General features: G+C 33.8%; 1 protein-coding gene and 1 non-coding gene across 4 annotated transcripts; one reads left to right on the plus strand and one right to left on the minus strand.

Moving 5' to 3' along the window:
* Positions 1-25,220: 25,220 nt before the first annotated feature.
* TRNAC-GCA lies at positions 25,221-25,292 on the plus strand. The gene has a single exon. It is a non-coding gene; the product is annotated as a tRNA-Cys (tRNA).
* Positions 25,293-28,793: 3,501 nt separating this feature from the next.
* Positions 28,794-39,196, minus strand: LOC107873522 (ACT domain-containing protein ACR9). 3 transcript variants are annotated; one of them, XM_016720389.2, is made up of 6 exons: positions 38,638-39,194; positions 33,716-33,931; positions 33,532-33,637; positions 31,894-32,242; positions 29,457-29,741; positions 28,794-29,163 (listed from the first exon to the last, which is right to left on the minus strand). In XM_016720389.2, exons 1-6 carry the CDS (start codon positions 38,813-38,815, stop codon positions 29,017-29,019), a joined length of 1,281 nt encoding a protein of 426 aa, XP_016575875.1. In that variant the 5' UTR covers positions 38,816-39,194; the 3' UTR covers positions 28,794-29,016. The 3 variants fall into 3 exon arrangements, with proteins under 3 accessions (XP_016575875.1, XP_047270613.1, XP_016575876.1); XM_047414657.1 differs by lacking the exon at positions 38,638-39,194 and adding an exon at positions 35,291-38,217; XM_016720390.2 differs by lacking the exon at positions 33,716-33,931 and having other exon boundaries at positions 38,638-39,196.
* Positions 39,197-66,373: the final 27,177 nt, after the last annotated feature.

Genomic DNA, 66,373 nt, shown 5'->3' on the forward strand with positions numbered 1-66,373 from the left:
CTCATGCATAGTATGATTGTGAAACTTTTGCTTTGCATTTTTTATTTGTTGACTCTCATTCTTGTGCAAGTGTGATTGTTCTTGTCATTCAAAATTGGTTCTTGATAGTTTCTTTTACTTTGAAATATGTCACTTTTATGCCTTGAACATATATTAATTTCTTTATCTTTTCTTTGTATCCAAAAAATATCTCGAGTTCAAATGGACTCCTCTCCTCCTGCATTTCGTAATAGGTAAATGAGGTTCACCCCTTCGAGTCAAGTTTGAAGTTTAAACCCAAGGTCCACTACATGGCGTTCGGGTGATAGAAGATAGACAAAGAAGGAAAATGGGTCAAAACCTATTGATGAGGTCACTAAAAGACTTGAAAAGTCTCAATTTTTATTATTTTCTTCTTTTTATTTATTCATTTAGTCATTTATTTATTCATTCATTTCGTCCTCGAAGCCAAAGTTGTATTTAATACAGGTGGAGCAAGACTTGAGCCAAAGGCTCGAAAAATAGTTTAGGACAGGTGAAATGGGTTGGAAGCCCAACTAGACTAGGACAAGTCTCGTTGATTTGGGCCTAATGGCCTAAATCCTTTACTTTCTCCTTCCTTCCCCTTTTATGTGTTTATTTGTTTATTAGTTTTGTTTAGACTTAGTTAAAATCCCTACTAAGTCGCCTAAATCTATTTTACACAAGTCTTTTTTTTTTTTTGAAAAAAATCAAATCACTATTTCAACAAATTAATCTTTTCGAAGTTAATCAAAAGACGATTTTCAAACAGTCCGGATAACGGTAAGTTAGCGGACGTTTTAGGTGCCTAACACCTTCCTAAAACGCTAATAGGAACAGCTTATCTAGAATCTCTAACTTAAAATGATTTTTCTATTTTGAATCGTTTGAAGTAACTCTCTAAAGGTTTCTTAATTCCTTTTCAAAATTAAGTGGCGACTCTCTTCAAAAGTCAAAATTTCCGTAAAACACCACCCCTTGTTGACACCAAGCTCGGAAGAATGAAAATAAAATGCGTTAAGGGCATGGGCAAGGCTTTCAATATGAAGAGGAGGAACAAGTGCTCACTAAGCAAGATACTCGGGCATAAAAGACCCACTTGTAATAACAAAAAATCATAGATAAACTTGTATGAATATGTGTTTTTGTAAGTCATGACAGTGTATGCATTTTGACAATCCTGCAGTGGCCTGATTAATGTCAGCTTTATCGATTTTGCTCTGTGTTTATTATCAACCTTTTTAAGTTATAGCATATATTGTGTGTCACGTTTATTGGGAGTATTTTGTATATACCACATCATTTATTATTGATCCTATATCAAGTCTATAGAAAACCCCTATTTATTCAAGCAAACATATGAACAGTCGGACATTTATTACACATAAAAAAAGTTATTGCACGTCCACTCACACGCTGCGTCAATTGGGTATACGTTACCTACTCGACTTTTGTTAATCCACGTGTCAACCTACCAGTAGAGGGAAGACCAAAGGCTTCTATTTTGGTCTATATATACACCATCAACTCTACATAATATTCATCTTCTTCAACCCAAAAAATTGTCTAATATGACCAGATGCCGAGAATTTCACTCAGACCACAAAGGAGGGTTCATTCCAGCATTTCCACGACCTTCTCCTCCTTCGAAATGACCTAGACCATCTCTTCTATGGTCTGGGTCAGGACAGGGAGCACCTCCATCGTGAACTCCGATGTATCGCTCATTTTTTACGGGTGATCATGGAGAGGTGGAGCCCGAGGAGTTGATCACACACACTCCACCACCACCACCACCACCCCCTTAGTTTAGGTTTTAATTTCTATTGTAGTTGTAGTTCTAAGTTCATTGTAAAGAAGCTTTCATGATTAGGAGATTTGTCAAATGAAAGCTTTTTCCTTTTGCCCTTTTTGCTCGTATTTTGTTGTACATATGGTGTTAAACTATTGCAATGAACATATGAAATGAACTATTTTTTGTTTCCTACATATTTTCTCTATTTTAATTTTACAATGTTATTCTTTTTTGAAATTTTGCAATTTTCCCTGTTAGAAGATGAATAAAACAATTGTCAGATACCAAAATTAATTCATATATGCTAATGGATAATGAATCTGATCTATCCGCGATTATGTTGATTTATATGAAATTAATTACAATATCGATGGAGTTTAGGATTGACCAAGCTCAATGTCTATGAGTGAACGTCTACGTAATCGATGGATTTCACTATGCGGGTTGGTGAAATGGTAAACAAACATTAGTACATAATCAAAAATATAAATAATTAAACAAATAAAATTGATTTGAGAGCTATCGATTGTCAAGTGTAAATTATAGACTTAAAGCCTTGTCAATAATATATCATATTGGTTTATTTCCCTTAGTAGCGTATTGTGAAAAAAGGAATTAATTAATTAATTAATTAAAAATAAATAATTAGAATTTATGCAATTAAAGGAGCTTAAACAAGTCATGTGATCGTATACGAGTCCACGTAAATTGGAGGATGGGTAGTGGATGAACAAATGAATTCCTCACAACATACTTGTGCTTTGGATAAACATTGCCCTAAGGATGTTGGTTGTACAACCACTACCCATCCTTACACATCTTTGATCATCACTTTCAATTTACGTAGACTCTCATACGATCACATGACTTGTTTAAGCTTATTTAATTGGATAAAATTTAATTATTTATTATTTTATTAATTAAATAATCTTTTTTAAAATATGTGCAAGTTATGATCTATAAATATGTATCCTAATCTAGTTCATTTATTAATGAAGTATTCCATCGTTTATGCTAAACTATGCTTAGATATTTACTCGACCTGATATAGTCTAGCATAAATTGTGACCTACTTCCACAATTAAATAACTAGACTATGATATTTATTTATAGACTATGACTAACGCATATTTTGAAAAGAATTGTTTAATTAATAAAATAATAAATAATTAAATTTTATGTAATTAAATAAGCATAAACAAATCGTGTGATTATATGAGAGTCCACGTAAATTGAAAGTGGTGATCAACGATATGAGGTGATGAGTTTTGGTTGAATAAATGAATTCCCCACAACATACTTGTGCTTTGGGTAAACATTACCCTGAGGATATTGGTTGTACAACCACTACCCTCCTCACACATCTTTGATCACCACTTTTGATTTACGTGGACTCTCATACGATCACATAACTTGTTTAAGCTCATTTAATTTCATAAAATCTAATTATTTATTATTTTATTAATTATTCCTTTTTTTCAAATATTCTACTAAGGGCAATAAATCAAGACGATATATTATTGACAGGACTTGCAGTCTATGATTTACACTGGACACAATCGATGATCCTCAAATCAATTTCATTTATTTAATTGTTTATATACTTTACTATGTACTAATTTTTTTTGACTGTTGCTCCAACTCGTATCTACCATAGCATTGACCGATTGTCAATAAATACGTTTCATCATCTACCCAATGCATGAGAAGGCATCGATTATATTTAAGATCTATGAAAGAGGTCCAACAGTAACAAAATTTAAATATCATATTCTTACAATGGTAATAAAGTACATGTCAAATTACATCCAATGGTAATATCTCACTTTCTTTTTTGTATAAAAGAAAGGCTATTTTTGTTTTAACACTCTCATTTTTTTTGTTTTATTTTTTGTTCATTTTTAAACAACTATAATATCTAAAACATCCCAAACATCAAATGCAAAAGTGTCATGCATATGTCATTGTGGCACTTCAGCTGTTTTGAGGATGTCACGTACTGATTCGAATCCAGGTCAAAAATCTTTAACTGTGCGATTGGAAAGGTGAATGCGTACATGAATATGTGATTTATCTATTCTTTTATTAAGTAAGAAAATTCATGTAATAACTTTTTTTTTGTCAAGGATAATGGCGGATGCTCTTTTTTTAAGTGGCTTGTGGAAGACTCACTGACGGGTAGCCCATCGACATCAAATTTTCAAGGTGCTTCCAAGTTTCAAATACTACAAAGGCTTCGAAAATCTGAAGAAAATAGACATCTACTCATGACATTGTTAAAAGAAGCCAAAGAGCAAAGGGATTACTTGAAAGGATCACTAAAAGAAATCAAAATGGAGGGGGAACAACTAAAGCATAGGTTGATTTTGTCCGAAGAAAAAGAGAATGGCCTAAATAAATTATTATATGTTCTATTATTGGTGTTGGCTTTCTAGAAGGTGTAATAGGGATGTAGGAAACTGAATAAATAAATGTATGATTTCTTAAATCAACTGTGGTTGTAATCTATAATTAATAGAGAATCACTTCAATAGCGTTTACCATCGACCTCTATAAACCATGACAGTAACTGAGCAAAATGCAATCAACTATTTAATCTAACTAGACAATGGAATTACTGAACATAATTTCACTAGTAAATGTCATCACTGAGATGCCAAATATATTAATTCAATTATCTATAAAAATCAAATCATTAAAAACAACAACTCATTAAGAAAATTATTTGTTCCAAAGCACCAAACTACATGTTATCACCATTGAGTTCCTTAACAATGCCCATCATATCCACTTCATTTTCTTCATCTTTTTTATCTTCTTCTTGTACTTCTTTCTGTCACACCCCTTTTTTTACCCAAAAAATATTAAATTTAAGCTTGAAAGGATTTTTATTATTAAGTGACAAACGAAAATAATTTTATTTCCAAAAGAAATTTTAACAATCAAAAATCAGAGTCGCCACTTGGCATAAATCTGGTGTGCCATGTCACCTTTGTAAAATCACATGTAGTTTCAGGTTTGACAAGGAAAGGGACTATACCAAGTTTGACAAGGAAAGGGACTATACCGAGCTAATTCCAGTTAGAGTTAGAGAGTCGAGTGAGGTCCTATCGAAGTTCCAAATCGCAGCTCTGTTATTACATCAAAATAAAAATTACAAGTTAAAAATATAAATAAAATTATAAAAGTCCTATCTATATAGCTTTCCTTGGCTCTTGACTTGCTATTTCATCACCCCATTCTCCGGGCGGGCTCCTAACTTGCAATTTCATCACCTTTTGCTAGGCTTTGAATTTCTTTACCTTGTTCTTTAAGAGGGATCCTGACTTGCTATTTTTTCAATCTGTTGACGTTCAATCACTTCACCTTGTTGCTTGACTTTACATTTATTTACCTTGTTTCTTGGGCGGAATCCTACATCAATGTCAAAACTAGAACAAGCGTTATCTCAAACAATGATTATGATAAAGAGATTCCATTTTTCAGAAAAGTGAAGTTCCAAACAATAGAAATTAAATTATTTCCCTAGTTTATCATCAGAGAACTTTTGGGAAAGTCACATCATAACTGCTTGAAAAACCCAAACAAGGAAATGCACCTTCTATAGGTTAATTGGAATGATTCAACTAGAAAGTGAATTTTCTAGGAGTCAAATGGAATGACTCGACTAGAAAGTACATTTTCTAGGAGCCTAAGGGAATGACTTGACTATAAAGTACATCTTTTAGGAGTCAAGGGAAATGAGTCGACCAGAATTTACGTCTTCTAGGAGCCAAGGGGAATGACTCGACCAGAAGGTACATCTTCTAGGAGTTAAAGGGAATGACTCAACTAGAAGGTACATTCTCTAGGAGTCAAGGGGAATGACTCGACTAGAAGGTATATATTCTAGGAGTCAAGGGGGAATGACTCAACCAAAAAGTACATCTTTTAGGAGTCAAGGGGAATAAATCGACTAGAAGGTACATATTCTAGGAGTCAAGGGGAATGACTCGACCAGAAAGTACATCTTCTAGGAGTCAAGGGGAATGACTCAACAAGCAAGTACATCTTCTAAGATTCAAGGGTAATGACTCAACCAGAATGTACATCTTTTAGGAGTCAAGGGGAATGACTCAACCAGAAGGTACATCTTCTAAGAGTCAAGGGGAATGACTTGACCAAAAGGTACATCTTCTAAGATTCAAGGGGAATGACTCGACTAGAAGGTACTAGGAGTCAAGGGGAATGACTAGACCATAAGGTACATCTTCTTGGAGTCAAAAAAAATGACTCGACTAGAAAGTACATCTTCTAGGAGTCAAGAGAAATGGCTCGATTCCAAAATACATTTTCTAGGAGTCAAGGAGAATAACTCAACTGGACAGTATATCTCCTAGGAGTTAAAGGGAATGACTCAAATAAAAAGTACATCTTCTAGGAGTCAAGGGAAATTACTCGACTGGAAAGTACATCTTCTAAGAGTATAGAGGAATGACTCGACTAGAAAGTATCTTCTAGGAGTGAAGGTTTAATTTAAAAAGTGTATCACCTAGCAATTGAAAACTGAAATACCTGAACAAGAAAGTATGTCACCGAGAGATATAGGATGATGAATTTTTACTATAATTTACTGATCAAACCTGTGCAACACCATTGCTTCCTGCATTTATAGAAGTGAGGCATTGCAGACCTTGATATTTATGCTCTGAAATCCTTGATTTGAAGTTAACATATTGCCTATTTCATTAAAAGAAAACTTGTGAGTTTAATACATGGTAACTGGTTTATGGCTTTAGCTTTTGCAGTAATCTCTCTTTCCCTCGTCACGTTTAATCTCACTTCCAACTATTAGCATATGTCTGGAGGTGTGCATCGATTAGTTCGGTTCGGTTTTATGTGTTATTGATTCGGTTTATCAATTTTTAGTTTTTAACTAAGTAAAACCAATAACCAACCAATAAGATATTTTCTTATCGATTTTGATTTATCATTTTTTGGTCTTTAACGGTTTGGTTTTTGATTTAACCAATAAGAAAATACTCATAAAATAGAAATAGTAACAACTAACATAAAAAAAATGAAATCTTAGTTATCGCCAAAATCCTACGCAATACATTTTAGTTTACAAGAATCTTCAAACTTGAATTGAATGTTAGTTTGGAAAAAAACTGAATCCTAATTGTTGGAAACTACTAAATGCTTCAAGCTTTCCAATACGATAATACCCGAGTTTTATATTGTGCCTTTGTTGCCTTGTATAGGTTTATACTTTGTGAATAAGTAGTTCATAATATATATATATATATATATATATATATATGGATAATACAAAAACTTAGTGTATCTTTATTGGGCTATCGGTTTAACTGATAGCCCAATAAGCAAAAATTGAAACCGAACCGTTTACCCAATAATACTTTTTATAAAACCAATAAAAAATCACTAACCCAATACCAATAAACCAATAGCATTTTTATCGGTTCGATTTATCGGTCGGTTCGATTTTTGCACACCCCTACATATGTCATTGACCTGCTACATCATTGACCCAAACTCAGAGTATTAAGAGTGACTCTGAATTGAACACAGTATCTCTGCTTTTGCTATGTTCCTTGGATAAATTCTTTGAACCTTGATATTTTCATGATTTTCCAGACTTGTCTATTCGCAAATTTTTTGCATTCCTTATTTCGGCTCACAATCATGTCTCTTTCATGTGATGGCCTTTTTGTCTTGCTTTCTGCAATTAAAGAAGTTGGTAGATAGTTTTAAAAAAAATTCTCACTTGTTTTGGCAATGATTTGACTAAAAGACACAAGAAAAATGACTTTCCATTTAAATAACTAACTCAAGAAAACAAAATAAAAATAAAAATATAAAGAAGAAAGAACAGACAATGAATATCCCCACTGAAATTAAGAAAAGAAAAGAAAAATTTATCTGAAAGTGACTGTCAACTTTAAGGATTATTACATGCATTTTGGATGAGCCGCCTGATCTTTCCATCCAAACTTCACCAATTGTTGTTGGATTAATGTCCCTGAAATTGCGTTACTTTCTTGGGCCAATTCCCATTCAGAGACCTCATTCGGCTAGTGATTCCCAACAAGCCTCTCTCATTTTCTTTCTCTCAGCTCACCATTGCCCTATGGTGTTCATGAGGGTTTTCACCAATGAGACTCTCTTATTTTTATTATCCCAACTCCCAGTCATCTTACGGTACCCGTAAGGATTTTCACCGATAAGACTCTCTCATTTTTATCTCTCTCAACTTACCATCACCTTATGGTGCCCATGAGGGTTTTCACCAATAAAACTCTCTTATTTTTATTTCTCTCCTAATTCCTTTTGCTGATGAGCAAAAGTAGTTCTCAAAATGCATTCTCATATGTATTGCATGCTTAGACTTATCATTCTCAAAGATTGATCTGAAGGTTTTTCTTTGGTTATAACTTGGATTTTAGATAAGGTTGTAAATAAAGGATGGCATGAGACCCAAACGACAATTGAAGTGGAGTGAAACTTATAACTTTTAGAATCGACTAAATCAACAAAAATTAACTCATGCCCCAATATATTTTGACTGGGAAATTCTAAATTATTTATTTGGTTGGACCGAGCCTAGAATAGGGCAACCTACATACCTCACCCTCGAGAGAGGCGAATCAGGTCACACATAGTTTCGACAATTTGTTCTTTTGCTTGAATCTGATTTTTTTTCTCTTCTTTTCTCTTTTATTGACTCTTTTTCACTTTGAAACTTTCTTTTACTCTATTTTTCTTGGAACTCATCACTTTTTTTTCTTTTTTACACATTTTTCTTCTCCTTTTTTTTGAAATTTTTCTGATTCTATTCTTTTGGTCGACACTTTCTTTTGAGCTTTGCTGACTCTATACTGATTCCAAAAGAGAGGTATCAAATAAAATAGAACTAAAGCTCAAATGGGGTAAACAAAGGATGACATAATATTTGGATAGTAGAATGAAATACCTTTGTCATATCAATCCTTAACAATGTAAGTACACATCATGAAATATGAAGTGAAAGATGAAGATCATCTATGACACATTAACAACACTAACTTTAACTGAGCATGCCACTTCTTCTTCTACACCTGTCCAACATACAAACTCCACCTTTTTCGTATATCCCTCACATCTAATGTCTCATGCTTTTATGGAGCTGAATATCTTCTTGTTTCTCTTGATATAGGGTAACACATCTACTGTTTAACCTAATTGAGACATGTCTATAAATTGATGACCAAGTTATTCTTATGATTCTCAAAATAATTGCCTTATTTTTCAAAGAAGGCTTCAACTTGGTCACTAAATGTCTCACTCTACCAATTTTATCTGATGCTCTTTTTTTAAACTTAGCCCTTTGATTCAAAGTTCATGCTCAAATTGGATTTTAAGATCTAGCTAAAAACTCCGCCAGCATGTCATATCACTAGATCCAACATAAAATGTACTATGTAAAGAAAACAAATAAACAACACATATTTAAAACACAAAGGAAAAGGGGACACTTCATTTAGTTGAAATAAAAGATAGAAAGGTTTGAACATAAACAACAAAGGGACAAAACAAGATAGATCCCGAACTACAACCCTGAAATAATTTGGATAACAGAAAAAAACTACCAAACCTCTTTCTAGTAGGGAGAGAAGTGACTTCTTAATTACTGGGCCTGATATTTTAGCCACTGGTTTGCATATCAGTATGACTAAAGCTTTTATTACTATCAGACACATTTTTTTCGACAAATAAGTTCTGGATCTCCATGAATAACTCATTTCTTCCTACATATTGTCTGTTACTGTACGTTGATGAAGGATTCTGTGTGACCTTTGTAGTGTCAATGTTTTTCACTACGATCAATTTTTCTTGAATCATCCTTTCTATTCTCTTTTCAAAGAACTACAATCTTCAATACTGTGACCCTGAACATTAGAATGATACGCATATAATACATGAGGATCAAAATTTCTTAAATGTGGATCAGGAGTACACCCAAGGAGAGGAGTGATCATGCCTAACTCTCTCAATCTTTAGAATAAACTGGCATACGACTCCCTAATTGGTGTAAGATTATCCTTTGACTTCTTTCTCTTTGCAAATTTCAGCCTCGGTTGAAACATGAACTTAGAATTTCCTTGGTAAATATGTAAGAGTCGAGGACGATGTTAAAGAACCGGTGCATGCCACTGTGGATAAGAAGGCAGATGAGTATACTATTATGCATTGTTCAAAGGATACTGAGGAACTAGAATGGAATATCTTGGATTTTGCAAACACGAACCTTGTTGCAGGTGAGCATGCAGATTTGATGTATAGGCTCGGGGACAAGGCTGACGGAGTTGACCCTCTCAAGCTTCATTGTGTCCCCAACACAATAATAGGTGTGTTTACCTTCTTCTTTCCTTCAGTTTTCCTTGATTGATTGTAATATCATCCTAAATATTTCATAGAATTCTTTGGTCCATCAGACTCCACAAATTCTGTTGTCTCAAAACTTCGAGGAAGGTTAACATTTGAAAACATGACTCAATGCAATATTTTTATAAATCGCAGGTCTCAGAGAATTTTTCATAGCCTTTTCTGCACTCGTCATTTTCCTAGACATTTTTTCTTGCTCTTCTGTCATGCCAAACTTCTTAGTAAGAAATTTTGGTGGTCCAATTAACATAGATGTGGGCTCAGTAGTATAATAATTTTCATCAATAGTATTAAACATTAACTCACTAGCAGATTGGGGAAGAACAATTATTGGACAAAAAGCCAAGGTGGAAGCCTCAGTAGAGGGTTGGGCAACAAAAGCAGAGATGTTATGTGGTGCTATCGATGTGGCATATTTATACTAAAGAGCTAGAGAATGAGTGATGGAAGCATTGGGATGCCTTTGGCTTGGAGTGAATTCTGAGGCATGTTGTGGTACATCAACAACATTAGGAAACTGACTTTGAAACTGTGATGGAAAACTCAAGGTAATTGTAGGGTTAATAGTGGGAAATGGAGGAGGAGGCATCCCACTGGCCCAAGCTTGATACATTTCCATTATTTGTTGCCTTAATCTCACAATCTCTTGCTTTAAATTCACATTTTCCTAACTCTTTGTTTGATCTATGATTTTACTCTCTATATCCTTGCAGGACACAACCAACCCTTCTTTGGATTTGGTGTGATGTGGATGACCAGCCAAAATATCCAAAACCAACCACCTTAAACTAACTGAACAAGAGATAACAAATGCGTTAGAGTTTAACACTTTCTCAAAATCTTTTCTCTTTTATTTTTAAAAGATCACCGAACCCAAGAAGGATAATCAGGTGTGCGTAGTTCATGAAGTTTTGGCACAACATGGCCGATTAAACTCTCTTTCTTTTCTTTTCCTTTTTCTTTTTCTTAAAACTTTAATAAGAAAAGAAAATAACAAATTGTCAAAAGAATTGACGAAAATCTTTTTGAATTTTTCAACTTTAAAAATCTCTGTACAAATTGAAACCTATGATTACCAAAGAAAATCTTTTCGGGTTTTCGATTTTGAATTTCACACAAAAAATGAAACTTGAAACTATTAAAGGAAAATCTTTTTTGTAGTTTTCTTTTAAAGATGTATATGACAGCTACTCTAAATGAAAAGTGAAGAAAATATTTTTGAATTTTTGAAATAAGATCACTAAACCCTGAAAGGGATGCCTATGTATCTCACTCCCGAGAGATGAAAATCAGGTGTGTGTAGTTCGTCTAGATTGGACAATTAAACAATAACAGACAGACCGAACAACAAGTTGAGAGACATGACCAAGACAAATGATGAAAAACGCCAATAAAATCTTTATTGGGGTTTTTCAATTTGACACTTCACATAGAACTGACACCAACAACTATAAAAGAAAATTTTTTGTGGTATTTTCGTTATATGATATGAACAAAACTTCTATCGTCTCTTTTAAAATTTTCTTTTATAAAATCTCCTATTAAAAAAATCTTCTTGAAATTTTTGAATTATGAATGCTTGCTAAAGAAAACAAAAGAAAAATATTTTTGATGCTTTTGTATTTTGAGAAAATGAGTGCAAAAGGTAAAAAAAATCTTTTTGAATTTTTGAATTGTGAAAAACAAAAGTCATAAAGAACACTAAAAAAATACGAAACTTTTTTTTCATTTTGACTCAAGTTTTCTCTTTTTTCCTTTTTCTTTTTTCAACATTTCCTTGCCTACACACTTTCCTTTAATTCTGTCACGTGTTTTTCCTCAAATCAGTCCATCAAATGACTTTATTACCCTCAAAGATTCAACATTTAGCACGTTAGGATGCTTGGAGGGGAGTCTCCTATAAAGGACCAAGTGGGTCCCGCTAGATCTTAATATGATACTGATAAGAATAACCTAAGGGCTGACCTATGCTTAGGTCTACTAATAAGGCTGTTCGGGGGAGCATATGGTCAATAGTGGTTGCGATAGCTTTTCACCTGCCCCATACCAGCCGATGGCTCTCCCTCCTAAAGTAAGGGTGACTCGACTAGAGGTCAGGTACACAGCGTGTACTACGGAACTGGTTGTGAAAGAAAGGCCTCGGATTATGCAAATGATGATAGATATAAAGTGATAACACATAAGAGAAAAACTGTAAACACATAGCACGTAGGCACTCAACAATAAAATAAATACAAATGATAACACAAACAATATTTATACACCCATAATGTCAAACTAAGCCGATACAACTCTAAAAAATAAGCTCGAATTCTGAAAAATCCCTAGCAGAGTCGCCGGAGCTGTCACACCCCTATTTTTACCAAAAGAAAAAATTAATTTTAAGTTTGAAAGGGTATTTATTATTAAGTGACAAAAGAAAATAATTTTGTTTTGAAAAGGACTTTTAACAATCAAAACTCAGAATCACCACTTGGCATAAATCTGGTGTGCCAAGTCACCATTGGAAAATCCTTTTTCAAAATAATTTGACTCTTTAAAAATAGTTTGTGAACAGAGATTCCGATTAAGGAATTCTGTTAACCGAGGAGAAGGTGTTAGGCACCCCTCGGTCCCGTGGTTTGACCGCGGTCACTTCGTAGAGTATATCGGCTAGAATTACACTATGGAATGTATAAACCAACAAAAACACACAAAAAATAAAAAACAAAAAACCAAACAATTCAAACTTAAAAAAAAGTGTTCGGTCTAATTTATTACAGACCCAAAATAAAAAGGTATTGAAAAGTAAACCTACTGTAATACCCCAAAAATTCAAACCAATGTTAGCGTCTTGTTTCAAGCTCATGCATGGTACCTTATAACTCGTCGCTAGTATTATGAGTTAGTTTGAGGTATATTAAGGCCTCAAATAACTCCCAGCTATTAGAAAAATCAAAATAATCCTTATCGATTGAAATTTTGATAAGAATGTTTCTTTAGTCAACTTCATATGAGCATATATTTTACTATACTTAGAGTTTTCCATATCAAAAACCACCAAATGGTAGAAAATTGAATTAGCTTTCCAACGATACCAATTTCACCCAAATTTAATACTCGGGTGAGAAGTTATGGCACTTTTAGTGAAAGTAGTAGCTCAATACGAGCAGCACCATGTCGCGGTGAACCCAAAAATGGCATTCATCCTTTTCCAGTATGCCATCGCGATAAGCACCACATTGTGCTAATATTCCATTTCATAGTTGTCAATTTCCAGTGAGGTATCACGATTACCATCACATCGCGCCAAAAGTCCAGTTGGGAATTGTCCATTTCTAGTGGCGCAACGCGATAGCACCACATCGTGCAGCTGGGCAAAATATAGTTTGTCAGTTTTCCAGTGGCCCAACGCAATTGTACCGTATCGCTCCAGGTGTCTAAATCAGGATTTCAGTGATGAAAATTTTTAATTATTTCAGGGGCAATTGGGTCTTTTTCTATGACCCTAATTAGTCTAAAATACAAAATTAATGCCCTAAAAGCCTACTTTGTCATTATTTTTTTCAATTCCTCTCAAATCAAGAGCATTCTCTCTCAAATAGAAAACCCTAGCCTTCAAAATTTAAGATCGAATCTCAAGAATTCACCATCAATTCTCATTAATTCATTAACCCAGGTATGTTAAGTGTTCATCCACGAGTTCTTTTCACCCATGGAGCCCAAGTATCTAATTTTACATACAAAGTTATAATCTTTACACGTTATTATGATTTTAAACTGTGATTTCAATCATAAATCTCCATAAATCTTGATTCCATACCATGTTTACATGAAATTGTTGTCATTATCAAACCCCATATATTTTAATATTGCTATTTACTGAATTAAATCATGATTAAGTATTATTGATGTTGAAATCACATCATTACTCCAAGTTTAAAATATTCCCATGTTTAGCCTAAACCATGCATATCAAGTGTTTGATGAAATGCCTACAAGAATGTATTTTTAATAAATGTCTCCATGTTCTGTCCCTAAAGTTCAGTACTATTTTATTATTATTGCTATTGAGTCCTGGGGGTTATTAATACCAAAAAACTTAGTTGTTCACCTAGTCTCAGTATCTTCAGAATCATTATCAGTTGCTATGAGCATTAACAGTTCAGTCAGTCACCAGAATCAGTTAAACTTAGAAAAGTTCAACATTTCAAGATAGTTCAGTTGGGAGTAGGATTTAGCATTGAGCGAGTGTAGGAATGGAGGCTTCCCCTTCAAATAGGCAGAGTCATTAGTAGCAGTCTCTGTATTCCAGAACTATGTAGCCAGTGTAGGATATGAGGAGTCACCCATCAGATTAGGCTTGACTACCTCGCAGGAGTCACCCATTAGTTTAGGCTTTAACACCCTTAGTCCTTCGGGGCAGTACATTAATATAGTGGATCCACAGCCAATGTTAGTACCCGTGGCACTGTACTAACACCCTTCCAACTGGGGTTACAGTTTGGACCCCAAACTTGCCCATTAGGGCATGTCGGTTAGATGATATCCCCCATAGTCTCAATCCAGTAATCATTTCAGTAATTTAGTTTTACTTGCTTCACCATAGCATATAGATATCAGTGACTCGAGTATCAGATTTCAGTATTTTTGTATTTACAGATTATATTCATAACATGTATATGTTTAGTCATGCATCCTCAGTATTTATAGATTTCACGTATCCTCAGCATTTACAGATTTCATGCACTCTATTCATTACTTCATGTTAGACACACACGCACACACACACACACACACACACATATATATATATATATATATTCAGATAGTTACTATTCATGTTCATGAAACCATGCATATCAGCCTACCTCATTTAGCATACCAGTACATTTAAAGTATTGATCGCATACTTTTTTCTTGCTATATGATATATCATATCATAGGTTCGGACGCTCAATTCTTGGATCGCGCATAGATTTTCCAGACTATCAGCCATAGCAGTGGTGAGTCCTCATATTTTGAGGACATGATTTATTTAGCTCAGATTACTTTATCAGTTTCATTCATTTCCATTCAGTCGGAGTTAGTTGGGGGTTTGTCCCATACTCTCCTCAGTCAATCAATAGAGGCTTTTCAACCTATTTCAGACAGTTTTTCTCAGATTTTAGTTATCATTGTCAAATATTTTATTAGTATTATCAGTTATGCCTTACAAATTTTATCATATTTATGACTTAAACCCCTATGGCATTCCTTGATTAAATTTTGCATATGTTATGTCATATCAGTTTACTCAGTGCTCATAGCAGGTACCAGCTCATGGGTTAGCTTGTTGTTCCTCAGGGCTATAAGCACCGTGTGATACCTAGGGTGTACTCTCAGGGCATTACACCTATACTAATCCTATACTACGCTCCAATACTTTACCCGATGCCTTGGGCATTGATCACGAACCTCTTTTGCGTACAAGATACTTTGAGGCATACCCCGGTGAATAAGTACATATAACCTCGAGGCATTTCCCGACTAAATGAATACATTTTTTAAAATTCAGGCGATAAAATAAAATACTCTCAAGTGTAACAATTCAATCATCTCACAATCATAAATTTCTATAATTTTCCTACCCAACTTAGTATTTGCCTACAAGTTTCGGCCTGAAGCATGATACCATCACGTTCAACATCAATAATGAATCAAAATACTATAATATTCACTTTTTATCAATTTTCGATTCCCGCCCCAGATTTTTTTTTAATTCTTAACGAGATATCATTTCATTACAAAATTCATAATCCAAAGGAATCAAATAATAAATCAAATAAGTAGCAATTCAATCAACACACGATATTCGATTCGACGCACTGGATATTATCAACAATGAAATAAAAAGAGGAAAAGAGTAGAATTGACCTTAATTTGAAGATTTTAAACTCAAATATTATTTGAATGAAAAGAAGAAATTTGCATTCCAAATCCATGAATCGAACCTCGACCAATGAACCCGTAACTCAAACAAATACCAATAACCACCGCCCAACTCGTAGCGCCATCAAGCGGCGCATACATTGCTGCGATTGCTTTTGGATGTTGTTTTGGATTTTTTCGATGGGTTTACACGGATGAAGCTGGGAACTACTATTTTTGTGTTACCAGAGCTCCGACAAGTTTGATTTTCGATGAATTTTTCCAGAGTAGCGGAGTTATGGGCTGATTGGGTTGGTTTAGGGTTGATACTGATAGAATTTTGCCAAAATTATACCCACGGACTTGATTTTGGAGATTTCAATGAGGAGTTGGTGGTTTCCCGGTGGGAATCGCCAGCGGAAACTTCTCAATGGGTTTTTCAACTATCATTAAAGAGAGTTCTCCATTCCTTTTTCTCTTTTCCAAGTTTTTCTCCTTCTCTCTCTAATTTTTTTCTCTCTCGACCTCAATGTATGTAAAAATGAGTGTATCGTGTGTATGTGCACGCACGTTACTATGTGTGTATGGAGAATATGAATTGTGAGTGTGTGAATTATTTCTTGTTTTTCCTTTTTCTATATGAATTGTGTATGTTTCTATTTTCTGTGAGTGTGTATTCATTCCTTTATGTTCAATGGAAATTTTTGGAGTATATGTGAGAATTGTGTGTGTATTGTGCCAATTCCAATAGGGGAAGGGGGTATAGGTTGTTATTTTTTTTAGGGTAAGGTGTCCCAAGTTGTTAAAAATTTATTAAATGTGTTATTATGTGTAACTTATAACATTGGTAAAGTTCTACGATAAAGTGAGGGTAAATGGGTAAAAACACACTCTCAGGAGGGATAAAATTACGTGTCTACATTTTCTTCTCATTTTCTTTCTCTTCTACTTTTGATGATTTCTTCTCTTATTCAATATTTTCAACCTCCTGTTCATCCACTACTTCGTCAACTGCCTTTTCATTTTTCTCTTCTCCTTCTTCTGATTTCTTTTCACTATCTTCTTCTATTTTCTCCTCATTCCCTGCTTCTTCTTCAGTTGTTATCTCCTCATCATCATCATCTTCTTCTTCTTCTTCTTCTTCTTCTTTCTTATCTTGTTCATTTGTTACCTTTTCCTCTTCTGTTTCTTCTTTCTTCTCTTCTTTAACTTTTTCATCTGTTGCAGCAATGTCAGTCACTATGAATGCAAGTTCTTCGAGGTTTAGTTGATGTCGGCTATGAAGGGTACTATCGAGGTGCACTACATTGTTTGGAAAGAATTACAAAAATTATGCAAGAAAATTAAATTAAAATAACAAAAAATAAATTAGTTTACCTTCATCTTTTTTATTATTCTTATTCTTCTCGATTCTACTCAGCCTCTCATCTCTAGAAAAAAAAGCAATATCCAGAACAATTTCTCAAGCAAAGCAACACGCTCACACAGGTCTTCATCATTAAAAGCATTTGGTTCAGTTTTGAGTCTACTTGAACCAGCATGATCACAAGCTCGTGCTGGACTTGGAACATAATTGTGACCACTCAAATCTTCGTCTTTGTCTGCGACCTCCTCTAATGAAGTGAGAACAGTAACGCCTTTTAACATTGCCTTGAAGACATCGATGGACGTATCCTTAACTTCGTTTGTGTATGGATTAAATATTTTCATGTATCTCTGCTCCATCTCACGAACAGTAGGAGTAAGGTACGGATGCATAATCTATAAAAAAATAAATATAAATTACACGATATTCACTAATATAATATTATTATTATTATAATATAATAAGTATAATTTTACCTTTGTGTTGTTTTCTTTGTACTTAAATGAGTCGCCTTCCATTATGTTGTCGCACTTTGAAGTGTGCCATCTAAGTAGATGAGGAATCAAAAAAAGAGAATTCAACAACTTCCCGGTGTACCTTTCCATATGAAAAAAGTCCTCATATATCTAAACCTGTAATTATATAGAAGCATAAATAAATCTACAGGGTTTATGTATTAGTACATAAATAGGTAAGAGTATATAATAAATTGATAAGATGGTTGATAATAAGTACCAGAAATGCCCAAGGAAAGCCTTATAAAGCGTACAATGCATTATTCCTCTTCAAAAACTCTTCTTTCTGCTTGCTTAAATCAATCTTCTTTGATGTGGTATGAATCCACCTTCTTTGATGGGTCCTTTGCCAGCAGCATCAAGTGCACGAACCAAACTAAAGCACGCTTCAACTTTTGTTGATTAGTCAACCTATGACCTTTGATCAGGATAATCAACCTTGCAGCAGTAATGCTCTTATTCTTCGTCACTTTAAAATGAAATCTTTCACCATTTTGGAGGATTTTCTTGGTTTTTGATTCACAGGGATATGCTGAACAATTCAGGCCCGTAATCAGAGCAAATTCCCTTAAGTAGAAACAAGCTAATTTATTGTTCACACAGAACCAAATTTCATGGAGTTTTTTATTATTTTTGATACGTCACAGTAACTCATAATGGACCATCTGTCCATTAAACGTAAAATATTCTGACATATGTCTCAAGTGTCCAAAACATGTCTTCTTAAAATCAGCATACAACTTTTGTTCAACTAGAATTCTTCTAGACTCTCGATAAATTATCATTCTTGATCTTACGAAAATCTTTGCAGGAAAAGAACCTAGCTCATCCATCTAATTTGTTAGACCGTACGGTTCAACGGAGATATCTCTCGCACAAATTAGCAATGATAGGGGATCATCCTCCTCCCCGTCTCCTTTGTCTCTCTTGTCCTCATCTTTACCATTATAACTTTCATTTTTTTCTTCGCTTTCCCCTTCATTGTCCTCAACATCATCACTCTTATGTGCACTACTTTCATCAAATTCCTTAATCTCGGCAAGGGTTTTTGATTCACTTTCCGACTTTGTTTCTTCTATTGAAGCTTTTTTCCTCTTCGAAGTTATGAAACCTTTATCGGTTTTTCGCTTCCTACTGCTACAAGAAGGGGAAGCAACCTTTTTAACTGCTTTATGACCTTTCACCATTTATGATCTACAAGCAAAAATGAATCTATAGTGGTCGATTTGTCGACCACTAGTCTATTAAAAATTGAAAAATACAGCCAAAATAAATTTGTAGTGATCGATCTATCGACCACTGATCTATTAAGAAAAATGGAAAAAAGCCTCAAATCAAACATGCAAATCAAGTTCCAACTTCTCCAGATATTGGCACTGCAATTAACAGCAACAAGAACACCATTAAAATGGGTCCAATTCAGTACAAAAATTCAAAATTAATACGCAGTATAAATACAAAAATTCTAAAATTTTCTAGCCATTATCCAAAGCAAAATACAATTAAACATACAGAATCAAGAATATTGACTAAAAACTCTCAGATTTGGACTAATTTAATGAAGAATAGTGCAAGTTTTGATAAAATCGAAGAACGACAACACAAAATAAAACTAAAAACAATACTAAAATAGATCTAAAATTGATCGAAAAAGAAGGTTAAACTTACCTGAGCAACAAAAACTGAAAAATTTTAACTTAGGGAACAAGAATCGAGCAAAATATTTTTTCCGACAAATATGAAGAAAAATCGGGAGAAGAAGAGTATTTGAGGAGAGAGAAAAGTTGTTGAATTTATTAAATGAATTTTAAAAAATGTTTGAAAAATTAATAAATATAAAAGGAAACCATATTGTCTTTTTTACAAAGTTGTATTTTATCTCCAGCTTTTAAAAATATTAATGTAGCCCATGATCCCATAACTCTACCCCACCTTTTTCTTTTTTTCAAACCCTAATAAATGAAAAAGAAATTAGGTGGTTATTCTTCAAATTAAGTTTTCAAAGTGCTCATTTTACCAAATAGTCTCAACTTAGCAGATCCCGGGTAAATAGTGTATCCTCTTATGCCGTAATTTTATGTGTTTTATTTTAGTCAATATAGGAACAGGTTCCGATTTTTTTGTCTCTATTTAAAAATAAAATCTTCTAAAACGTTTATAAAAGTAAATCATCAAAAAAAAATTGGAAAGAATTTGAAAAGGATTTCGAACGAGGGTATTTTTTCCTTTCACCATACTTATTCTATGTATTAAAATCTTGATATTACTAATACCATGGATTGAAAGGTAATGTATTAGTTATACATCATAAAATATCAAATAGGGTGTATAATTAATACTATTAGTCAAGTATTAGTTATACATAATCCAAAATTCCTAGAAAACATTGTACTAAATAATATCATACTTAATGCATGTATTATTTATGAGTTAATACATAAAAATGACCCTAAACTTGACACCAAATTATAATTTTGACCTTAAACTTTGATAGTGCACAAATAGGATCTCTCACTATTCAAAAACTGAACAAATATGACCTCCGATTTGCAACCCCATGCGTGAGTTTCACTCGCGCCTATGTGAAAAGGTAATCCAATCACACGGTGCCACGTCGTTAAAAGGGATGACTTGGAGGGAGGTCATATTTGTGCAGTTTTGAATAGTTAAAGGTCATATTTGTGCACTGTCAAAGTTTTGCTTTTTGTGTTAAAAAGATGTCGTTTTTATTATTATTATTATTATTATTATTATTATTATTATTATTATTATTATTATTATTATTATTATTATTATTATTATTATTATTATTATTATTATTATTATTTCTATAGCTGCAACACCTAACTTTTTTTTTAATTAAGAAATCGAACTTGCGCAGTAGGCTTAAGGAAGCGCCCAAGAAGAGCAAATAACACCACTGGGCAATCTAAGTGTCTTGTTTCATGTGGTTCAACATTAATATACGTACATAAATATAGATTTTCTACCTTATATATATAATGTAATTTTTTTACCGAGGGGGTTCGGGTGAACCCCGTGGCAACCGCGTAGGTCCGCCCCTCGTTAATTTAATAATGTTTTAATAATGTTAATTTAATAACATTGTAATAACGTTAATTTAATATACTACTACTACTATCTTTAATAACGTTAATTTAATAACATTTTATTAAAACTATAATTTTTTTATTATTAGTATAGTTTCATCTTTAATTTAATATTTAAATAAATTATATTTAGATATATTATATAACTTAAATTTGTCCTTTGCTTTATAATATATATACATACCCGCGCGATTTTTTTGTATGAGGTTGACCCACCTAATTAATAAATCTTCAATATTGCTCTTTTTCCGCAATGACAAAAGAAATTAGATGCCATTTTCATCTTTGAGCCAAAAATAATTTAAAAAATAATAGTGAAAAGTCATTTAAAGGTCATATTTGTGCAGTTTTGAATAGTTAAAGGTCATATTTGTGCACTGTCAAAGTTTAAGGTCATATTTATGTATTATGCCCTTAGATTTTAAGCTAAACGCGCTCAGTTTTGCGTGTTGAACACGCATTTTGCCACGTAGGATTGGAGGTCATATTTGTGCAGTTTTGAATAGTTAAAGTTCATATTTGTGCACTGTCAAAGTTTAAGGTTAAAGTTATAATTTGATGTCAAGTTTAGGGTCATTTTTATGTATTAACTCATTATTTATTCTATTACACTGTACCAAATGACTTCTAAGTGAATTGTCCTTCTCTAGCTTGTGTTCTTGCTTAATGAGGGGTCCTTCATTTGCTCTTGGATTAGACTACGTGTGGGTTTCAAGGCATGCTGCATTGACAATCTCTAAAGAAGTTAGAAGCGCCTATAATAGCATATGGTTAATCACAAATACTGCATTGAGAATCTCCGAAGAAATTAGAAGTGACTATAATAACGTATGATTATTCCTATTTATAATTGATGATTCATTCTATTGAAGCATAACGTAAATATCTCCTTCTCATCTTGTATTTCTTTGGTTTGAAAGCTAGGAAATTTAGATAGTCTTAGTCTACGTTATTCATTTTGTTAGCTTATAAACTATATATACTTCCTCTGTTCAATATATGACACAATTGAGATTTCAATAGTCAAACAATTTAATTTTAATCTTGAATTCGGACATGTCGTATGGAGCAGAGTGTTGACCGATTAATAACTCCTACATTTAAAAGTTGAAGGTGAGGGAGATGTCGATGTTGAGATGAATGTGTGGACGTATTAAAAGGAATGGGGTTAGAAATGAGATTACTCAAGGGAATGTGGGAGTGGATTGGATGGAAGGCAGGATGCGGAAAGTGAGATTGAGATGGTTCGAATATGTGATGAGAAGATGTAGGGATGCCCCAGTATGAAGGTGTGAGAGGCTGGCTTTGAATGGCTTCAGACAGGGTGGAGGTAGGCTGAAGAAATATTGAAGGAAAGTGATTAGGCATGACATGGAACAAATACAGCTTGTAGAGGAAATGACCCTTGATAGGAATGTGTGGAGGACGATAATTAGGGTAAATGGTTAGTGGGTAGGAGTGTGTCCTTACTAGTAGTAAGGAGTGCTTTGTTTGTAGATGTACCTATAATCATAGTGTTATGCATGTGTCTTGTAGTTTCTTATTCGCGGTGTTTTGATAATGTTTATGATTTCGGATAGATAGTTTATAGTATTACTTTGTGGGTGTCTTGTTTCTTTTATTATCTAGTGGTGTGTTACCCTATTTTGTTTTTGTTCTTTTGTTATACTATTATTTGTCCTAAGTCAGGGGTCTACCGGAAACAACTTCTCCAGTTCATCTGAGGTAGTGGTATGGACTTGATACACTTTACCCATGCCAAACCCTAATTTGTGGGAATACACTGCAATGTTACTGTTGATTCAGGCATGTAATATTTTTTTACGTTTTTTGAAATAAAATTTACATATTTAAAAACTGTAAAAATTACCATAAATCACAATAATTCATAATTCTAGATCTGCAAAAGATACTATTTTAAAAAAGAATTGCGGTCCACGAAAAAATTATTTAAATTCAAAAATCTAAAAGGTGTTCCCACAAATTGGTACTACGGAAAGAGTAGTCACAAGTTTAAATTTGCAGGGGCCAACTTTTCTTCTGCTTTTATCTTTTTGCATGTACCAGTATATACTCGATGCAAACGAAACGACCGATTCTTAACGAGTTAATAACTCAAATGGTTACACAACTATAAATTTTTATCTCAAAAAGTTACTCAATTTTGGTTTATACTTCAAAGGTCAATTAACTATGAATTTTTATCCTACAAAGTCACTCAACTTTGATCTGTACTTCAAAAATCATTCGACTGTCACATTTTTACTCAGAAAGTCACTCAACCTATTTAATTATTTTTAAAAAATAGAATTTACTTATATAAATTCCTATTTACAAAAAAAAAATTACAAAAGTAAAAAGTATCCCTTTAATGACTGTGTTATCCATATTCTCCTAAATTAATATCTCTCCTTCCTCATTCTCATTTTTCTTCCTCTTTTCACTTTCTTCCCACAAATTTTTCGATAAATCACACATTATAATCTTGATATTGATAATTAAAATTATAGGAAATCGAATTACTACCATATTTTATATTTATAGAATTGACAAAATTGAAAGAAATGGTAAGGGATTAGAATAAACTTTTTGATTCTTTTTATATAGGAAAACATTGTTTGCATTTTAAAAATTTCCAGCTGATCATCTTTGATCATTTACATACCACAAATGATATAAACTTAATTGTTGTATTTTATTTTTATTTTATCTTTAAAAAGGAAAACAATAAAGAGGAACAAACGAAGAGAAAATAAAATAAAATATCCTCACTCCCCTTTCCCTTTTTACCCCTTTTTAAATACTTTACACGTTTATTTTATTTCTCTTCTTTTGCCATCTTTATTTTTTTAAAAGACAAAATAAAAATAAAATAAAAATATAAAATTTGATAGTAATTCAATTTTGTACAATTTTAATTGTCAATTTCTAGATTATAATGTGTGATTTATTAAAAAAAAAAAATAAGGGAAGAAAGTGAAAAGAAGAAGAAAAATGAGAAAGAAGAGGGAGAAATATTAATTTAGGAGAATATGGATAAAACGGTCATTAAAGGAATATCAAAATTTTATTTTTAAATAGAAATTTCACATAATCAAATTCTTTTTTAAAAAAATAATTTAATAGGTTGGGTGACTTTTTGAGTAAAAATATGATAGTTAAGTGACTTTTGAAGTAAAGACTAAAGTTGAGTGACTTTCTGAAATAAAAGTTTATAGTTAAGTGACTTTCTGAGATAAAAGTTCATAGTTGATTGACTTTTGAGATAAAGACCAAAATTTGATGACTTTTTGAAATAAAAATTTATAGTTAAGTGACCATTTGAGATATTAACTAATTCTTTACATCATCAATAATTTTGCCTCTTATTTTTTAATAAGTAAAAAACAGAAGAAAGAGATCAATTTTGACTTTTGTTTGTTGCAATTGGAAGTGAATCATGGCAGAATTTTGAATTTAGTGGGCCTAAGACGAATAGAAGTCAGGAACAGGGTGTATAATTGATACAAATCGATATACTGAAATCTAATTTCCTTTATGATATTTTTGTTAATTACTTGCAACATTTTAATTTAGGCTTAATATATAAACATGTCATTTAATTTGCACCCAACTCATATCTATCACATTGATACAAATTTGTATACTGAAATCTAATTTCCTTTATGATATTTTTGTTAATTACTTGCAACATTGTAATTTGGGCATAGTATATATAATCATGTCTTTTAACTAGGACTCAACTAATATCTATTACCTTCAACTTTAAATGTGCACAAATAGACACATAAATGCGTATAAAGTTGAACAAGTAAACACATGTGTCCTATGCGACATCATAGACATAGGACGTCATGTAGGACACAAATTGGCGACATATGATATGTGTGTCTACTTGTTCAACTTTATACAAGTTTAAATGTCTACCTGTGCATATCTAATGTGAGAGAACATAGATGAAAGTTGAAGCCAAGTTAAAGGATCATTTATATATTATGCCTTTAATTTAAGTTTTCCAGAATGTTGACTCGAAAAATGAGTGATTGACCAAAAAAAAAAAAAAAAAAGTCATCAAGTAATCCAAAGTATTAGTAGTAGACAACTTCAAAGCAACCAGCAAAGGGTCCATAGCTCAGTGGTAGAGCATTTGACTGCAGATCAAGAGGTCATCGGTTCGAACCCGGTTGGGCCCTTCAAATTTTTTGTATTATTTTTTTCTTTTTCTGAAATTTTATTTGCAAATTTCATGAAGTTATGAAGCCACACTTTAAATCAAGCTTTTAGTTTCTCATTTGTTGTTTAAGTTTATAAGTTTCTAATCAATTAGTCGAATCTCTATAAGGTAAGTTGGAGCGGGGACAAAAATGCATGAAAGAGACGTGTCTTTCTGTTTTTTTTTTTCATTTGACGATGAAATGGTATAAATTACTGGTCATTGACTCAAACAATAATGTATAAACAACAAACAATAACATAATCCAATTTATTTTAGAACATTATACTCCCTCCCTCGTCTCATATTAACTATTCACTTTTCTCTATACACCCCCTTAAGAATTTTTTTTTTTCAAAAAGATAGTATTACTAATTTACCTCTAAAGAAATTCTTTTGAAAGAACACAAATAACTTGTTTCATTTTCAAAATGAATTAATCCTAAAGATGAAATGGAAAAAAAATTAATTAATTCTAACTTAGTTTTGTAAATTGACAAGTATTTTAAAACAATTATTCATAATAAAGTAGACAACTATCATGCGACGGAGGAGTACTTTATCCCTTTCCAAAGGACATCCACCTCTATCATTAATAGTATTTACCAGAAGTTCACTCATAATTAGATTATATCGAGAGATTATAAAAAGGAAAAATAACATAAACATACACCATACAAATTTTTATCCTTATAAAGTAATTACAAAAATTTTAATTAATTATATATTTTCGTTGAATATATCGGGAGCAAATTATACATCTCATCCTAAAATAAAAAAATATAGTCCCCAGAAAGATATGGGTTTTTAAAATAAGCAAATAAATAACAAAAAAACAAAACTTTTACACAAATTCTCACCCTTCATGGCCCGTGTCAACACGGCCCAACATTAAGATATTTATTTGTCTTTTCAATCTTGATATATTTAAATAAAAAAAATTTAATAAAAAGATTGCATATGTTTTCTAGGATTCATCCGGAATTTAGAATGGGTTCAACATATGTTATTTTAATATGTACTTAGATAATTTAAGTTGTTAACTATTGTAATTTATAATATTTTTATGTAATTTTTAAATTAACATACGTTACTTTTCTTGTCTAAATTTTTGTGGCATTGATAGTCAATTATATTTTAAAAATAATTTAAGTTTTTAATGTTGTGATTTATAATACTTTTCTTCTACGATCGTAATTTATAATACTTTTAATGTAATTGTTGAATAATTTATGCTACTCTCCTTGTCCAGAGTTTTGTGCGATGATAGCCAATTATATTTTTTAAATAATTTAAATTTTTTTATCATTGTGATTTATAATATTTTTGCTATTTCAACTTATGTGGCACAATACTTAAATGACCATAATAATTAATTAGGGGTGATATAGTAAAATCACGACTGAAGCAGCGAAGCATAAATGTCTTAAATGACTTACAACAACTAATTAAAAATTACATAGCGAGATTACTATAAAAAATACTTGGGAGAAAATTAAGTGGACCTCATATAAGATGTCAAGTTAATTTGAAACATCAAGAGTTAATTTATCATTTTTATATCTATTTTAATTTTATTAAATATTAGTAATTTTTTTAATATTTAAATGACTTATAACAATTAATTAGGGATGATATTTAGTAAAACTATGGTTGAAGCAGCTGAAGCAGGCATGTCATAAACGTCTATTTTATTTTATTTTATTAAATATTATTAATTTTTAATATGTAAATGACTTATAATAATTAATTAGGAGTGATATAATAAAATCACGATTGAAGCAACTTAATCAGACATGTCAAAAATATTTATTTTATATTTTTTAATTAAATATTATTTATTTTTTAATACATAAATAACTTATAATAATTAATTATAGGTGATATAGTAAAATCATGGATTCAATATTATTAATTTTTCAATACATAAGTGACTTATAATAATTAATTACGAGTGATACATTAAAATTACGATTGAAGCAACTGAATCAGAAATCAGTCAAATTTTTAAATTTTTTTGTTAATTATTGTTATTTACAGTACTTTTTATTTCATTTTCAAATAATATATGTTGCTTTATATCTTCTTCTGTCTCATCCCAATTTATGTAGAACTAATATAATTTTGATAATCAATCAAATATTTTATGTTGACATATCATTTTATTATTCTTAATTTTTTAATACATAAATGACTTATAATAAGGGGGATATAGTAAAATCACCGTTTGAAAGACGATAATTTAATTTAAAACATCAAGAGTTAATTTCGCATTTTATGTCTAGTTTATTTTTTTATTAAATATTATTTATTTTCTTAATACCTAGATGACTCATAATAATTAATTAAGAGCAATTGATTATGTTATTACTATAAAAATTAATATAATTTTATCACATCCAATAGTAATCATCGATAACTCACCGGATTAGTATATTAATTAAATACGAGATGCTATATTTTGCATATGCAAAATATGATATTATTAAACATTATTGGATAGTGCATTATATTTATCTTTCACAATAATAAAATTTTACTATATATTTTTCTTTATTTCTTTTTGACTTGATACATATTGACCCAACAAATATTCTAAGAAAATATTCATTAGAAATTTATTTTATTAAATTAAATTTATTAATTTTGTACTTTAAATATTAGTATTTCTATATAAGAAAAAAATAATTTTAAAATTTAAATTTACTAAAATAAATAAATAAAAAGCTTAATTTTCTATATAAAAGTCAATTAAAATAATAAAATTGATTTACTTTAAATATTTATTTGCAATTAATTAAGATAATTTTTATTTTGTCATGATTTAAGCTGCACCGATAAAATTTTGAGAGTTGAACAGAACTTTTATCTATTTTTTAAAAAGTATTTTAACTTGTTAATTATTGTGATTTATAATAATTTTTACGTAATTATCGAATAATATATTTACTCCTTGTTTCCCAATTTATGTGGCTTTGATACAATTTTGAAAGTCAACTAAAATTTTTATATATCTTTTAAATATTTTAAGTTGTTAATTATTATGATTTGAAGTACTCTTTCTTTTATCTCAATTTATGTGGCATTACTAAAATAATGAGAGTCAATAAAATTTCTATATGTTTTTTAAATATTTTAAGTTATTAATTATTATGATTTGTGGTAACAAATTAGTTTTGAACATGATGGTCAATTTAATAAATAAATAAAATTTACTTCCAATATGTAGTTATAGTTAATATAAATTAATAGAATATATTAAATATTTAAACCATTATGATGAAACAATGGAATTACTATATATTGAGACATGGTATGTAATTAAGTAGAAGTAGGTGGATTTTTTGGTAATTACATGAGGGGACGAAACCACCTCTTCTCTATAATAGAAATTACAACAATTTCAATTAATTATTTATCTTCATTGAATATATCGGGAGCAAATTATACATCTCTTAATATATAAGCTATAAGACAGTAATAAAACAGAACAAGGACCGAATTGCATGAAGAAGATGCATGTTGGTTAGCCCTATAACAACATATTTGTAGCAGTTCTACAAATGGGATCTGTGGAAACGGTATTAGCCCCATCAATCAAATAAAAAGCTCAGGCACATACAACAACACTTAATAAACTACACAAAGGGATCACTAATATCCTTAACACGCAAGCCTTTAGGAACAAACTCCTAGCTCACCAATCACCATCCCATCAATGTTCTTCTTACTTTGTCCACAATCTGATTTCTACCAACCATAGTTGACAAGTCAATATTACAATCCTCGTCTAAAAGGAATCTGTACACTTCCCAATCATGATCTGCTGTACATTGCCTACCGATCTCCGCCTGCACAATCAGAAAATAAAGTTCATCCTCAATGTAGAAAAGGATTCCATAGCAATGTAAAGAACTGTTTTATTTGGTCATTAAACATTAGCTCTAGACTGAATGTAGTATGTTCGAAAACTCGATGCCACTAGGTTCAGTATTCTTACGGTGTTTGCAACTCTTTTGAAGGTTACTAATAATAGAAAAGCAATACGTTGGCTTTACATCTTCCGAGGAACAGTAAGGTTCAGATATGCTAACTTTATCTTCAACCACTTCCTTTACCACTTCCTTTACCAGTACATACTTACCGAGAAGATGCAGATCCCAAGGGTCTTTAATGCCAATGTGACATCATAGAAAACACGTGGTCTACCATTTCCAGATAACTCGATAGGATTTGCAACCAAAAGTTCAGTATCTGGTCCACGATTTGTTATTACAACGCGTAAAGGGTGAAGCATTTCCACTTTCAGACGAGAACAGACAGCATCTTGATTCTCTGGATCTACAATCTTTTTCCCATCCTTCTGCCGGATAAAAAGATCTAACTCCCGTTGACCCTTATTAACAGGTAAAAACCGACCAAAACAAATCTACATGGAAAAGAAATAAAACTATCAGCATGTTTTCTATTTTATCACGGAAAGTATAATGACTAAAATCAACTATATGCATTCTTATTTTGATGTCATCTCTTAGTGCCATCCATTATACAGTAACACAGAGAACACTTTAAAGTGGGGCAATGTGATGGTTTTGAAGGAACAACCAACTATTCAGATAATCGGTCCATATATAGCAGTTTGCCATGGATATAATAAACTGAAATGGAAAATAAAGTAGCATCTACTTTTCATGCAAAGAAAAAAAAAAGCAACTTTACGGAGAAAATATAGTAACATCCCAATGAGTATATTACTTATCTAGCATTTATTGGAGGGAGATGATTAGGCATGATATGGAGCAGTTACAACTTACGGAGGACATGACCGGTATGGAGGACGCGGATTAAGGTAGAGGGTTAGGGGATGGGAGTGCATCGGTAACAATAAGGGAGCGTTCTTTTGTTTCTCTAGTTTTTTTATTCGTGGTGCTGTATGGTTTCAGTTAGATAGTTCTTATTTTTATCTTGTGGTTGTAGCATTATCTTGTTGCTAGCGGCGTTAGTTTATTTTGCATTTATCTTTTGTGTCTGTTATCGGTTCTAAGCCAGGGGTCTATTGGAAACAGCCTCTCTACTGAGATAGTGGTATGGTCTGCGTACACTCTACCCTCCCTAGACCTCACTGTGTGGGAAAACACTGGGTATGTTGTTGTTGTAGCATTTAGCAGTAATTAATAAATAATGCATTAGTCAAATGTCTAATGGGATCAAAGTAGCCATAAATATCTGGAATGGGCATATTTCATAGTCACTATGTCAACAAAGTGAAGACTGAAGACGAAATCCAGAATGTATTGCAATGAAGAAACCGTAATTGAGTGAATCTACAAGTTGATGAAATATGTGTATGGACTTCACAACTCATATTTTCGGCAAGAACGAAATTCAAGTCCACCTGGACACCGATTAGATAAGTTGGGTTCAATTGGTGTGAATGTAAAATGGAGGAAAAGTCTTCGAGGGAAAGTGTACACACTTAAGGAAAGTATACTTCTCCCACCAATACTTCTCCCACATTGGTGGGAGAACAACTTTCATGTGTTTTTATTAAGAAACACGCCTTCAAGTGAATAGTGAGTCAAGAACCAAGAGGGGCCTCGCGCCGTCGGTGTCGCTCGCTCAGCTTCGGATTTGGATTTGGATAATAATTGATGAGATAAACTTTTTAGACAGTTTATTTGAAAATTGAAAAAACAAGTGGAATCTATTAATTCGAAAATCCAAAGAAAAACGAAAAATATTTTTTCTCCATAAAACGCCATGCAGATGCATACAAAAACGTTACTCAAAAGGGACGCAACCCTTCTAGAAAATGACACACTGTTTCGAAAAAGGGGTGACTATTCAGTCAGATGTGACTATTTAAAAAAGACACATAGTTTCGGAATGGACAGATATGACTGTTCTGAAGTGATACACCTTTCCGATGAATCATTGCTTCCTTTCCAAAGGGGCACTTGATGGCTATAAATACCTGCATTTTTTCCACAGGTATGTACGAAAATTTAAGGATTGAAAAACACTCTTCTACTTCCAAAAACTCTTTGTCATCATCTGTCGTTGAGTGTGTTCGAAGCATTGAGCGTGTTCGAAGAATCTGAACGTTTGAGGTACCGCCAGATTCAGATTGTGAGTCATTTTATCCTGGGAGGAAAAATTCCGCAACCTCGGGTACTTGAGAGGAATTAATTCCTTAAGCACACTCCGTAAAATCGGAGGACTTGATTCTATTTTTTTATTCATCATATTTCTTTAAATAACAGCTACTTCATCAGAGGTAGAGGTATGGACTGCGTACATCTTACCCCCCCAGACCCCACTAAGTGGGAATACACTGGGTTTGTTGTTGTTGTTGTTGTATATTTCTTTAAATAACATACTTCTTTGATAGTTTTTGTAGACCTTGCGTTGAAGGTGTTAAAACTTCATAGGTGTTCTTGATAGCGTCTTGAACTTGTGTTGAAGTGCTTGTGCAAAACATACAGATTGTGTACCCGAAACAACAAGATACATTTTGCGACTAAAGCAACATAAACAACAAGAATCAATAAGTAGAAAACTGTAAATCCAAAAGTCAGTACCTGAATACTGAAGTCTTTCAGTGTCCGCATAATGTCATAAAGAAAACCCTTGTGATTAATGCAACTAATCTGAAGCAATGTATGAGCAGGGCTCAGGGAGTTATCTATTGTTACACTAGCGTTCTTCAACTTTGTCATATCTGAACTAAGTGCTTGCGCATGAGATACATTATCTTCGAGTTTGCACCGAAATAATTCCTCAGCAACAGATGGTGAAAGAGAAGAGATATACTGAAGGTTGTCATACTTGGGGCCTGCTAATTGTAGCTCCAAACCGCATGATTCGCCCAAAACAGCATGCAATTGCTTAGATGTTTCATCTTTCCTAGCTTGCGTATGTAACATCTCTCTGTACATGAGATGAGATCTTAAGATTAACTTCTTCTTGAACAAAATAAGAAAAAACCATGATAAGAAAAAAGAAAGATAGTATTGTGGATTTGAATAAGACCGTTCATAGAATGAACTACTAAAGCAAAAGTCCTGTGATTTGCATAAACCCAACTATGGGCAGCCCAGTTGCACAAAGCATCTGGCATTAGCGGGTCTGGGGAAGGCCACACCCATGGGTTGTGATGTAGACAACCTACTATAATACAAGCATTAGTGGTGCTTTGACGGTTCAAAACTGAGACATATAGGTCACACGGGGACAACTTTACCGTTGCTCCAAGGCCCCCCTTCCCATAAACCCAACTATATCAGATATGTTTGCTCGATATCACAAGATATGGCCTTTCATCATTCATCCCAGTAAACAATTTGAAATAGTTGCAGGACATATATTACCCATTGTACATGTGAAGATAGTATAAGACAGGATGGGAGTATTAAAAACATCTCCACCAAACATCTATTTTTGTCGCTCCAAAATCAAAATTTGAATGAAGAAGAGCTCTTTCAAAAGAGAAATACTTGCAATCGGGTAAACATTATTAGACGTTTGAAAGGAAGCATAATGCAGAAGAGGAGTAACATATAAGTCTATAACATTGTCCGCGCAGGAGTAATTGAAAAGATTCTTCATAGAATGTCTGTTTTATTAGTACAGAATGAAAGTAAGAATGAAGAAAATAAGTTTTTTTTGAAACAGAGTTATTTATGATTAGTTGGATAAGAATATAAGTTCAGAATTTGCAGCAAATATCAAGTAGATACTTTTCCTTATCACTTGAACCCACTTGTCGGATTACACTGGGTATGTTGTTGTATACGTTTCTTTATCAAATTATAATTATTAAGCTACAATTAAAGAGCATTATGTATTATATAAGAGGACAATCTAAAAATGAAGCAAATAAGGCACAACCATAAAAGATAAGAAGAAATCGAATAGAATATTGAAATGTTTCCGTTTTGCTCCCTTGGTAACCTGAACCTACAACCTTAGGATTGGAGGTGGAATGTATTTACCATCTGAGCAACCCCCTCTTTTCATCCAGAATTTTTACTAGTTAATTTAGTGATGGTCGGTTACTTGACTGGGGGAGGGGGGACCCCGAAGATTCATTAACTCACATCATTTGTTCCTGTGAAGGAGCTTTTCACTATCCAATTCTAAGACGTGATAACAACAATAGGTTTATTACAACTCTATAACTCAGCATTCTAACAAAAGTGTAGAAATTATATACTTACAAGTTGTCTGTTATAAAGAAAAGGTCCACTGCACGGCCATCTGGAGTTTTTGTCACTTTTACCCTTTGAATGGTAAGCTCAAGCTCAGAGAGAACTTGGGTAACATCTAGCAACATTATGCAATAGCATAAAAAGAGAGCACTATATCAATAATCATAATCTGTGCACGAAGATTTGTCACTACCATGTAATAATCCTCTTCGGTCTGAGCTACAGAATGTCAATAAATAAACTGGAGAAGCATTAGCATGTGGGGACAGCTGGTTCAAATAAAATGAAACAGAGCATGATGGACAAACTGATAGAAGGCGCTGTTTCAAACTTTCCCATCTTTTAGATGAGGAAGACTGAGGAACCACCCATAACACCACATAGCACCATATCCCATCCGTTGAAACATCTGATTCATAGAAACCCGGGGCAATTAGTTAAGATGTAAAACCAATGGAGAAGAGAGCATTATATTTTAGCTAGATAAAAAAGGAGTGATAGGTAGGTTACTGAATTGGGAACAGTATCAGATTGCAACATCTTTTCTAGAGAATGGGAAAACTAAATCAGTAACCACATTGAAGTCTGCTAGCTAAAGATGTACAACCCTGATTTAACCATCTGGGATAACAAAAATGAAAGCTTATATGGCTACTTCAATTCACAAATCTCAACATACATATGTGATATGTCACAACACAAACGATAAAGAATATCATTATAAAACTGTATAGTGCATGTAAAAATGATGATACTGATTCAATATTGACTGATTCAATATTGAACATAAATTTAGAATTGATTGGTCTAGATGAAAATGTTTCCTTGAAGAAATCATATTGCAGTGTTTAATTATCTCAGTTTATAGAAAATGTTTCTCCTAGTAACCATTTTTCACCAAAAGAGAAAAGGTAAACTTCCATAACCCTGCAATGAAATCCAATCTCTCATATAAATATCCAAACTCTTGCTCCGTATCACTTTGCACAATCAATACTTTATGTTGTGATAAAACTTTTAACAAAAAAAAAAAATTACCGAAACACCATCCTCTACCCCGTGCAATTATCATATGCATTCTCAACCAAACACTAGAAAATGATCTACAAACTTTGTTTCTTCAGAGTACAACAACAACAATAACAACATACCCAGTGTATTCCCACATAGTGGGGTTTGGGGAGGGTAGAGTGTACGCAGACCATACCACTACCTCAAATGAAGTAGAGAGGTTGTTTCTTCAGAGTAGATATACAAAAATTACATAGAGAAACAATTTATTTCCTAGGGAAACATCAGTTAAATGCATCCTGATCAGGAGTGGATGCAGCATTGAAGCATTGGGTTCATCAGAATTAGTACTTTTAACAGAATATAAATTTATCTGTAAAATTCACTGCAATTGCAACAAAAAGTAGGCTTGACCCAGTAAGTTTAAATCTTAATCCGCTACTGGATTCCTAATTGGTCTTTAGATAACTTTTTGCAAACATTTTCCATAGGAACTTTCTGCAATCAGTTTGAATCACAAAAAGGAAACCAACCTTCCCTAAACATGAAACCTGAATACTCCCATCAATTTGTTTGCCGGTTAACATGGAATTTAAGAAAGTAAAGAAGATTGTTTAATCTTATGGTCTTAAATTAAAGATACTTAAAATGTAACAAAATGATCTTAAACATGTCACCTGCAAAGTTAGAATTCAAGAATTGCCAAAAAAAGGAAAGGAAAATAACATTATTTTAAAAACAGACTATAACAACATACCCAGTGTATTCCCACAAAAAGGGATCTGGGGAGGGTAAAGTGTGTGCAGTCCATAGTCCATACCACCACCTCAGATGAAGTAGAGAGGTTGTTTCCGATAGACCCCAGCTCAAGACAAATAACAGTATAATAAGCAAAAAAAAATATAAAAACAAACAACAAAATAGGGTAATAAACTCTAGATTATAAAAGAAACAAGACACTCACAAAGTAATACTATGAACTCTCTATCCGAAATCACAAACATAACCAAGACACCACGAATAAGAAACTACAAGACACATGCATAACACTATGACTACAGGTATATCGATAAATAAAGCACTACTCCCTACCAGTAAGAATACCTCCTACCTACTAACCCTTTGCCCTAATTCGCGTACTCCACACCTTCCTATCAAGGGTCATGTCCTCTGTAAGTTGTGCCTGCTTCATGTCATGCCTAATTACTTCCCTTTAATATTTCTCCGGCCTACTTCTTCCCTATTTGAAACCATCCATAGTAAGCTTCTGAGCATCCGTGCACCGACTCATCACTTGCCCAAACCATCTCAACTTCACTTTCCGCATCGTGTCTTCCACCGAAGTCAATCCCACCTTCTCTCGAATAATCTCATTTCTAATCCTATCTCTTCTAGTAAGTCCACACATTCATCTCAACATCCTCATCTCCGCTACCTTCAACTTTTGGATGTGAGAGTTCTTAACTGACCAATATTCCGCTCCATACAACATAGTCGGTCGAGTTGCCACTCTGTAGAACTTACCTTTAAGCATAGGAGACATCTTCTTATCACACAAGACTCTCGAAGCGAGCCTCCATTTCAACCACCCTTCACCGATACGGTGCATGACATTCTCATCAATCTCTCCATTTCCCTGAATCATACACCCAAGATACTTGAAATTATCTCTCTTCCGAATGGCCTGAGAATCCAGCTTCCCTAGCACGTCAACCTTATGCGTCAAATCACTCAACTTCTACTTCAAGTACTCCGTCTTGGTCGTGCTCAACCTAAACCCTTTAGACTCTAGGGTATGTCTTCAAACCTCCAACTTATCATTAACTCCTCCCTCGGTCTCATCAATAAGAACTACATCATCATCAAATATCATACACCAACGCACCCCCCTTGAATATATCGCGTCAATACATCCATCACCAAGACGAATAAAAACGAACTAAGAGTCGACCCCTAGTGCAACCCAGTCAAACCAAGAAAGTGCTTTGAATTTCCTCTTACCGTCCTCACACGAGTCTTCGCTCCGTTGTACATGTCCTGAATCGACCTAGTGTATGCCACAGGCATACCTCTAACGTCCAAGCACCTCCACAAAACCTCCCTTGGGAATTTATCATACAGATCGATGAACACCATGTGCAAGTCCTTCCTTTTCCTATACTGCTCCACTAATCCCCTCACAAGATGGATGGCTTCGGTTGTCAAGCAACCTGGCATGAAACCAAACTGATTCTCGAAAATCATCATGATCCTCCTCAGCCTTAACTCTACCACTCTTTCCAAACTTTCATAGTATGACTCAACAACTTGATACCCCTATAGTTGTTGCAACTCTGAATGTCCCCCTTGTTCTTATATAAAGAAATCATCATACTCCATCTCTAATCTTCTAGCATTGTCGCCGTCCTAAAAATGATATTAAACAACTTTGCCAGCCACTCCATACCTGCCCCGCTAGTGCTCTTCCAAAAATCCATCGGAATCTCATTTGGCCCAGTCGCCCTACCCTTACGCATCCTACAAATAGCATCTTTGACCTCCTCAACCTTAGCACACCTACAATAACCGTAATCGTTACACCTCTTTGAGTGGTCTAAGTCCCCCAGCACTAAACCTTCGTCCCCCTCGTCATTCAAAAATCTATGAAAGTAAGACTGGAATCCCCTCCTAATGAGAGTGTCATCCACCAACACTTTGCCATCCTCACCCTTGATGCACTTTACTTTGTCAAAGTCACGGGCCCTTCGCTGTCTAGCCTTGGCCAGCCTATATAACATCTTATCCCCACCTTTCTCCTCTAAAGTTGCATACAAGCTCTTAAAAGTTGCTACTTAGCCACAGTAACCATTAACTTAGCCTATTTTCTAGTTAACTTATACTCTTCCGTATTTGTCCGCTTGTCCTCGTCATCTTTGCTCTCCACCAACTTCGCATAAGCCACTTTCTTAGTCTCTACCTTCCTCTTAACTTCAACGTTCCACCACCAATCCCACTGGTGCTTACCCGATTGGCCTCTCAAGACACCCAACACCTCTCTAGCTGTTTCCCAGATGCAACCGACAGTCGCCTCCCATATACTATCCACATTCTCTCTACTCTCCCAAACCCCCTTAGTTGTCAACTTCTCCCCTGTATCCAAAGCATTGATCACACTTAATCCTCCACAACCCACTTCTTTTTGTCCTTCTTGATTTCTACGTCCATCACTAGAAGCTTACGTTGGGTAGAAAGATTCTCACTAAGTATGACCTTACAGTCTTTACATAGCACTCTATCATCCTTCCTAAGGAGCAAATCTATCTGCGTCTTGGCCACCAAACTACAAAAGATAATAAGGTGCTCCTCCTTCTTCGAGAACCTCGAATTTGCTACCATCAAACCAAAATAGCAAAATCTAAAAGTGAGGCTCCTCCTTCATTCTTTTCCTCAAAATTGAACCCATACCTACCCCATTCCTATGCCTCACGCTACCAGAGTATCCAACTTATACCCGTCCACATCCTTCGCCTTAGAGCCTATCCATTTGGTCTCCTAGACACAAGTTGTACTAGTCCTTCTCTTCCTAAGAATCTTCACGAGTTCCATGGACTTACCTTGAAGAGTTCCTATATTCCAAGACCCAACTCTCAACCAATAGGCTCCCTATCCCGCTTAACCCTACTACCCTTAAGCCCCAACCCCAAGCTCGACCCTAACCCAGACTCCAACCTTCCCGTGGACCCCAGCCCCGACCCCAACCCCGACATATGACATGAACCTAATCTACCGTCGACCACCAACGCCACTAATCAAAAAGAGAAGAAAATAAGAAGACGCGCAAACCTGTAGCAACTACGAAGACAATAATATGAACACAAGCTCACAACAAAAACAGGGGGACAGAACAATGCAAAGGAAATTAAGGACTAAAAAGAAAATAAAACAAACAAATTAGAACATAGGTGAGTATATTTCTACGATTAAGAAAATGTAGAAGAAAAAAATAACTCTGGAAAGATCAAGCAACACATAATTGACAATTCATATATAAAATATAAAACCAAACAAAATTAAAAAATGTTTGGCAGAAGAAATGGAATAGTAATATTAAGAAGAGCTGAATACCTCCTTTGACAATGTAGAGACCAAAATCAAGGATGGTGCGGCAGATATCACAGGCAAGGCCAGTTTTATCTGGACAATTCACCGTAATTACATTAGGTTCCCCTGCCCTTTTCCCTTTCTGAATCATTACTGTGTCGGTGTCATCCAGGGTGGAACCAGGGTACTGTAATGGATTCATCCAAACCTTCTTGTCTAAAAATTACAAGGTCAAATTAGTTTTCTTATATATAAAAAAATATTGAATCCCCTAAATTTATTTGTGTATTACGTCTTTATATTTTTAACCCTATGAAAATTCTGACTCCAAAGTATGGGTGCCGCGGTCAAAACATAAAAAAGTATGGATGCCTTTTTTTTGTTGTTGCTGTGAACGCAAAATCTATAAGAACAGCTCGACATCCCAGACAAAAATTCTAGAACAGCCCTTGAAGCTCGGTCATTTGTGTGTTCGCGAGAGTGCAAGTGCTGTAGTTTGTCGTGATTTGGAGAGTACTTAGTTGTGGTCGTCAGGGGTGACACTGATGACTGATGAGTGTTACGAGTACTATTCCCTCAGTAAACGTGGCACCCTTCGTCGGTATTTAGAAAAAAAGAAGTTTTTGAAACTTACCATCTAAAATTTTATTCTTTTTAGTTTAAAATAAATAAATTTTATCTCAATGTACACTTATTATATTTTATTTTTCATGTTATTATTTTTAAATTTTTAAATAAATTTAATTAAATTTCTTAAAATTCATAACCTAAAAAATATAAATAAAAAATAAAATAAATTTTTTTTTTAACATATCTCTTAAAGAACAAGCGTTTTATTTATTTCGAATATTGAAAAATAATTCAAAAATTTATTTATTTTGAATGAGAGAGTAAATATTTGTGTCGTTAAAAAGGAAATTTAAAATTAAATTAATTTTAGTTATAATAAATGATTTTTTTAAAATAAATTGAGTAAAAAAATAATGTCGTAAAAATGAAATAAAGGAAATAGTATGAATAAACACGAATTACTCACTTCATTGATTAATTGGTTATTTTACTAGAAATATAGATCAAATTTTGATCACTTACTAAATAAAAATAAAATTAATTATTTTTTTTATCCCTACAATGAATATACTCTTTGAAGATTTCAATAATATTTATTTATATGCGTGATGGATATTATTTATAACTTATATTTATGTTTATTAATATGGACAAAGAATATAGTACTCACTCCGTTTTATTTTAGTTGACCCTATTTCTTAAAAATATTTATTTCAATTTAGTTGTTCCATTGATGAAATCAAGAGAATTTTAGTATGTTCTTCCAATAATACCCTTATCATTAAATGACTAAACAAGTTATATATTCAAATTTATATTTTCAAAATATAATTAATAAGGCTAATTTGGAAAAATAGATTCCTAATAAATATTTTTCGTAATGGTTGTGTCAAGTCTATAGGGGGCAACTAATACGAAACGGAGAAAGTAGTAAAATTGATCATTTAATTTATGATTTCTTAAGTACCGCACAAAAGGCAAAGTGTTCAACTAACATGAAATAAAGGGAGTATATATTTTAACGTGACACGTCGTTTAGAAAAACAAAGAAAATTTTGAATCTTGTAATTTAAAATTAAAGTTATGTCATATATATCAAAATGTTATTTAATATTGTGTTAAAAGGGTTGCTAAAAAAGAATAGGATTTTTTTTTGGAACACACTAAAAGTATTATTTTTGAAATGAATGAGATATGCAGCTCTTTATGGACCATCTAGAAGGTTGGGACTGTGAGCTAAAAGTGACAAAAGAGTTTGAAAATGAGGTGTAGATAACTCAAGTCTTAATGATTGAGTGGGGTGACAATTATTTTATTATGGATTAAGAAAGTTATAAAAAATTGAAAATAACCCACAAGTTTTTAAATTTATACTTTGATCTAAATGTTAATGAATATAATGAAAAACTTCTCATTCATTGTTGTTTTCTCTCTCTTCGTAATTTTTTGTTGTTCATTGTTGCTTCTGTTGCTTTATTCATCATCTTCTGCTTCACTATCATTATCTTCTACTTCATTATCATCTTCATCTTCTTCTTGTCGACCATTGTTGTTGTTTTTACTGCTACTGCTACTGCTGCTACTTTACTTGACCAATTTTTTAGGTGAAATTTTATTTTGTATATCACTTTCCACTTTGGCATTACTTCATAGGTGACTTTGGTAAGTAAAATTATGGTTTGTAGTTAAATTTGTCATCTGGGTACACTGCTACTACTGTTTTTTCAATAATGGATATAGAACCAGTTCATGAATACAACATAAGAGCTCACAATTTAAAAAGATCACTCATCTGTTGTAACAGAAGACTCATATGTTGGATTCATGTTTATGGTTCTATAGTGCCCGTAATATGAATCGAATAGATGATTAATCTGTTGCAACAGATGAGTAATCTATTGCAAAAAAAATTATTCTGTTACAATAGATGAGAAATCTGTTGCAACAAACTATTTATCTGTTGTAACAGATGAGTAATCTCTTTGGAACAGCACAATATAGCTCCAGCCACAAACCCAACAGATAACCCATATATTTCAACTCTTGCTATTGCTACTGGATTCAAATTATTTCTTAATCGTCGACATGTTTGTTGAGAAAAGAATAGATAGAATGAAATATAAATAAGAATTAAAACGTCAAAATCGATCAAACATAAAGTTTTTATTAAACAAAAACAAATAAAAATACATAGGCTAAAAGAAAAAAATAATCTAATTATTATTATTATCATTATTGCTAGCCGACCAATTTTCAACCGACAACAGTGCCCTCCTCAACCTCCAGATCTCCCAGAGCATCCTTGCTTTCATGGCAGACAACTCCTTTTACAGGTCATGAACCTACATTTGAAGTTCCCACACGGTGTCTTATAAAATAGCAATATCCCACACTAGATCAGCCATATCTAGAACACAAATGAATTAACATAAAACGTAAAAACAAAAGTAAAGAAAGAAATTTGAATATAATACAACATATACTACCAATTGGGTATATTTACACATAAAACAAGAAAAAAACTTACCTAAGTCAGGAAAGAGAAAGAAAGTGGTTGAAGGTGTAAAATGAAAGATAAGATGCAAGAAATAAATAGAGTGTAGTAGAATGAACTAGCAAGGAGAGACCTATTTATAGAGGATTGAATTTGAATGAGTTAGGCAAAAAGGCGCGACTATTCACCTCTATTTATTAATTGTATACAAACTGGTGACTTTTTTATTACTGTGAAATGTTATGACTTAATTAAATTAAGTTACTGACTAACTTTTTGATTATTGTGATAAGTCATGACTTTTCAGCTTATTATTATTAATTAGTTCTTTTCAATAACTATTTTTATGACTTTTCAGCTTATTATTATTCTATATCTGTTGCATCAGATAACCTATCTGTGACAACATATATACCATATGTTACAACAAATCAACAACCTGTTGCATCAAATAATCTATTTGTTGCAATATATAATAAATTTTTTTTAATAATTATCATATCATTAATCTAAATTTGGTGACTTTTATATTATATAAATTTTAAAACAAAAATGACAAAAAGTTACAACTCATCGCCTATTTAATATTAACATCAATTATTCAAATTAAATAACTATTTTTTTGTAATTATAAATTATTTATTTCCTTATTATTTTCTGTGAAAAGAAATGACTTAATTAAATCAAGCTGATGAGTTTTTTATTATTGTGACAAGTCATGATTTTTCAGCTTATTATTATTAATTAGTTTAGTTCTTAAATCTAAATAACCTTTTTCTCAATTAAAAAATCGAAGACACCTTTTCAATAACCATTTATTTAATAAAATAATAACCATTTTTATTGAGTTGTGGCAATAGATTGTATATTTGTTGCACCAGATAACCCATTTGTGGCAACAGATATACCATCTGTCTCAATAAATCGACCATCTGTGTTAGGAGCTTTTTTTATTTCTTCTAACAGCTAATTCATCAGTCACAACAGATGGGGAATTTGATACATCAAAAATATTGAATGTGTTAGACAAAAAGTTACGACTATTCACTTTTTTTTAACAATCATCATACACCTTAATTAATTCAATGTTGTGACTTTTTTATTAAATAATAAATAAATAATTAAAAAATGGTGAAAAGTCACGATAAGTTATTAAAACTAAATAACCGTTCGTGACGATTATAAATTGTGTTTATCAGTTATTTTCTTATTATTTATTTACGAACCATTTTTCATATTAAATAATCGAAAAGTCATGACTTTTCATCCTCTCAATAACAATAATCTTTTTTTATTAATAACCGTCTGTTGCAACATATGATCCATCTGTCGCATCAGATTAACCGTTTGTTGCAACATATGGTTCATCGGTCGTATCAGATTAACCATCTGTTGCAACATATGGTTCATTAGTTGTCTCAAATGATCAATCCCTACCTCCAACCGTCAACATGTTGAGAATAAGAAATAGACAGAATGATAATTAAATATTAAATAAGAATTAAAAATTCAAAGTCGACTAAACATAGATTTTTGAATCCACTATACACAAATATATATAATAAAAAAAAACATACCCTTGGGTAGATCCAATATTAAAAAAGAAAATGCATACTCTAAAAGAAAAAACATAACCTAATTATTATTACTACTATTATTATTATCTTTAGAGAAAATAGCCAAATGCCCCCCCAACCTTTACCTCAAATCCCAACTACACACTTATACTTTGCGGGGGTCCTATGACCCCCCTAAACTATTTTAAAGTGAAATTATTACCCCTCTGAATGCTAACATGGCACGAGAGTGTGTCAAATTTTTTTATTAAAAAATTATTTTTAATATTTCTTTACTCTTTTCTTTATTTATTTTTAATTCTTCTTCTTCTTCTTCTTCTTGAACTCAACAATGGCATCTTCAAGAACTCAACAGTGGCATCCAATCCAAAACTAATTTATCATCTCCTTCGATATAAATCATAGTAAACGGTCAAACTACATCAATTACCATTTCATCCAAACTAACAATCACCTCCCTAAAAGCACCATTCCTCGGAAGACTAAGATTATTCAAACTTACATACTCATTAACCAAATTACCATACCAAGAATCATCATTCTCATGAAATGAAACATAAACTTCCAACAATGCTCTATACACATTTTGTGGAATCTTGAAATCTTTTAACTTTACATCGATTGAATTTTCAATCTCAAATCATAAATCATCATTCAAATCCACATTTCTTGAAATTGAAACAATCAAATCAGCACCATAATCAAAATCAATACCAAATTTTTTCACAATCATAAATTCAATATAAATTTTCATACTTGAGAAATTTTTAAAAAAAAAGGAAAGAAAAAGGAACAAGATTGAAAAACGAAACTTCTGCTTGGCATTGTATCAAATATTGTTTGAGCATAATCTAACATCCCATTTCTTACATACCTAGAAATCATACAGTTCCTACATTCTTTTTGGGGCATTTCATCGAAAAATTTGTGTGCTTCCTCAACATCACCTTTCTTGAAAAAACTAGTAATTCTTGAGTTCCAATTGAACAACGAGTTTGCAATTGAACTCACATAACGAATACAGAAATGCAAAATTTTATTCCTGAAGCAAATGTGTGAAGCCGTGCAAATTTTCGTTCTTGAAGTAATTTTTTTTTTCTAAATTTTGAGTTTAATACTCCACTTTGGATTTACTATTTAACAAAATTTTGAGATTTAACAAAGGTTTGAGATTGAAGAAAATCAAATGAAGAGAAAGGAAAAAAAAAGAACAAGAGAATGGAGAATCATTATTCTGGAAGAACATGAAATAAATGAAAAAAAGTAATGAAATTGAAAAGGAAATTAGAAAAGAATACAAAGGAAAAAATATAATAAATAAAAGTAATTAATTTTTTATATTAAAAAAATAATATTACGTGGCATGACGTGGCAACGAGTGCAGCTCACTGCCTGAAACAATGTCTGGGTGTCAGTTTTCAAAGGTGTAAATATTCCACTTTAAAATAGTTCAGTGGGTCATAGGACCCCCACAAAGTATAGGTGTGTAGTTGAGATTTAAGGTAAAGGTTGGGGGGGCTTTTGACCATTTTCTTTTATCTTTATTATTAGTAGTATTAGTATTAGTATTATTATTATTGTCAACCGCCAATCGTCATCCCACAGCAGTAGAGCCCTCCTCAGCCTTGGTCTGAAATGTCCCAACTCCCTCCGGAGTTCATGAATCTGCCTTTCAAGTTTCTGCAAGTACTTGAGATGAGTCACCTAGTACAAATCTGGATCATCCATATCTAGAAGTGGAGTAGAATGAACGAGTAAGGAGTGTAACGACCTAAAATTTTGATGAAATATGTGAAACTTGTGATTTTATGTGATTTGACTATTTTACCACTCTTCGTAATTACATTATGATATTTTTGGGCTATGGAAGTGATTGACATGATTTTTGATGCGTTTTGGTATTATTTATGAAATATTGTGGTTTTTGATGGCTTCGAGAGCCTTATTTTGGACTTATGTGAATATCTTATGATCCGTGTGACGGATGTCCAAACGGACTATGCCAACAACTCCAGAATATCGATTTTAGGCTAGGTAGACCTTTTGTTTGGGTCCCAGTGCACCCGAGCTCATTTTGACATATTGATCGGAAAGTTGAAAAATTAGAAATATGAGTGTGGGATCCACATTTGATCGAAACGACCTCGGGTTGAAAATCTGACTTTGCCAGCAGATCTAGAATATTGATTTTAGGGTGTTAGCATGTTTGGTATGATTTTATGACTTTTAAACCTCAATTCGACCCTCGATTTGGAAAATTATAATTTTGGGTTTCAGGATTTAACTTTTTGAAAATGATATTTTTTTGAAAATCTGATATCTCCATCGCGTCCGAAACGTCGAATTTAGTGTGGTTGCATAGTTCTCTTGCACGTATCAAACTCTGAATGCATTTCGGGCACCTGTTGAAGTTCGGAGTGGACTTTAACAAAAAAAAACTACAGTTTTTTTGGTTATTTTAGTGCAGATTTTCTGCACTTGTAGAAAGATTTTGGGTCAATTTTGCTCATTTTTCATCTTGCCTCTTGAGAGTTAAACCCTAAATAGTTTGGGAGCTTAAAAGTGAAGCTTGTGGGAGCTTGGGAAGCTAGATTAACATCTATTTCTTCGTTTTATTACGGATTTAAAGTAACAATTCACCCCTTTTCTTAATAATTTCTGGATAAATTCCTCAAAATCTCAAAAATCTTAGGGCATGATTTTAAATTCAAATTTCACTCTTTTCATTTGAATAATACTTTTATCTTATAATTACTAGTTTTTAATCAATTTAACCTTCAAAACAACTCAGATTCTTGATTTTAACCCAGGTTTCAAAGATTTTACCTAGTAAAACTCAAAAAATAATTTTTCTTCGATTTGAACCCCGTTTTTTATTTGATTTAACTTGTGTTTTCATCTGTAGGTTCCTAAAAATATGGGGAACATGTTTTTGAAGTAAATTTCCAATTTTGCCTTTTTTTTCAAAAACTCATTTTGGGGGTTCGTTTTGATCCCGAATCAAAAGTAGTTAATATGGGTGTCGTTGGTTTTGTTTTGATGCATAGATTTTATATTTGATGTTTTAGTAGAGTTTGATATTGTTCGTGAAAAGTAAGATCGCGGGTTCAAGTGTAGTGGACCGATTTTAGTTTTCGAGGTAGGTTATTGCTTAACTCTTTCAGACTAAGCTAGTAGTAAATAATGATACAAAATATATGTTAAGGGTGTGAACTAATCATAAAAAATATGTATTTATGTGTTGTGATCGTGTGGGGGCCTATATGTGATGTGATTGTCGAAATTGAGTTATTATGTGATATATGAGACCGTGTGGCATCCTATGTGATATTAATAGCCTTGAATACACGTGAATAATTGTATTGTATTGTTAAGATGTTTAATATGGTACCATTGATGTATTAAGATTATATTCATACTTTATTTGGCATATGAGACATGTGAAAATTCATGGATGAAACTAAAATAATGAGTGGATATTAGCTCACATAGTTGTGGAAATATATCATTGTGGTTGGTTGTGAAAATAATCATTGTAATTGGTTGTGAGTATTACATCCTCATATCATACTCATTCATGAAATATTGGTACCACCGTGACGACATCTGAGAAACACTGGCAACACTTTTTTAAAACCCTCCCTGAAGGATGTGCTGGAAAGAAGATATTACAACACCTTATAAAACCCTTTTTGAGGGATGTTCCAGAAAAGAGATATGAGATATGTGGATTATATACGGGTTGACGAACCCCCGATGGGTCCTACGTCAGGAAGCTTTAGTTCCGTAGGTGTATACGGGGATTGTGCGACGATCTCGGAGGTTGTGCGACGACCTTGTGCATCATCATCATCATATACATTGAACTTACTTTATTGTGTTTATGCATGTTGTATTTTCTTATTGACGTGTCATCTATGTATTTGTCTTATCTCCCTTTACTTGTATTTAATGATCTTGTATCTACAAGTTCTCTCTTATTCTATTTATATGTGACATAATGTATACTTGTGTTCTATATCTTGGTGTGTTTTTGTAAAATATATGAGATATATTAGAACTATTAGTGCAAGCAGTGTGGGCTACTGTTGTGGGATATTTTCTGATTACAAGTGACATGCCCTTAGTGTATATTTTGTATGCTTTATTTACTACTTTGCTTAGTCGGCCTATGATACCTACTGAGTACAAATGGACTATACTCATGCCTACTGCGCCCTTTTGGTGCTGGTCCTAGCTTGAGTACGCCTCAGCTTGCTTGAATCGGATGATTGTTAGAACTTCCAAGGTAGCAGTTGGACATTCATGCGTCCGAATTTCACCTCTATATTTCTACAGTAGTTATGTCTTTATTAGTATTCGGAGACATATATTATTTATTTGTGGTCATTTTTCTGATGCGTTTGACTCTTGGATTATATTAGTAGTTCTTACACTATTGACACCTGGTTTCAGGTATGATTGGTATTTTGGATAAGTTCTTTCCGTATTGTTATAATTACTTATATGGTTCAGTTTTGTTCTAGAAGCCTTACTGTGGGATATGTTTATCTTTTCCTCTTTTCGTATCAGTTTGGGTGATAGACTTACTTATCAAGGTATGCCGCGACAAGTGTCATCATGACCCTCGTTTTTGGGTTGTGAAAAATTGGTATCAGAGCAGCCATGTTTCATTGGTCTCAACGGTGTAATAACGGGATGTATAATAGAGTCTCGTGGATCGGTACGTAGACGTCCATATCTATCTTCAAGAGGCTATAAGATGTCTTTAGGATACTTTCCTTATTTTTATTCCTTATCTTACGAAGTTCTTTCATATCTTGTGTTTTGAGTTATGTTTCACTCTTTCTGTGCATATGGTGTTGACTAGGTCCCATGAGAATAGTGATGCAGAGCCTTCACCTAGAAGGCGAGCCTCGAGTCATGGACGGACTCAAGGAAGGAGACAGCCTTATGGTGCAGTCCAGTCTAGGAGGAGTGCTAGAGGACTCTCTCCTGAGCCTCGTGTTAAGTAGGTTGGAGGGATATGTCCTACTTCAGTTCTTCAAAGTTCGTCTGCCCCAGTGTTGGAAGGATTATTGGTGCATTTGCTGACCCGTCTAGAGGGTTCTCCTTTGGTTATGCCAGGTGTTCCTCCAGTTCAGAGTGTGAATTCTCCTGTCACACCTCTTCTGGTTTGGGTACTCCTCAGACCCCGATTCCTATTCCATCTTCAGTGCTGACATCTGACTATGGGGTTTCGAGATTAGAAACCCATCCGATATCCATATTACCTCCCTAGATGGGATCACAGCCTGCCAGACTTACTATACCTCCTCTCATGGATAGTGCAGTGATATCTTCTGAGGTTCAAAAGAGGTTCGAGAGGTTTACTAGGTTGGGTCCTCCCAGATTTAGTGGCGTAGTGGGCGAGGATACCTATGATTTTCTGATTGATTGCCGAGAGAAATTACATAATTTGGGTTAACTCGAGTTACATAGAATTACTTATAATCCTTATCAGTTGAGAGATGTAGTGAGAGAATGGTAGAGGTCGCTTATCAGTTATTGACCCCATGATTCTCCCGAGATGACTTAGGATGAGTTCACTGAGGCTATGCCTTTCAGTTTGAGAGACCGTATATGGGACGGGTTTGATCATTTGGAGCAAGGCTCCATGATAGTTGCTGAGTATGAGGCACGCTTCTATGCCCTATCTAGATATTCCTATGATAGCATTTCTACTTAGTCTGAGAAGATTCGAAAGTTTGTGAAGGGTTTGGATGTCTCCTTTTAGTTGGCTATGTCTCAGATGGTTGTGTTTGGTGCTTCTTTTCAGAGTATTGTGGATCATGCTAAGATGACAGAGGGTATTCTTAGTGTATCTCAGAGAGGCGCCAAGAGGGCATGATGTTTTGGTGAGTTCAGGAGTCAGACCTTTTGAGGCAGAAATTTTAGAGGTTCTCGTGGATACCATGGTAGGCCAGTGTAGGCGGCGTTACAGAGTTCATATGGTGAATATTCTAGTCCAGCAGTTCAGGGTGGCCGTTCGGGCCTAGTTGTACCTTCTTCTATTGAGACTAGTTGTAGAGGTTATTAGGTATGTGATGAGATTAGCTATGTGGCCAGGGAATGTACCCGTCGGGTGATTCGAGCTACTCCTATTCATCTGCGAGGGGTAGAGGTACTACCAGAGGTACAAAGGGTAGAGGTAGTGGAGTTTATGCAATGGCCGTGGGGCCACTCAGGCAGTTGGTGGTCATAGGGCTGCCCAAGCAGCTGGTGGTCATGGTCAATGTTACGCTATACCATCCAGAATGAGGTAGAGGCTTTCGATGCTGTGATTTCAGATATTGTCCCCGTTTATTTCAAACCTGTATTTGTATTATTTGATCCCAGATTGACTTTTTCTTATACACCTGTATATTTTGCTTCGAGTTTTGATTTTGTTAGTGAGCCTCTTGCCATGCCTATTTGTGTATCCACCCCAGTAGGTGATCCTTTAGTGGTGGATCAGGCTCACCGATCTTGTGCTGTGACTTTTGTCGGAAGTGAGACTTTGATAGTTTTTCTTGTGTTAGATATGATCGATTTTGATGTTATTTTGGGTATGGATTGGTTGTATCTATATCATGATATCTTAGATTATTTTGCCAAGACTGTGACTTTATCTTTGCTGGGTGTTCCAAAGATAGCTTGGAAGGGTGCACTTCATTCGGGTCCCACGAGGATTATATCTTATATTCAGACTCATAAATTGGTTGAGAGAGGATGCTTATCTTATTTGGCCCATATTCATGACACCAGTGTTGTTTCTCCCCCTTCCTTAGATTTTGTCCGTATTGTCCAAGAGTTTATGGACATGTTCCCTAGAACTTGCCTGGTATGCCTCCAGATCGAGATATTAATTTTGCCATTGATGTTGAGCCGGGCACAAAGCCTATTTCTATCCCTCCTTATAGGATAGCCCGAACAAAGTTGAAGGAACTGAAGGATCAGTCGTAGGAGTTGGTGCATAAGAGATTTATTCGACCTAGTATTTCACCTTGGGGTACACCTGTCTTGTTTGTGAAGAAAAACGATGGGTCTATGCATATGTATGTTGATTATCGACAGTTGAATAAGGTGACGGTTAAGAATAAGTATCCTCTTCCTTGCATTGATGATTTATTTGATCAGCTCCAGGGTGCTGCGGTGTTTTCGAAGATTGATTTAAGGTCTGGTTATCTGTAATGCCTCGAAAACGGGTCCTGAAGCATAACACAGTGCTTAAGGCTACAAGTAGCCCCAAGCTAACCCTTTGAGCCTACTACTTCACATAATAACTTACCTAGAGATGAAATAGACAAATCACGGGTATTTTTATATCAAATCATAAGAAATACAGTGAAAATACTTTATCCGAACAGTCAAAATACTGGAAATCTCAACTTACTAACAATCGATCACTAGTCTGACAAAACCTCTACCACTCAAGAACTAGAGAGCCATTGGGACAGGTCCCCAACTGACTCATACTCAACTAAAAAGAAATAAACAACTACTAAATAAACTGAATATCTGAGGATAACCGGTCCTTAAACCATGAGGACTCACCACTATGGAGATTTAGATAAAGGCACTCGAGAATCACTGATGAGGCTGGGACTGAGCACCTGAACCTACATTATGATGAAATGTAGCGCACAGAAAAGTATGTGGATCAGTACTTTGGGAATGTACTGATTATATGGGGGTGTATGCAATCAAATAATCAACGTCATAATTCTTTATATAAAACATGCATGCTATAATAGATGACTCACATAGCATGAATAAAACTCTCATAAATTGTGGATAGGAAACGGATAATATAAATCAAATGAGTCATTTCACTTTATTCTAAATCTGAATTCTTTCTTTGTTCTCAAGCTTGTAAACTAGATGGAATTTTAGAATATCAACCTTCAGGACATATGCTTTAATCTTATGAGAAGAAGTAACTTCTTTAAGACTTGAACATCATGACATTTGAAAATCTTAAAAATCTTAGGATCATAGCTTTCAAAATCCTTATACTTTCAAAACTCATGCTTTTACCCTTGGGAGGGTAAAACTTCTTTAAAACTCAAGAACTTAGGACTTTAGGAACTTTACGACTTGAGACTCTAGAAAACTTGGGACACTTGGGACTCGGGAGTTTCTTCTAACCGACATAAACCATGTGAGCTACATGGAGTCCAATATCTTGCCCACATTGGGGAGAGCTGTTCTATCCTTGCCATCGGAGTAGAACCTTAACTTTTAGTGATCATTAGCTTAACCTACTTGGGGTAAATCAGAAACCTACGGGGGCACATAGTTCTGGGGAATGAGACCTCAGAATTAAGCCTAACTCGGTGCTAAATACTACTCCCTTACTTAGCTCATAACATTAAAGAAAACCCACCTTAAACAATTCAACAATATATAATGGAAGCCAATATGCTTCCCTTTATCTTAAACTAACATGATGTGGATTTCTTTCTTAACTTAAGATCAAAACTCAATTTTTTTTTTAAAATCTTGGTAGACTTATCATGAATAAACTTTAGAACTTCAACGACAAAGGAATTCAAGTACACTTCTTGAAACACTATAAATAGTATCAATAACTCATTCTCAAAGACTCATGATTTCACAATAAGGATCAATTCATGACAAAAAATCTTGAAAATTCTTGAAAATATGGTATCAATATAGGAATATGCAATTTATATCATGAACTCTCAACTTGGATCATATTTAAAAAAGACAACATGCAATTCAAAACTTGAACAATTCCATAATCTCATAAACTTGACATATAGCAAAAATAATATGAATTCATCTTGAAATTACGCAATTTCATTAAGAAAAATAAAGCGTTTGGGCACAATAACGAAAGAGTGTTCTTGTTCAAACCCCACGTACCTGGAAATTGAAGCTTTGAATGAATTCTTAACTTTGGGTTGTGAATCGTGCAATTAATAGGTGTTCCTTGTAGCCCTCGGAAAGGAGAATCCAAATCTTGAAGAATTAATGAAAACCTATGGTTGAATCTTGAGATATTTGGGTTTTAAGGTTGAAACCCTAGTGAGAGTTCTTGAGAGAATTTGATAAAAATAACTTTATTTTAGTGTCTTAGGGATTTAATCTCGTGTTAGAGATGATAAGGGGTTAAAAATACCATATTACCCTTAATGAGTCAGAGAAAGAAGCTGAAATTTAGCCTGGCATGATCTACAGGGCGGCGCCCTACCTAGAGCATCGGAGTACCCTGGGCGGCGCCTTGCTTATAGTGGTGCAAGGACTAGGGCGGTGCCCCGCTTAGAGCGGAGGAGTATCCCAGGCGACGCTCCACTATCGTCTTTTGCTATTGTTTTGCCAATCCAAACATGATCTTAAGCTCGTCTAAAAATTCCAAAACTCATCCAAGATGTAGTCTTAACTTACCCCATCAAAACACAATAAAAAAATCAAGAAACGGAGGTCGAGAAGGTCGCAAAATAATTCAACGAATATTGAAGGTTTAAAATAAAATAAGTGTGGAATACTTAACTAGAATTCTAAGTGTTAAGCTTCTTTTGACTTTTTTCAAAGGCTTTAATGATGAGGAAACTTTACGAGGTCTTAAATTATCACCAATTAAGGATTAGAGCTTCGGATATTTTGAAAACTACTTTTCGTACTTGATATGGTCATTATGAGTTCTTAGTCATGTCCTTCGAGTTGACCAATTCCTCTGTCGCGTTCATGGATTTGATGAACCGAGTGTTTCGACTGTATTTTGATTCCTTTGTTATTGTACTTATAGATGATATCTTGGTTTGTTTAAAGAGTGAGGTTGAGCATGAGGGGCATTTACGAATTGTGCTTTAGAGATTGAGGGATGAGAAGTTATACGCTAAGTTCTCTAAGTGTGAGTTTTGGTTGGAGTCTATTTCTTTCTTGGGTTATGTGGTGACTAAGGAAGGTATTATAGTTGATCTAGCCAAGGTTGCAGCAGTTCGTGACTGGGCTAGGCCTACTTCGCCCATTAAGATTCAGAGTTTTGTTGTCTTGGTTAGGTATTATCGACGTTTTGTTGAGGGTTTTTCATCCATTACAGCTCTATTGACCAAGTTGACCTAGAAAAAGATTTCTTTTCAGTTGTCCGATGCTTGTGAGGCGAGCTTCCTGAAGCTCAAGAATTTGTTGACTTCAGCTCCTATATTAGCTTTGCCTAAGAAGGGTGTGGGCTTTATTGTCTTTTGTAATGCTTCAAGTGTTAGGTTAGGTATTGTGCTGATGTAGGAGGGCAAGGTAATTACATATGCATCTTATCAATTGAAGCATGATGAGAGGAATTATCCTACCCATGATTTAGAGTTGTGCGTAGTTGTGTTTGCCTTGAAGTTGTGGAGGCACTACTTGTATGGAGTTCGTTGTGAGAACTTCTCAGATCATTGTAGCCTTCAGTACTTCTTTACCCAGCGAGATCTTAATATGAGGCAGTGCCATTTTCTTGAGTTGCTTAAGGATTACGACTTGACTATTCTCTACCATCAAGGCAAGGCTAATGTTGTTGTAGATGCCTTGAGCCAAAAGTCAATTAGCATAGGTAGCTTGGTGCATCTTTTGACCCAGGAAAGGCCTTTGGCCTTAAAGGTTCAGTCTTTAGCTAACCAGATGGTTAGACTTGATATTTTGAAACCAGGGCATATTTTGGCATTTGTGGATGCTAGATCTTCTTTGATGGAGAAGATTCGAGCTCATCAGTTTGATAATGTTGGATTGAGGTCGATTCGAGACAAGGTATTGAGTGGGGAAGGCTAAGGAAGCCTCACTTGATTCAGATAGAGTTTAGCGGATTAGAGGCTGAGTTTGTGTGCCAAAAGGAGGTGACTGGATTAGGTTAATCTTAGAGGAGGCCTATTGTTCCAGATATTCGGTCCATCCAGGTGTGACTAAGATGTATCATAATCTGAGACAACACTACTGGTGGGGTGGTATGAGGCGAGATATAGCGGATTTTATGGCTCGTTGCCTATGTTGTTAGCAGGTGAAGGCCAAGCATATGAGACCTGATAGTTTCCTTTAGAGATTACCCGTTCCTGAGTGGAAGTGGGAACCTATCACCATGGACTTTATGACTGGTTGGCCTCGTACCTCTCATGGTTTTGACAGTGTTTGGATCATTGTGGATCGATTAACCAAGTCAACTCATTTTATTCTAGTTCAGGTCTCATTCAGTGCTGAGAGGTTGGTCCATATCTACATTCAAGGTTCTGTGTTCACATCTCACTTTTGGAAGACTTTTCAGGATGAGTTGGGTACTCAAGTGGATCTTCATACAACGTTTCACCCCAAACTGATGGCCAGTCAGAGCGGACTATACAAGTTTTGAAGGATATGCTTCGCGCATGCATGATGGATTTTGGTGGCTAGTAGGAGCAACATTTGGCTTTAGCAAAGTTTGCATATAATAATAGCTACCATTCCAGTATTGATATGGATCCTTTTGAGGCATTGTATGGTAGGTGTTGTCGCTCCCCAGTAGGTTGGTTTGATGTTTTAAAGGTGAGACCTCGAGGTATGCATTTTCTTCGTGAGTCTTTGAATAAGGTCTGAATCATTTAGGATAGACTTAGAACAACTCAGAGTAGGCAGAAGTATTATGTTGATCATAGACTTTGTGTCTTGAGATTTGGTGTTGGTGATCGTGTTTTCCTTCGAGTTTCACCCATGAAAGGTGTGATGATGTTTGGGAAGAGGGGCAAGCTTAGCCCCAGGTATATTGGTCTATTTGAGATTCTTCGGACTGTTGGTGATGTGGCTTATGAGTTGGCTTTGCCCCCTGATCTATCAGCTGTTCACTAAGTTTTTCATGTTTCTATGCTTCATCGCTATATTCCTGATGAGTCTCATATCATTCATTGGGAGTCGGTTCAGTTAGATGAATGGTTGTCCTTTGTTAAGGAGCCAGTTTCTATTTTTGGCTAAGGATGTTAGGCAGTTGCGCTCTAGAGTGATCCCTGTGGTTAAGGTCCAGTGGCGACATCGACCTATAGATGAAGCTACTTGGGAGGTCGAGTCTGATATGTATAGTTCTTATCTTCAGCTCTTCATTGATTCAGGTATTTCTTTGCCTTAGTTAGAGGATGAACTAGGTTTTTAGTGTTGGGCGATGTAACGACCTAAAAATTTAATTAAATATGTTAAATTTATGATTGTGTGATTTGACTGTTTTACCCGTCTCCGTAGTTGCATTATGATATTTTTGGGGTGTGGGAGTGATTGACATAATTTTTAATACGTTTTGATATTATTTATGCAATATTGTAGTTTTTGTTGGCTTTGAGAGCCTTATTTTGGACTTATGTGGATATCTTTTGATCCGTGAGACAGATGGCCAAAAGGACTGCGCCAGCAACTCCGAAATATTGATTTTAGGCTAGGTAGACCTTTTGTTCGGATTCTGGTGCACCCGAGCTCATTTTGACCTATTAGTCGGAAAGTTGGAAAATTAGAAATATGGGTGTTGGACCCACATTTGATCGGAAAGACCTCAGATGAAAAATCCGACTTCACTACCAGATCCGGAATGTCGATTTTAGTGTGTTAGTGTGTTTGGTATGATTTTAAGGCTTTTAAATCTCATTTCGACCCTTGGTTTGAAAAATTATAATTTTGGATTTCGGGGATCAACTTTATGAAAATGATATTTTTTTGAAAATCTGATATCTCCATCGCATCTAGAACGTCGAAGTTAGTGTGGTTGCATAGATCGTTTGCACGTATCGAACTCCAAACGAATTTTGGGCACCTGTCGAAGTCCGGAGTGGACTTTAGCAAAAAAAAACTGCAGCTTTTTTGGTTATTTTAGTGCAAATTTTCTACACTTATAAAAAGTTTTTGGGTCCGTTGTGCTCATTTTTCATCTTGTCTTTTGAGAGTTAAACCCTAAATAGTTTGGTAGCTTAAAAGTGAAGCTTGTGGGAGCTCAAGAAGCTAGATTAACATCTATTTCTTCGTTTCATTACGGATTTAAGGTAAGAATTCACCCATTTTTCTTAATAACTTTTTGATAAATTCTTAAAAATCCAAAAAATCTTAGGGCATGATTTTAAACTCTAATTTCACTCTTTTTACTTGAATAATACTTTTATCTTATAATTACTAGTTTTTGATCAATTTAACCTTCAAAACAACTCCGATTCTTGATTTTAACTCGGATTTCAAAGATTTTACCCGATAAAGCTCAAAAATAGTTTTTCTTTGATTTGAACCCCATTTTTGACTCGATTTAACTTGAGTTTTCAGTTGTAGGTTCTTAAAGATATGGAGAATATATATTTTTGAAGTAAAGTTTTGATTTTGCCATTTTTTTTGAAAATCTATTTTTGGGGGTCCGTTTTGATCCCGAACCAAAAGTAGTTAATATGGGTGTCGTTGGTTTTGTTTTGATGCGTAGATTTCATATTTGATGTTTTTAGTAAAGGTCGAGATTGTTCGTGAAAAGTAAGGTCGCAGGTTCAAGTGTAGCGGACTGATTTTGTCTTTCGAGGTAGGTTATGGTTTAAATCTTTCAGACTGAGTTGGGTAGTAAATGATGATACAAAATGCATGTTTAGAGTGGAAACTAATCATGAAAAATGACTATTTATGTGTTGTGCCTGTGTGGGGGCCTATAATTGATGTGACTGTCGAAATTGAGTTATTATGTTATATGTGAGACTGTGTGGGGTCCTATGTGATATTAATAGCCTTGAATACATGTGAATAATTATATTGTGTTGTTAAGATATTTAATATAGCACCATTGATGTATTAATATTTTATTCATACTTTATTTGGCATACGAGACGTGAAAATTCGTGAATGAAACTGAAATAATGAGTGAATACTGGCTCACATGGTTGTTGAGACATATCATTGTGGTTGGTTGTGAAAATACTCATTGTGATTGGTTGTGAGCATTACATCCTCATATCATACTCATTCATGAAATATTAGTACCACCGGGGCAACATCTGAGAAACACTGGCAACACCTTTTTAAAACCCTCCCCAAGGGATGTGCCGGGGAGGAGATATTGTAACAACTTATAAAACCTTTTCCAAGGAATATGCCGAAAAGGAGATATGAGATATGTGGATTGTATACAGATTGATGAACCACCAATGGGTCCAACATCGGGAAGCTTTAGCTCCGTAGGTGTATATGAGGATTGTGTGACGATCCCGAAGGTTGTGCGAGGACCTTGTGCGTCATCATCATCATCATATACATTGCACTTACTTTATTGTGTTTATGTTATGTTGTATTGCCTTAATAACTTGTCATCTATGTATTTGTCTTATCTTCCTTTACTTGTATTGGATGATCTTGTATCTACATGTTCTCTCTTGTTCTATTTATATGTGACATAATGAATACTTGTGTTCTTTATCTTGGTCTGTTTTTGTAAAATATGTGAGATATATTAGAACTATTAGTGCAAGCGGTGTGGGCTACCATTGTGGGATATTTTCTAATTACAGGTGGCGTGCCCTAGTGTATGTTTTCTATGCTTTATTTACTATTTTGTTTGGTCAGCCTATAATACCTACTGAGTACAAGTGGACCGTACTCATGCCTACTGCACCCTTTCGCTGTAGGTCCTAGCTCGAGTGCACCTCAGCTTGCTTGACTCAGGAAATTGTTTGAGCTTCCAAAGTAGCGGTTGGACATTCATGCGTCCAAAGTTCACCTCTATCTATCTATAGTAGTTATGTCTTTATTAGTATTCAGAGATAGATATTATTCATTTGTGGTCATTTTTTTGATGCATTTGACTCTTGGATTGTATTAGTAGTTCTTACACTATTGACACCTGGTTTTGTGCATGATTGATATTTTGGATAAGTTCTTTCCACATTGTTATGATTACTTATATGGTTCGTCTTCATTATAGAAGTCTTACCATGGGATATTTTTGTCTTTTCTTCTTTTCGTATCAGTTTGGGTGTAGGCTTATTTATCAAGAATGCCACGACAAGTGCCATTGTGACTCTCGTTTTTGGGTCGTGACAAGGAGGTACCTATTTATTAAGGATTTAATTTAAATGGGTTAGTAAAAAAGCCACAACTGTTCACCTCTTTTTAAATAAAGCTGGTGACTTTTCAAATAGTTAAATTAAAAAAATGGATCCAAATACAACATTTTACCTTTATTGTATTTCGGAAAGAAAAGAAAATTACTGTAAAATAACTCTAATAAATGGGTATTCTGTTGCAAAATATATTCTTTCTGTTTGGTAATTTACAATATATTGACAATTTGTTGCAATAGATGGATATATCCATTTGATTTTTATAACAGATAAGTCATATGTTGCAACAGATTGATCATCGGTCGTAATAGATATTTATAATTGTTTGATAATTTTAACAGATGTGTCATTGTTGCAACAGGTTAGTCATCTGTTTATTCAAATTAAGCCATAGATGGTCTAGGAAGAATAAGGTACGTGCAGATGGATGGATCCACTTTCATGTATAGTAGTTAAGTATTACTAATAAGGTTATCGGGACAACATATATAAAGTACAATGTTTTTGTGAATACAGTTTTTAACCGATTAGGCATTGATCATTCAAACAAATCCTGCATTGTAAAGTTAAGTTTGATAGGTTCAAATTGATAAGGCCGAGGGGCCCATGAAGATGGTGCTGATACCCTGTTACGAATTACTGACGGTTGTTGCTCATGTTTATACGTGTTAATTTTTGAGAAGGGATCAATATTTGGTGTCATTCCAGAGATCCAATAGTGATTGGAATTAATTTTAAGTGTGCATTGGACTCTGAGAAGGCCTTTGAATCCTCGCACTGCATCAAACAAGAATGAAAAACCAATAGAAATTCCCCGGGCCCAAATTTATATGGAAGGGTTGTTCTAGAAAAAGATTATATGCCAGAGAAGCGGAAGGAGAATACCTACGAGGGAAAGGGAAGTTGATGAAAAACTATATCATCTGAGAGTTAATTAAAGAGAAAACATAGGGTATCAAGGAACTTCTAGTGAATCTGGCCGGTGAAACTGTATTAAAACATGAGAAATCTGAATCAAGTGCAAATATGAAAGTGCATCAAGTAATGAAAATTCATCTGTTGTTTCTCTCAAAGAAAAATAATTCAGACGGATACTTTGCTATAGAGCTGCGACTAGGAAGCGTGGTCAGGATGATCACCTTCATAGAAAATAACAAAACACCAAGAAAGCAGCTTTGCGAGCACCGAGGGTTGAAATGATGTACAGTAAGTCAAGAAAACTTGTGCCAAGAACAGTTGTAGTTAAAATAAGAAATCTAAGCGAAAGCGGCAATTTATGAATTATAAATTTCATCCCATGCCTTCTCATTTGTGGTTCCGATTAGGTCCACTGCTATTGACCTAATCGGAACCACAAACAAGATTAAAAGACAGATTGAGTATTATTACTTCCTTAGAAATATGCAATATGGATATAATTAATTGTGTTTTTTTTCCTTAGCATGCTTTCAACATATCTTGGAGAATATCAGATACTTCTTGTAGTATGTGAATCCCCATAATTTTCAAGCTTGCCTCTAAATTGATGATTCGGTATTCAAGCTTGTTGTTGCCATCGTTGAGGTTGGTATAGAGTTCTTGGTCTTTTGTAAGCTCGTCAATGAGGAGCACTTCATTCGAAATTGTGGCATTGTAAAAGGCTTTTAGAAGGTTTCCAAAACACTTTCTTTAGAAGGCTTAAATGATATATGGATGGTCGCTATGTTTGTTTTAGATCAACGTGTTGATGCACACTCAAGTAGTAGTCCCAATAGTTGAAAAACTCACTTTCTCAAGCATTATTCAATGCAGCTTGTTCAACCAACATTCAAATGATTTGATAGAATAATGTTTAATTGTTAGGGCCATTGATTGAGTGTGCATCAACACGTTGACCTAAAACAAACATAGCGACCCATCATGTATCATTTAAACCTTCTGAAAAAAGTTTTTTGGAAGCCTTCTATGGTCTTCTACAATGCCACAACATTGAAGGAAGTGTTCCTTGTTGACGAGCTTACAAAAGACCAAGAAATCTATACTGACCTCAACGACAAGATTGAATACCGAATTAGCAAGCTTGAGTCAAGCTTGAAAATTATCGAGATTCGCATACTACAAGAAGTATCTGATCTTCTCCAAGATATGTTGAAAGTATGCTAAGGCAAGAAAACACAATCAATTATATCCATATTGCATATTGCTAAGGAAGTAATGATACTCAATCTACCTTTCAATCTTGTTTGTGGTTTCGATCAGGCCAATAGTAGTGGAATTAACCGAAACCACAAATAATAAGGCATGAGATACAATTTAAAATTCAAAAATTGCTGCCTTCGCTTAGATTCCTTATTTTAACTTCAGCTGTTCTTGGTACAAGTTTTCTTGACTTACTATGCATCATTTCAATCCTCGGTGCCCACAAAGCTGCTTTCTTGGTGTTCTACTATTTTCTATGTAAGTGATCATTCTGACCATGCTTCCTAGTTGCAACTCCCTAGCAAAGTGCCCATCAACACTATTTTTCTTTGAGATAGACAACAGACAGATTTTTCATTACTAGATACATTTTCATATTTGCACTTGATTTAGATTTCTCATGTTCTAAGTCAGTTTTATCGGCCAGATTCGCTAGAAGTCCCTCGCTACCCTATGTTTCCTCTTCAATTAGCTTGCAGATTATATAATGCTTTATCAACCCCCCATTTCCCTTACAGGTATTCTCCTACTGCATCTTCTAGCGTATAATCATCACCTTGAGCAATCCAACCATATAAATTTGGGCTACGACAATAACTATATAGATTTCTGTTATTGGTTGAAACAGTGATAGGCTTCGAAGGCCCTCTCGGAGTCCAATGCACCCTAAAAGTTAGTCCAATCTCTATTGAATCTTTTTACAATACCACCAAAACTTGATCCCTTCACAATGCTTGACACATAAATATAAGAAACAACTGACATTAAATCTTAACAGAGTATCAGAACCATATTCATGGTCCCTCATCCTTATCAATTTGGACCTATCAAACTTAACTATAAAATTGCAGATATCTTGTCTGAATGATCAATGTCTAATCGATAAAAAACAACATTCATAAAATTAGTTTACTCAATGTGTATTTTCACAATAACATTATCAGTAATACATACCTTTCACATATGAAGTGTTTCCATCTGCAAGCAGTTTATTCCTCTGAACCTATCTTTATTGTAGCCTCTTGTGTTGGTCGGGTAAAAGTTGAGCAACTTTCAGTTTCTTATACCTACAAAGAAGAGGAAAAAATTGATGTCATATAAGAGAAGAACAGAAAAAATACTATCCATCTGTTGTAACAGATTACCCATTTGTTGCAATAACTTTCTATCCGTTCAATAGATTATTAATGTGTTGTAACAGATGTGGGGCCTGTTGCAACAGATGTGGAGTCTGTTGCAACAGATGCAGAGTCTGTTGCTACAGATGTAGAGTCTGTTGGAATATATCAAACCAGCCTTGCTAGTGGTTTGATTTGTTCCAACAGTTGCTCTGTATATTGTAAAATCAACAATAACATTAACTACAAAGAAACAAATAACATCAACAACAAAGAAACAACACCATTTGTTCCAACACCATCAACAACAACATCAACAACAAAGAAGCAATATCCTTTGTTCCAACACCATCAACAACACCACACCATAAGTTCCAACAACACCAACCCTACCAAAAACATCAACATTAAAAAAACAAATAAAATACATATAAAAAAATGATACTGCCAACAAGGCTTTTAAACTTCTTCCAACAGATGGGTTTTTTCGTATATTTTAATAAAAATAATGGTTCATTCATTCAAGAATTAAAAGTAACCTTTTCTTTATTTTTTTTTTAAATAAAAATGATATGGGTAAAGGGTAATTAAATAAAAAATAGATATAAATAACTTGCAAAGAAAAAGACGAGAATGAAAGAGCAATAGTGAACCATACCTGTAATGTCAAAAGCAAGGGGTCAAAACAACAATTTCAGTTGAGGAAAGATATAAATAAGTTTAGATCTGAAAGGATCTTTATGAGAAAGAGGAGAAAAGAGAGAGAGAGAGAAAAAGAGACGTCCATGATAACCCTAAAGATGAGAGAAAGAAAAAGATGAGAGATGAATAAATTTAGGTCTGAAGGAGAGATAATTCTAGACATTGGGTTTATATATTCATTAATGACTTGAGGGACACGAGGAATACGGGTGACTTAACGATGAGATTTTTGAGTTATTCAAGAAATATTTTTTACCGCCTTTAGTAGTACTATTTTATCTTTCTTCATTCGGACAGAAGATTTCTTTAAAATTTTTAAAAAAATTCAAACAGATATGTCATCTATTGCAACAGATATCAATATCCATTTGAAATTTTCCAACAACTAAATCATCTGTCGCAACTAATACAAATGTCTATTTCATAATTAAATCATATAGGTAATCAGTTACAACAGGTATCAATATCTGTTTAAAAATTTCCAACAGCTCAGTCATCTATCGCGACAAATGCAAATATCTGTTGAAAATTTCCAACAGCTCACTTTGAAAACTTAATTTGGAGAATACAACTTTATAAAAAATACAATGCAGTCCCTTTTTATATTTATTAATTTTTCAAACATTTATTAAAATCATTTAATAAATTCAAAAACTTTTCTCTCTCTCCAAATTCTCTTCTTCTCTATATTTTTCTTCATATTTTTTGAAAAAAAAAGTTTGGGTCGACTCTTGCTTCCTAAGTTGAAATTTTTCAGTTCTCTTGCTCAGGTAAATTTAATCTTCTTCCCAAATCAGTTAGATCAATTTTAGTATATTTTTTATTTTTGCTTTGTGTTGGGATTCTTTTAGCTGAAATTTGAGTTTTTTTTTAGTTAACATTGTCGATTTCACATGTTTAATCGTGTTTTGCTTTGGATAATGACTAGAAAATTTTTATATTTATATTGCGTATCGATTTTGAATTTGTTGTACTGAATTGGAACCATTTTAATAGTGTTTTTGTTGTTGTGCATTGCACTGCCAATGTATAGAGGAGTTGGAACTTGATTTTCATGTTTGATCCGAGGCATTTTCTCATTTTTCTTAATATATCAGTGGTCGATAGATCGACCACTACAGATTTATTTTTGCTGCATTTTTTTATTTTTATTAATAGACCAGTGGTTGAAAAATCGACCACTACAAATTCATTTTTGGTTGTAGATCATAAATGTTGAGAGTTCATAGAGCAGTTAAAAGACCTGATTTCACTGCTTCTAGTAGTAGGAAGCGAAAAGCTAAAGAAGTTTCCTAAACTTTGAAGAGGAAAAAAGTTGGAGTCGATGAATCCGAGTTGGAAATTGAATAAAAATCCTTGCTGATATTTCTGAATATGATGAAAGTAGTGGACATAAGAGTGGCGATGTTGAGGATAGTGAAGAAAAAAGCGAAGGGGAAAGCGAAAGTTATAGCGGTGAAGATGAGGATAGGAGAGATAGTGGAGATAGGGAGGATGATGATCCCCTATCCTTTCCATTTTGTGTGAGAGATATCTCCATTGAGTCGTATGACCTAACAACTTGGATGGATGAGCTAGGTTCTTTTCCTGCAATGATTTCCGTAAGAGCAAAAATGGTGTTTTATCGAGAGTTTAGAAGGATTCTTGTTGAACAAAAGTTGTATGATGATTTTAAGAAGACTTGTTTTGGACACTTGAAGCATATGCCAGAATATTTTAAGTTTAATGGATAGATGGTCCATTATGTCTTGCTGTGACGTATCAAACATAATAAAAAATTGCATGAAATTTGGTTCTGTATGAACGGTAAGCCAACTTATTTTCGCTTAAAAGAATTTGCTCTGATTACGGGGCTGAATTGTTCAGCATATTCCCGTTAATAAAAAATGAACAAAGTCCTCCAAAATGGCAAAAGCTTTCATTTTAAGGTAACAAAGAACAAGAGCATTACAGCCTCAAGGTTGGTTAGCCTGTTCAAAGGTAATAGGTTGATTAATCAATAAAAGTTGAAGTGCACTTTGGTTTGGTTCATACACTCAATACTGTTGGAAAAGGACCGGTCAAAGAAGGTGAATTCAGACCACATCAAGATGGAGGCTGATTTAGATTTCTTTGGGGGTATCCATGGGGAAAAGAGTTGTTTGGGCTGACATTGATCTATTTAAAAAAGAATATTGATTTGATCAAGTAGAGAGAAACATTTGTAAAGAGTAATAATGCATAGTACCCATTATATGACTTTCCCTAGGCATTTTTGGTACTTATAATATACTATCTTATTGATTTATTATAGACTCTTACCTATTGTGTAATAATACATAGACCTTGTAGATTTACTTATGCTTCTATTGATTGGAGGTTTGGATATTTGAGGCCTTTCCTCATCTGGAAAGGTACGCCGGTAAGTCATTCAATTCTCCTTTGTCCATTTCTCGTCTTCTTAGATGGAACACGTTGAAGTGTGACAACATAATGGAAGGCAAACCATTTAAGTACAAAGGAAACAAAATAAAGGTAAAATTAGACATATTATAATATAATAATAATATCTTTATATTTGTGAATGTCGTTTAATTTATATTTATTTATTTTATAGATTGTGCACTCGTACCGTACCCCTACTGCCCGTAAGATAGATAAGAGATACATGAACTTATTTAAGCCATACACAGAAAAAGTTAAGGATACGTCCATCGATGCCTTGAAGGCGTAGCTAAAAGGCGTGATTGTCCAGACTTCATCAGTGGAGGTCGCGGACGAAGATGAAGATTTAGGTAGTCACAATTATGTTCCAAGTCCAGCACGTGCTTGTGATTATGTTGGTTCAAGTGGACTCAAAATTACACCCAAAGCTTCTAATGATGATGACCTGCATGAGCGTGTTGCTGTGCTCGAGAAAAGTGTCCTAAATATTACTTCTTTTGTTAGAGATGAGAGGTTGAGGATAATCAAGAAGAATAAAAAGAATCCACAAGATGAAGGTAAACTAATTTATTTTTTGTTCGTCCAATTTAATTTTCTTGCATAATTTTTGTAATCCTTTCAAAACAATGCAGTGCACCTTGAAAGTCCCCTTCGTATCCAGCATCAAGTAAACCTTGAAGAACTTACAGTCATAGTGACTGACATTGTTGCAGTAGATGAAAAAGCTGAAGAAGAGAAGAAAGTAGAAGAAACGGAAGAGGAGAAGGCAACAGATGAACAAGACGCGAAAGAAGAAGAAAAAGAAGAAGAAGAAGAAGAAGAAGAAGAAGAAGAAGAAGAAGAAGAAGAAGAAAAGGATGAGGAGAGGACAGCTGAAGAAGAAGCAGAAATACAGAAGAAGAAGAAGAGAAAAACAAAAAGAAAGTTGATGAAGGACTGGCTGAACAGGAGGACAAAAATATTGAAGAAGAGAGGAAATTAAAAGAAGAAGAAAAGAAAGAAAATGAGAAGAAAGAAATAGAAGAAGAGGAGAAAAAACATGAAGAAAATGAAGTGGATGTGATAGGCATTGTTAAGTAACTCAATCATGATAACATGTAGTTCGGTGGTTTGAAACAAATAATTTTCTTAATCATTTGTTGTTTTTGATGAATTTTTTTAATGGATAATTAAATTACATATATTTGGCATATCAATGATGACATTTACTGATGAAATTATGTTCAGTTATTCCATTTTCTTGTTAGATTAAACAGTTGATTGCATTGTGTTACAAGTTCAGCTATTGTCCTAATTTATAGAGGTCGATGACAAATATTATAGAAATTGTTCTCTATAATTTTATACTAAATGTACGATTGATTGAATAAATCATACATTTACAATGACGACAAACAAGTTTACTGTTATATGTTGCATTGTATCACCAATTCAATAACTATCATGGTTTATAAAGGTCCATCAATTATGTCCAGTGTAAATCATAGATGCAAAGCCTTGTCAATGATATACCGTATTGGTTTATTGCCCTTAGTAGATATTAGAAAAAGAAGGAATAGTTAATTAATTGGATTTATGCAATAAATTAAGCTTAAACAAGTCATGTGATCGTATGAGAGTCTACATAAATTGAAGGTGGTGATC

Source organism: Capsicum annuum, chromosome 6 (genome assembly GCF_002878395.1).
Source record: "Capsicum annuum cultivar UCD-10X-F1 chromosome 6, UCD10Xv1.1, whole genome shotgun sequence".
Classification (NCBI taxonomy): Eukaryota; Viridiplantae; Streptophyta; class Magnoliopsida; order Solanales; family Solanaceae; genus Capsicum; species Capsicum annuum.

Excerpts from the sequence above, each read along its gene's own strand:
- LOC107873522 (XM_016720389.2), bottom strand. The coding sequence starts at position 38,815 with ATGAATCCATTACAGTACCCTGGTTCCACCCTGGATGACACCGACACA. Across the intron at positions 33,932-38,637 it reads TCTCTACATTGTCAAAGGAG|ATGTTTCAACGGATGGGATA; the intron begins GTATTCAGCTCT and ends TCTATGAATCAG. Across the intron at positions 29,164-29,456 it reads TTGGGATCTGCATCTTCTCG|GCGGAGATCGGTAGGCAATG; the intron begins GTAAGTATGTAC and ends CTGATTGTGCAG.